The 71,810-nt window shown below is 45.0% G+C and overlaps 3 protein-coding genes and 1 pseudogene across 4 annotated transcripts; 2 read left to right on the top strand and 2 right to left on the bottom strand.

Moving 5' to 3' along the window:
- Positions 1-4,295: 4,295 nt before the first annotated feature.
- LOC123060925 (dephospho-CoA kinase) lies at positions 4,296-7,467 on the bottom strand. Of its 2 annotated transcripts, none has more exons than XM_044483789.1 (4): positions 7,301-7,467; positions 6,931-7,038; positions 5,538-5,683; positions 4,296-5,065 (listed from the first exon to the last, which is right to left on the bottom strand). In XM_044483789.1, exons 2-4 carry the CDS (start codon positions 7,036-7,038, stop codon positions 4,627-4,629), a joined length of 693 nt encoding a protein of 230 aa, XP_044339724.1. In that variant the 5' UTR covers positions 7,301-7,467; the 3' UTR covers positions 4,296-4,626. The 2 variants fall into 2 exon arrangements, with proteins under 2 accessions (XP_044339724.1, XP_044339725.1); XM_044483790.1 differs by having other exon boundaries at positions 5,538-6,480.
- An 871-nt stretch (positions 7,468-8,338) lies between these two features.
- LOC123056874 (uncharacterized) lies at positions 8,339-12,904 on the top strand. The gene is made up of 8 exons (XM_044480114.1): positions 8,339-8,359; positions 8,974-9,176; positions 9,311-9,500; positions 11,353-11,527; positions 11,676-11,689; positions 12,114-12,190; positions 12,502-12,539; positions 12,619-12,904. Exons 1-6 carry the CDS (start codon positions 8,339-8,341, stop codon positions 12,156-12,158), a joined length of 648 nt encoding a protein of 215 aa, XP_044336049.1. The 3' UTR covers positions 12,159-12,190; positions 12,502-12,539; positions 12,619-12,904.
- Positions 12,905-16,610: 3,706 nt separating this feature from the next.
- LOC123060926 (GDSL esterase/lipase At4g10955-like) lies at positions 16,611-19,067 on the top strand (annotated as a pseudogene).
- Positions 19,068-19,758: 691 nt separating this feature from the next.
- On the bottom strand, positions 19,759-22,477 carry LOC123060927 (60S ribosomal protein L18a-like protein). The gene is made up of 4 exons (XM_044483791.1): positions 22,192-22,477; positions 21,233-21,311; positions 20,963-21,077; positions 19,759-19,983 (listed from the first exon to the last, which is right to left on the bottom strand). Exons 1-4 carry the CDS (start codon positions 22,391-22,393, stop codon positions 19,924-19,926), a joined length of 456 nt encoding a protein of 151 aa, XP_044339726.1. The 5' UTR covers positions 22,394-22,477; the 3' UTR covers positions 19,759-19,923.
- Positions 22,478-71,810: the final 49,333 nt, after the last annotated feature.

Genomic DNA, 71,810 nt, shown 5'->3' on the forward strand with positions numbered 1-71,810 from the left:
TGCGAAGACCTTTTGACTATGTTCAGGATAATTAAGTTCATCTTATGAACTCCCACTCAGATAGACATCCCTCTAGTCATCTAAGTGATTACATGATCCGAGTCAACTAGGCCGTGTCCGATCATCACGTGAGACGGACTAGTCAACATCGGTGAACATCTTCATGTTGATCGTATCTACCATACGACTCATGCTCGACCTTTCGGTCTCTTGTGTTCCGAGGCCATGTCTGTACATGCTAGGCTCGTCAAGTTAACCTAAGTGTTTCGCATATGTTCCGAGGCCATGTCTGTACATGCTAGGCTTGTCAACACCCGTTGTATTCGAACGTAAGAATCTATACACCCGATCATCACGTGGTGCTTCGAAACGACGAACTTTCACAATGGTGCACAGTTAGGGGGAACACTTTCTTGAAATTTTAATGAGGGATCATCTTATTTACTACCGTCGTTCTAAGCAAACAAGATGCAAAAACATGATAAACATCACATGCAATCAAATAGTGACATGATATGGCCATCATCACTTTGCTCCTCTTGATCTCCATCTTCGAGGCTCCATGATCATCATCATCACCGGCATGACACCATGATCTCCATCATCATGATCTCTATCATCGTGTCTTCATGAAGTTGTCTCGTCAACTATTACTTCTACTACTACAGCTAACGGTTAGCAATAAAGTAAAGTAATTACATGACGTTTATGTTGACACGCAGGTCATAAATAAATTAAGACGACTCCTATGGCTCCTGCCGGTTGTCATACTCATCGACATGCAAGTCGTGATTCCTATTACAAGAACATGATCATCTCATACATCACATATATCATTCATCACATCCTTTGGCCATATCACATCACATAGCATACCCTACAAAAACAAGTTAGACGTCCTCTAATTGTTGTTTGCATGTTTTACGTGGCTGCTATGGGTTTCTAGCAAGAACGTTTCTTACCTACGCAAAGACCACAACGTGATATGCCAATTGCTATTTACCCTTCATAAGGACCCTTTTCATCGAATCCGATCCGACTAAAGTGGGAGAGACAGACACCCGCCAGCCACCTTATGCAACTAGTGCATGTCAGTCGGTGGAACCGGTCTCACGTAAGCGTACGTGTAAGGTTGGTCCGGGCCGCTTCATCCCACAATGCCGCCGAATCAAGATTGGACTAGTAACGGTAAGCATATTAAACAAAATCAGCACCCACAACTACTTTGTGTTCTACTCGTGCATAGAATCTACGCAATAGACCTAGCTCTGATACCACTGTTGGGGAACGTAGCAATAATTCAAAATTTTCCTACGTGTCACCAAGATCAATCTATGGAGTCATCTAGCAACGAGGGAGGAGTGGATCTACATACCCTTGTAGATCGCGCGCGGAAGCGTTCAAGAGAACGGGGTTGATGGAGTCGTACTCGTCGTGATACAAATCATCGATGATCCTAGCGCCGAACGGACGGCACCTCCGCGTTCAACACACGTACAGAGCAGCGACATCTCCTCCTTCTTGATCCAGCAAGGGGGAAGGAGAGGTTGATGGAGATCCAGCAGCACGACGGCGTGGTGGTGGAAGTAGCGGGATTCCAACAGGGCTTCGCCAAGCGCTGCGGGAGGAGGGAGATGTGTCATGGGAGGGAGAGGGAGGCGCCAGGGCTTAGGTATGGTTGCCCTCCCTTCCCCCCACTATATATAGGGCCAAGGGAGAGGGGGCGCAGCTTTGGCCCTTCCTCCAAGGAAGGGTGCGGCCAGGGAGGAGTCCCACCTTCCCAAGGCACCTAGGAGGTGCCTTCCCCCTTTAGGACTCTTCCTTTCCCTCATCTCTTGGCGCATGGGCCTCTTGGGGCTGGTGCCCTTGGCCCATACAGGCCAAGGCGCACACCCCTACAGCCCATGTGGCCCCCGGGGTAGGTGGCCCCACCCGGTGGACCCCCGGGACCCTTCCGGTGGTCCCGGTACAATACCGGTGACCCCGAAACTTGTCCCGATGGCTGAAATAGCACTTCCTATATATAATTCTTTACCTCTGGACCATTCCGGAACTCCTCGTGACGTCAGGGATCTCATCCAGGACTCCGAACAACTTTCGGGTTACCGCATACTAATATCTCTATAACCCTAGCGTCACCGAACCTTAAGTGTGTGGACCCTACGGGTTCGGGAGACATGCAGACATGACCGAGATGACTCTCCGGTCAATAACCAACAGCGGGATCTGGATACCCATGTTGGCTCCCACATGTTCCACGATGATCTCATCGGATGAACCACGATGTCGAGGATTCAATCAATCCCGTATACAATTCCCTTTGTCTAGCGGTACGATACTTGCCCGAGATTCGATCGTCGGTATCCCGATACCTTGTTCAATCTCGTTACCGGCAAGTCTCTTTACTCGTTCCGTAACACATCATCCCGTGATCAACTCTTTGATCACATTGTGCACATTATGATGATGTCCTACCGAGTGGGCCCAGAGATACCTCTCCGTCATACGGAGTGACAAATCCCAGTCTCGATTCGTGCCAACCCAACAGACACTTTCGGAGATACCCGTAGTGCACCTTTATAGTCACCCAGTTATGTTGTGACGTTTGTCACACCCAAAGTATTCCTACGATATCCGGGAGTTGCACAATCTCATGGTCTAAGGAAATGATACTTGACATTAGAAAAGCTTTAGCATACGAACTACATGATCTTGTGCTAGGCTTAGGATTGGGTCTTGTCCATCACATCATTCTCCTAATGATGTGATCCCGTTATCAACGACATCCAATGTCCATGGTCAGGAAACCGTAACCATCTATTGATCAACGAGCTAGTCAACTAGAGGCTTACTAGGGACATGGTGTTGTCTATGTATCCACACATGTATCTGAGTTTCCTATCAATACAATTCTAGCATGGATAATAAACGATTATCATGAACAAGGAAATATAATAATAACTAATTTATTATTGCCTCTAGGGCATATTTCCAACACCTGGCTCGTGCGGCAAAGGGTCAAGGGTCTCGACCTAGCATTTTGGATGTGAGGGTCGGGACCCTTGACCTTGCGCTCGTAAGCCTTTCGGTCTCGATTCTCAACACCTTGAGGGGGCCTGGCCGCGAGAGGCTTATCTCTGAACCCTTCGAGTCTTTGAGAGAGAGTGCATCAGGTAGACTAATTGCGGTTCGGACACTTTGATTGACAGGTTTGAATCTTCTAGGATGTTACATAACCTTCCTACTCCCGTTTGGTTTCTCTTAGTGATTTTTGCCTAGAACCTCAACGCTAGTGAAGTTTGCATCAAAAGGCCAGTTCATACTCCTAGTCATATCCGCCCGCCAGACATTCTGAGAATGGTAGGTAGCCAAACTCAAATTCCAATATAGTGAACCCTCCCAAGAGAGCGGTTGGAGCCTGCAAGTTAAGACATGTGAACTACCAAAAATCCTATCTTTCATTCAAAAACTTTGAGTGGTGTCATTTGAAGTCTCCAAGCTTTTAGGATAGGTTGACATGAGTTGGCTTAGAGTAGTGGAGCATGGTTCATTCATACCTCTAAAGGTCTATTCTTTCGGCTCCGGACTTGCCATTGGTTTTGGCTATCGACACTTGACCAACTAGGCTACAGTAGGTAAGCACTCTTTGTCGACATGTCTTAAATGAATTTTCTAAAAACGTAACGCTTTTTTTTTCTTTCATTCGGTCACGCAAACTTTGAATATTTAGACAACCATTCATACCACTCTCTCACTCAAACTTAACGCCTTATGTTTCTTTCATTCAGTCACGTAAACTTTAAACAAATGTCATTTGCCTGTCACCATCATTGATCTCCAAATGCATGTCAACTTTGGTCGGTCATCAATTTCCATGTTGTTTTGTTTTGATTGTCAATGCTTCATATTGAAAATACTTATCAAGATCAAATTCATCTTGTATTAGATAAAGATAAACTAAAACACAACCGGATGATGGGGGCAACTAAACCCGTAGATGTATAAACAACACTAAACAAAGGTGAAATTACAACCAAAATTCTCATTGAAGCCACATCCAAGTAGGATGCAGGCGGACGCCGTCTGCGAGGCCAAAAATAAGCTAATCAATGCTACTTTAATAAACATGCTAATGTAAAAATGATAAATGCGGATGCGTCCGCCTGCATCCTTACATTCAAGTGTATCTGAACGCCAACATCACCGGCCTATGCCGAAGACCTTACTCACAAATGCTCAAAAGAAAGGGTTGTCTATTGAGATCTTGTCGTATAAGCAAAATATTAATAGAGTGATTATTTGTCAAGTCTTGACTATAAGCAAAATATATTCTCTCTTGCTGTTCTCTGGTATCAGTCAATGTCTAACCGCCCCTCAAAAGCCATACCATTATTCCATAGTGAATCAAGGTTTACAACAGAGACAACACAAGCAAGCAGTGCTCTGCAACGACAAGCAATTGCGGTTACAAAAAACAAAATTCACTCAAAATTCAGCACTTGTGGCAACTAAAAAACATGACACGACACAAAACCATAATCTTGATGGTCTAGTGCTCTGCAACGACACTCCCAAATTTTCAAAAAATCAACCTAGTTCAGTCCTAACTTCCTAATGATGCAAAGATCATACCAGATTCTTCCGAGCAAGTAAAACCCCCGCTGCCGTGCACATGACGATAGACAGAAAGCCATCCCTGGATCTCATGCGCTCCTTCCATGTCAAGGGAGCAGAGACTTGCTTCAATACTTCTCGGAACTGTTCTTTTGTGTCCTCCAGTAAGCCAGAATTGTTGATCACTATATCGGCTTCGGACTTCTTCCAGTCCAGCGCAAGCTGTGAGCTGATCCTGTTCTGAGCTTGTTCCTCGCTGCACCCATCTCTTAACATGAGCCTCTCAATCTGTGTTTTGGGATCCACCCATACAACAACCACTGGGTTCGTCCATCGGTCCATCTTTGTCTCGAACAACAGCGGGATGTCGACACTGATAACCGTGCATCCCTTCACCCACAGTTTTAGTATCTCCCAAAATATACCAAATGAAATATGTGGGGCCAGAAGACTGAAAGTAGCCACAATGAACAAACCAAAATTTAATCAGGGCCCAGGATCAAGGAATAATGTTGAAAAACAAGAATCCTTAATATCGCAGGGACTACTGATGACAAAGTATAAGCATGCTAGGAAATGTAAGTATCTTGCTGTACCCACTTTTGCGGTGGTATTTTTATTTTATATATGACATAATTAGTATTGTTCAAGGTGAACCTTATCACATTTCATCATCCATGTATGAAACATAACTCGAAATCTATGCACTCAGTTGATGTGAACTGAATATCCAATGGAAGTATGGCATTTTTCTAGAAACCAGAACAAGGCAAGACGTGATACCAGAAATAGGTGGAATTGTTTCTTAAAACAGTAATTTTGTAGTAATTACCATATATATAATCTGGATCACATATCTATTCAGTAACCATAGCGAAAAGAAAGGAAACAGGATGCAATATTTATGTTGGTAGGAGTTGTACCGGTTTAGAAGTTTCCTTTTTGCTGGATCAGAGAAAACAATCTGACCTAAGAGAGCTCTGTCGATTTCTCCATTTTCCAATAATATGTCATTTCCAAAAGTTTTTACAATCTTCTTCCAACCTCCAGTACCTTTCTGCACTACATTCTGTAAATGCATGTCTCCGTAATCAGCATAAAGTTCAAACAAAAACAAGAAAGTCAATTATCAGTGTCTGGTAGAATTTCACTACACATAATAACTTAATAAGTTTACAACAGCAAAAGGCATACTTTGCAGTTTGAAGCTCAAGTACTAAATATGAAAGCAAAGTGCCATGTACTGATGTACACCCAACTGGTCCAAAGCCCCTCGTCAAACATAATTCATATCGCATCATACCAGGGATTGTAATAATGCTGTACCATTGATTTTTGTCATCCCATAGACATTTATAATAGCAATAAGCAATGCATACATACAATTGGCTAAAATCACGTTTGCTCAAGTGGCAGTGGCTTCAAATTAAGATAAATACCTTAAAACGCTATAATAAACCTGTCAGTTCTTATGGTCAAAAATAAAACATAGTTAATCTTGCGTCGTACCAGTCACTGTAATATTTTTGTTCAAGAGATATCCCAGCTATGGTAAGATGTTAATGCTGACAGATTCAGAGTTCCAATTAGACAGAGAATGCAGATTTTTTTTACCTCAACTCACGCCAATCTATTCCCATGGGTTTGAGCATGGCATTAGGAATTTAAGGCTCTAACTTCCTTCTTATAGCCATATAGCAACAAAAAATAAGTATTCTCTCGGCGGCTACTTCTTTAGCCTATAAATGCACATGATTTCCCATCCTATAATCCACACTGAATAACAAAGAAGGGGGTATGGGGTCATTCCACTCACATTTCTTAACCGCCCAACAAAACTCCCAGTTCTGTCCTGTTACTGTGAGTCTGCAAGTAGCAGCAGGGATGAAAAAACACCACTGTGAAAACCAGTATATGTCTTTGGCCTCAACATAAAGCTAAATTGAGCAGTTTGATTCCATGTTATAGAACTTTGTCACATAGTTAAAGTCAATACTGCCAGATTACCAAGTGTTGCCGTCAGTTCTCAGGGAGTAACGACACAATAAAATAGAAACAGTTTTGTACTGATCAGTGATCACATTGATTAGGACGAGGATGGAGTTTTTTTACAGAACTATTAATCCCCAAAAAGCTGATGTGACCAGCCTACTTGCATGCTATACAAAAGTAATTAGCCACATTCTATTCTGTACTACCCTGGTTGTGACTGAATCGAGTAAAACAACAACATTGCTTGCAAAGGCACAGCATTGTACTATCTAGCAGCAGCAAGCGCATATTTCGGCATACCGATGCTGGATGCTGGATGCTTACCCGAGCCACAATGTCGGCGTCGACGACAGGGACGCCGGCGGATTTGAAGAGGCCAGAGACGGTGCTCTTCCCCGAAGCAATTCCACCCGTCAAGCCGACCAGTCTCATCTGAAAATCGGTTCGCACGAGACGATTTAGAGCGCGTGGGGATGACCCCGTCTGTTCCAACTCTCATAGATTGGGGATAACCGATTTTTTAAAACCGAATTTAATCACAGGTGGAGAGTTTAACAAATGGAGGGGATACGAAACCACACCTAATTCAGCAATTTTTAGGTAAATAAAAGAGGGGGCCGAATCGAAAGGGGAAATTCGTCGGGCGCTGTGTTCTTCTCGAGTGCTCTCGGGTGATCAAGTGAGCGAGAGATACCTTGCGATCTCGAGGCCGATGCGTCCCGGTAGGCCACACGCAGCAGGCCTCCTCCGCGCCGCCGCTACGTTGCAACTCTCTTCTTCAAGCGTGCCGTCGCAAATTTGTTTCTCCGCCAGCCAGCCGCCGTCGCGTAGCTGCGTGCGAATAATCATGAGAGTACAATTACTCCATCCGGTCCTTTTTACTCTACATATTAGGTTTGTCCGAAATCAATCTCATCCAACTTTAATCAAGTTTATATAAAAAAATTATAGACATTCACATAACAACATCAATATCATTAGATTCATCTTGAAATATGTTTTCATATTATATTTATTAGATATTATAGATACTAATAATTTTTAATATAAATTCGGTCAAACATAGTAAAGTTTGACTTTCGGCAAAACCAATGTGCAGAGTAAAAAGGACCGGAGGGAGTACCAAGTAGGGGGAAAAGGCGGCGCGGTTGGGCAGCGTTTGCCAAAGCAACCACCCAAAGTGGTTAAGCCTTTAAATTTGTACTGTACGTTGAAAACACATAGAATAAATTCCTTAAAAAATACTCCCTCCGTTTCATAATGTAAGACTTTTTCTGACACTATAGTAGTGTAAAAAAACGCCTTACATTATGAAACGGAGGTATTTGAGAAAAAAATGGATCCTAATAAATGTCACGCGTATACGAGTGCATGCAACTTCAAACGTTTTTGAATGTAAGTTTAATGACATGAATATGACAACTTTAGTTAGCAAGTATAACAACTTTCATGCTTCAATTTATTTTTCGACAGAAACTTGTCGTTTGTCATTGAATTTTGCCATATTTACGTGACTAGTATTGCCAAACATGTCAGGTTGGAGTGCCACCTACCTAATGTGTGGCACTTATCATAACCGAAAAATTACAGGTCCCGTATATTATCACATGCATACCTCATATTTGCAGTTTTCAAGTCATTTTTGAGGGAACTCATAAATCGGTCAACGCCGAACCAGGCAGCCCGGCGCCATCGAGCGCGAGCAGCAAGAGCAGCACTAGAGCAGGCGGTCATGCGTTCTGGTTGTGCATGTGTGAGCGATTGACCGGAGCATGCGTGTGGCCGTCGTTCTGGCCAGAATTTTTTTTACGGTATGAGTTTATGAGATCTATTCGGTTCGATGTCATGTGATGTCGTAAATTCGTGTCAGGGGGGGCCGTATATTGTTTTTACAGGACCTACTAAGTTGCTCTAAGGGAAACTGTCATACATGTAGTTATAAACATCTGACCTATCACCAAAAAACATCTATCTCCTTTTATTTGAGCTCCACAGAAACTCTCTCGTGCCTCAAAAAGTTGTTCCAAAACCTATCACTAAAATAGAACAGGAAGATCCTCTGACTCCAACTGACCGTCCTCCCCATCCCCGTTACCGCTATCTAGCAGCTGCACTGCCAGAAATGGACGATGTCATCTCCAAATCATCTCTCAAAACCTCTCCCTAGCCTTCGAGGATCGAAAAAGAGGTGGCGTTGCCCACTGCCACCATTGGGTTGCGGGCTCTCGGCGCTGCAGCCACTATCGAACATGTGTTGTGCTCGTCACCGTGAGCAACTTGCATCTAATGCCACCCTTTATAGAAAAATGCCAACAATTAATGGGTCCCGTGTATCGAGAAGCATTAACGTACGCATCAAGAGCGTAGCCTCGCAATGTCCACGTTGACACAGGTACGACAAGAAAATCGGATGGAGCTAGCGAATGGGTTGGGCAGGAGCGCGAATGGTTCGACTTTTTAATCCCACACGCATCCTCTCTCCTTCTTTCCACCCACCTGCTAGGGTTTCCGTCGTTCCGGCCACCGCTGCCGCCGCCGGCGCCCGACGCCGCCACCATCCCGGCTCAAAGGTCAGTAGCGCCGCTATCTATCTTGCTCACGCTTGTAGCTTCACCATCTCCCTCCCTTTGAATCAGACTCTGCCTCCTCTTTCCCCCTTCCCCACAGCCTAATGTTCCCTCTGCCTCCATCCCCACGCTTGCAGCGGCGACCCAAGGAGGAGCTCCGGACTCGGCTGGAGTAGCTCGAGCAGCGGTGGTGGTCCACAACGCCATCAACGTCTTCCTCGGCAGAGCAACGTAGGCCGTACAGACGTCCGGCTCCGTCCTGCTCTAGCGGCGCCGCCTGTCCACCCGACGAACAAAAGAGGATTAAGGAGGAGATGCACGACGGAGGTGCACACGCTCTTCCCTGTGGGACGACGGTGGTGTTCTTGCTCTAACCAAATTCCACCCCCTCGATCCCAAGTCAGATTCAAGTTCGCTTTTCATCAGTCTGATGACAAATATTCCTGTTTGGTTGACGGTGGTGATCAAGGGGTGGAATTAGTTCATGCGTACAATTTATTAGCACAGCGCCACACCAGAGTACTTATGGCGACGATGATGACGAAGCAAGCTGACTTCTACTTCCGGCATACTGTTGGCTGATGCTTTGTACAGCAGCAATGCGTACTCGACCTCCGATTCGAATTTTGATCGTTGCACAGAGCTGGCTCCAATAACTTGGACACTCACGAACACAATAGCCTCTGCCGATCGATTTTGTGGCCGGCCATAAACGCTACGGATACAAACAAAATCAATTGGACACAATAGCCTCTGCCACAAGTGCTGGCTGTTTGCTTTATTACTAAATTCATTCATGGTATGCAGGGTACATGCATATATGAATCCATACTTGGATGGTTGGACTGTTGACAGAATAGGTTCGTATGTGAAAATAACATTAAGCATTAGAGCATTATACTTATTCAGATTTGGTCAGAACATACATATACCAGCTAGGCCAATTGCTTTTTTCATGCTACTGTTAGCATGCACTGATGTAGCAATATTCTAAAGGGATGTAAGAAGTGTCTTGCTTGACATCCTCTTTTTGTTACAAAGAAAAGTGGTTATTGATGTAAACTTGGCATCAAGACTATTTAAGTATATTTAGTTCAGGGGATGTTAAATATGTTGCTATTTGTGATTTAATCATTTAAGTATCTTTTTTGCTAAGGTTCTCTTTGTGGTTTTTCATGTAGCAATGGCATGGTTCATTAAATCTTTGGCACACAATGAAGTGTTTAGGAAACTCGATCCAGTAAAGCGGAGTGTTAATTTATCTAAATACGTCCAGTAAGTTCATGATGTAGCAAAACTTACATGGTAATGCCCAATCTTTTGCATTGCATATGTTAGATAAGGAGACTCACGTAATATGAAGGAAATTACACCATAAAGTTTGTCATGATAGTGTACTTTATCAGCATTATTTTCATATATACATTATTATATGCTAGACATTTTTGTTCAGCTAACTGAGAAAAACATCAACTGAGAAGACTACATAACTCAATAGTTAATCCAGTGTTTATCTAACAGAAAAAATAGGCCACCTGTAGAAGTAGACTCGTTACAAAATCTTTCCAATAATCTGACAAGTACATCATGTATCTAACTCGGCCAAGTAAATTACACACTCATATCTTGGGTTTTAGGTACATTTATGTTTAAAATCGAGGCAACAATAGCTAAACCAGTATTTAATCTCTTTTATCAAATTGTGCAGAAGCATTCTATATAGGTTTATCTGTACCATAGCTGATATATTAAAGTGAGTAGCTTGAACTACATCACTTGTAAAGACTCCCTAAATTATAGACATATCCAAAACAAACTGCAGTACTCCTTCCTTCCCTATAGTATTTTATAAGTATATAGTATCATAAATGCTTCTTACTATTTTGGTTACCGATTTAATCAATTCGTTTGATGTGCTTTAGTAATAGCTGAAAGTTTTGGTGTCACCTCTATTGTAAGGGGAGAAAGAACTATAGGTCAAAGCCTCCTCATATCTGATGCTGATATATTTAGCTTTAGAATTATGGATTTAGATGTCTTCCTGATTCCCCTCCTCTTTCATTGCCCTACTTTTAGAGCTTCTCTTCTTTGTTTGTGCAGATTTTGTTTCTCTATGTCTTCCTGATTCCCCCCTATTTCAGTGCTCTACTTTTAGAGCTTCTCTTCTTTGTTTGTGCAGATTTTGTTTCTCTATGCCTACAAGACGATCGCAGAAAATCCAAGAAGATTGACACGAGTGACCCCGGACCCGGAGGCTGTACCAATCATGTTTATAGCACTACAAACTTGGAATACGTCCAGTATTTATTATCTTGGTAATTCACTGCATATGAAGAAAGGACAACCGTTCATGGGTATGTATGCCCTCATCTATTTCAGGCCACATGATACGACATATGCCTTTAGAAACATTTGTTAAATATCCATTGGGATTACCAATTTGGTCTTTAATCCCAGAATTGGATATTTTTAACAGTTTTGTTATGGTCTTTTCCATTGCAGACCCATCCCAAGAGGTATCGATCTGCAGAAACTTACATCTAGGTGTTTGTCCTGAACATATATGCATAGGAGGTGATGGTTACATTTAAGGTAGAGAGATTCTTAGAGCTATGCACTTGTTCACAAAAGCTGAGAAAAGTCAGGCGATATTCTCTATCTTGTCACAGCTGTGATGATTTTGCTTAGGAATTTTTTGTTAATTGACATACATTTTTGTTAATTCGTAGGCACTTTTGTATGTCGTTCATTATGATAATTTTGCTTAGGAAGTTTGGAATGAAAGTTCTGGCACTTTCAATATTCACTGTATTCGTAATCGGAAAGTATTTAGTCTACACGTACTGTTCATGTTCATGGTGATACTATATTGTAAATATTAGTGCTTAGTTCATGTCCTTGATGAACTTTTTTGAATTTTTGCTCCTGGTGGTGGTCGAGCTCATCTGGTGGTGGTTGTTGCCGCTCCTTCTCTCCACGGCGTAGACCTTGTCGTCAAGCTCATCTTCTATCCTAAGGTGTGTGTTGTCTTCCTCTTTGTTGTAGTTACTTCCACATTATTAAGCTCATCTTCTATCCTAAGGTGTGTGTTGTCTTCCTCTCTGTTGTAGTTACTTCCACATTATTATATGATCTAAGGCACACATGATATATTGAACGTCATGAAGTCGGATTTATTTCCATTTCTTCAGTTTGTGACACAAAGTTCCGTCCAGTAATTGGAAAGATTATTTCTTGACTGTTGTTTTCTGGAGCTCATTATTTTAGTCCTTTTCTCTTAGATTTTGACTAATCTGGCTGCTCTGGTGCTCCACTTTCTTATTTGCAGGTGATGATCTTTCTGCAAGTTGCTGCCTGGGTTTATAGGTTGGTGATTCTTCTATCCCTTGATCTTCTTCTGTGCATGTGTCATATGTGCTTACATCTATGTTGGGTGCGGCTGCAGTCCCGTTCGTTTCTTTACAAGACACAGATGACAGAAATGCCGCAATGGGACCAGGTCGTTACCTTTTTCCGTCTCTGTCCACATGTATCCATACAATTGTTTGTTCGTCGTTTGCCCACTTATGTGTATATATGCTTCTTTCTAACAATGGTCGTTTGGATGCATATGCCCATATTGCCATTTTTTGTGAAGTATGTAGTATAACCACTGGTTATTCCTTGTAATATCCAAATGGTATAAGAGATTTTGTTAGTGCACCATTAGCATATTCTTTGTTACTGGATCACTTTAGAGTTTAGACCAAATATTGTGGACAAAATGTTGCTTTGGTTTTTGTTCTAGAACACTTTGCATAATGTCTGAACTAATAGGAGATTTGTTTTACGAAAGAGTTCAAATTAGGATGAAGAGGTGTTCTTCCATGGTGGCCAAAGGTGAGGCGCTTCTCCGGCCAGATCCATGGCCACCATGTTGCCATCGACGTCCACCGTCCTTGACAGATCGATCGAGTGTGCATCACTGAGCTGCATGGCTTCCGCCATCACTGAGCTGCATGGCTTCCCCATCTCCCAGTTATCAGAGGATGTCATGTAACCTTTAAGAATACATTCTCTAAGCGTGTAGATTTTGCACATCTATATCTTAAAGTTTTACATACTTGCACGTACTAGTACTAAATATGCATGTATTTTGAGTGTGATGGAATAACACACCTTGGTACAAACAAGAAATTGGTAAGGGCACTTCCTAACCTGGCACCGCCCCAACTTCGTCTCAGGCGGCGTCACCGGATGGCGCCCCAACAACTAGTATCGTAGAAAGCGAAAACTAACACGAAATACCAAGCTCGAAAACTAACACGAAATACCAAGCTCGAACAGACGACCCAGCGCCGGTACACTAGGTTGCCTATCCACTCGCACGTGCAAGTTCTAAGGGCATCTCCAGCCGCGTTCCCAGGAAAGCCTCCCTAGGCGATTTTTTCGCGCCGGTGTAAAAAAACGGCCCAGTCGCGCCTTCAGGAGCCCGATTTTCGCCGGCCTGGGCCGAAAATAGCGTCGGCGGACCCAGGCCGAACCCGGCGCGCTGGGGGGCGCCGGGGCGAACTGTTTTGGCGCAAAACAGTCGCGGGCCCGCTGCGTCAGCGACACGGCGCCTCGTCTTCCCCCAACGGCCTCGGTTCCCGCGGGGAATCAATGCCAAGGCTACCGCCGGTCAGCCTTGCCATTGATTCCTCGCGGGAGGCGCGTCACGGGACGGCGCGCCGACGCCTCCCCTCCCTCGCACGCGTACACACGGGTGCGGCGCGGCTATATAGCCGATGGCCTGCACTCGCCTGTGCCCACACCAGCCCCGCCCCTCGCCGCCGCCCAGCTCCTCCCTCTCCCTACCTTTCCCGAGCGCCGCCGTCCAGCCCCTTCCTCTATCTCTCTACCTCTCCCGAGCCCGTCGCCATGGCGGAACACTACCCTGGAGACGAGACGGCGGCCAACGGCTTCAGCCGCCGTTCGCTCCGCGAACAGGAGTCCTGGCTCCTGTTCCAGGCGAACATCCCGGCGCCGCCGGACATGCGCGCCGGGCCGACGGGGTGGAGGCTCAGCGCCGGGGGAGTGCCCATTCCTCCGTTGCCCGACGTCGTGGCGAAGCCGAAGTACTTCGCCGAGGAAGTCGAGGTCGTGCGCGCCTTCCTCACCGACGCCCAACTCTCCCTCCCCCAGTACGCCGCCGACAACCACGCGGCTTGGGCGGCGTATTTCGAGCGCCGCCAGCTTCAGCGCTTGGCGTCCATCAACGGCGCGCCGGTGGTTGGTGGCCGGCATAACAGCGAGGGGCGCCACCTGTGGTGGGGCGTCCCCGGCCGCACACTCGAGGGCGTGCTGACGTACCTCGAGGGCGGCAACGACCCGCCGTTGGCGTACCCGGCGAGGGCGGCCGCCCCGGCGCAGCACCGACGCGCCGGGCCATGGGCGCCAAGGAGGTTCGGGTCCTCCTCCTCTTCTTCCTCCTCCCGATCTTCATCGCACTCCTCCGGCTCTGCTCGGCGTCAAGGCCGAGCCCGTGGCGGAGACGCCGCTCGCCCGGCGCACTCGCAGCGTCGGCATCGTCATCAACGAGGGCGGCCGGCGCGCCTACTCGTCGGCTCCTCCTCCGCGCTTCGTCAAGCCAAAGACGGAGCCGGGGCTCGCGCCGGTGAAGAAGGAGCCGGTGACGACGGAGCTCGACGACGACGACGCGGCCCTGGAATCGGCGCGCAGGGACTCCATAGCGATGGAGAAGAAGCGCCTGGAGAAGGCGAAGGAGCGCCAGCGCGCCGCCCTGCTTTGCTTCGCGGAGCGTCGACGCGGCGGCGACGAAGGCGAAGTCGTCGTCATCTGCGACAGCGATGACGACGACGACGATGCGCCGCCACCAGTCCGCCATGGCGACGCTGGGCAGGGGTCCAGCGGGGGCGTCCGTGTCAAGGAGGAGAAGGCCGCCGCCGACGACGGCGGCGACTTCAGCCAGTTTTTCCTTTAGATTAGTTTATGTATATGTGCTATGTAATGAAAATCCGCGAACTTCGCCGAAATGTGCCGAAATTTATCGTGTTTGGCCGAATTTTATCGTGTTTAAGCCGAACTTCGCCGAACTTCTTTTATTTTAAAATGTGCCTGGGGGCGGCCCTGAGGCCGGCGGCTGGGGACCAACTCGCCCCCAGGCCAAATTTTTACGCCGGCTCACCCCCAAGCGGCGATTTTAGGCGCCCCCTGGGGGGCCAACGGCTAGAGATGCCCTAAGACCCTCAATCTATTTACGCAAAAATGAAGCCATGCCAACGCTCATCCTACTGACTGAAATGGATGATGTATCGCACAGGATTCATCAACATATTAGCAATGTGCCTGTGCGTTGCAACGGATTCAAAGTAGAATAATACTTGTTCATAAACTTGAAAGAAAACACTCTTGTTTTGATATACATATACCACTAAAAATATATTATGTTCACTCAAAATATATTTCTCAAGCTGTTTTGATGAGGTGTGATTGCTTTCAAGATAATAAGGGGTTTTCTGCAAATTGGAGCAGAGAAGTGGGCTATTGTTGTAAAAATGCCACAACTTACCTCACAGTCGTTAGATGCAGATTTAATGGTCATAAATAACGGATGTCAGACACATTATCATCGCCAACTGAATCTTTTATAAGAGTAGAGATTTTTGGCCTCTGATGAGCTACCAAAGTTTGTTGGATTCCAGCGCAGTATCTTGTTACTTTCCTTAACCGTAGGACGGTAGGAGACCGTTTGGCCCAATGCCTTCACTCTTTTTCGAGGATGCCACGCTACCATTTCTGTACGCCAATAAGTAAATAAGGGCATGTACAATGGTTGATAAGATAGTTTTATCTTAAATTTTGCATGTAAATTAGAGATGATAAAAAAACATGTCTACAATGGCTCATCTCTTAGCCTTATCTTCAATAATTAGTTGTTTCTAAAAACATGTTGAGACAAATTGTGCTAAGAGATCATCTCTTGTCTTCTCTTAAATAAGATAAGGCAAGCCTTTTCTTATGATTTCTCTCTCCTCCACCTCATCATTTATCCTATGTGGCACTGTTAAGATAAACCCGTTGTACATGTCCTAAATAAATTGCCGTAACTTTCTTTCTTTCATAAAATAATACTCCCTCCGTTCCAAAATATAGCGCGTCCTCGGTTTTCGTGCTTCAACTTTGACCATTAATTTAATCAACAAGACCGACTGCGGCAGGCGAAAAAATTATACCAATGAATTCGTATTCAAAAAAAGTTTTTAATTATATAATTTTTGATCCCGCCGCAGTCGGTCTCGTGGGTTAAATTTATGGTCAAAGTTGAACCTCGAAAAGCGTGGGCGCGCTATATTTTGGAACGGAGGGAGTACAGTACAAGGGGATCCCCAACGCACGCTTGAGCTCGTAAGCAGACAAAAGAGGTCTGCAGTAAGAAATGACCGGTGGCTGGCGCGTCGCGCGTGAGCAGTAGCAAAAGAACAAAGAAGAAATCGCCGTGTGGAGGAACCCAGCCGTTGACGAAACCGAGTACCCCACGCCTTCCTTCCTCGGCGCCCTTTCCTTCACCGCTAATGCACCGCCACTCCGCCCAAGAGGCACAGGCGATGGGTAGCAACGGAGGCGGCGCCGCCGCCAAGCCGCCGGCGTGGGAGTTCCACGCCACGGGGCCTCGCAACCTCTCCAGCCCCGGCCGCTCTGCCTGGTTCGCTCCCACTCCCATTCCCCTCCCCCCCTAGAACAACGCATGGCACGATAGCGCGTACTGTCCGCCGCCGCCGCGTGCTGTTGGTAACAATCTGTGTGCGGGGTATTCCGAATCTGAACTTTGTCGTCTTGATTTACAAGTCTAGGTTTAGGGATCCTTAGCGTAGTCTGTCTGAGCACGCCGTCAAAGCCACCCCTCGTCGTCTCCGGTTTGCTGAAATGCCACCTGGATTCCGGAAGAATTCTAGGTCTATGACCAACAGTCTGCCTGTTTCTCGCCTCACCCTCTGTCCAAGCTGAGTCTACTGGGTTGCAAAAGATGTTTCAAATGACTCTGGTTGGCATCCATATGGGTAATGGGGCGTAAAGAGTTTTCACAACAAACTAGTTGGGCCGATTGGCCAATGGGGAAGCAATCCTATAGAACTCATGCCCTATGAGTGTGAGATTGGATCCTGTTCAAAGAATTACATGTGGAAGCAGTACCTATTGTTGGTGATAAGGGACAGTGTACTTGATCAAAATAGATGTGACATGTTATACTGCTCAGAATAGGGGCCCAACCACACATTTTCACAGGACCCAAGCCCTATAGGATTTCTTTTGTGCCAGTGTATGTTGTCAGTGTCGATGTTTTACTCTAAATTTTCAACATCTAAGTGTCATGAGTGTAGAAAGCATGTTTTTCTCGCTGGTCCAAGTTGCGAACACGTTGACTGAAGGAGAATCAGTATTGATGCATTATGTAACTTTTAAGTTTTTGCCACGTTGGACTTTATTAGTTGTATGACAGGGAATTGTGTCATGAGCTTTTAAGGCCTTAGTATAATTTGTTAAGAAAAAAGATTAGTAAATAAAAGGATGGCATGGTTCTTGCTCTCTATATAATTTGTAGTAGATGTTATGTAAATAGATGCTGTTGAAATGTAGCTAAATTTAGTGTTTAATCTAAGAAATGTTAGGCTTCCGATATCTTGCTCTGCTTGTATTTTTGGTCACTTCAGCCATTGCTGGAGGCCATGCCTTTCTATAACAAGACTAGTGATGTGTGTGGTACTGATGAACAAATATAATGACTCCGCAGGAAAAATCCCAACTACAGAAGAATTGCAATATCATGTTTAGTGCAGGCCGCGTATGTACTGGAGTTTGACAGGCAAGAGAACAGAACTGGTGAAACTGCCATTGCTCCTAACTGGTGGAAGCCATTTAAGTACAAGCTGGTGCGCCTTCTAATTGATTCCAGAGACGGATCCATATATGGGGCACTTCTAGAATGGGACCAGGTTGCTGCATATCAGACTGGATAATGCGGAGACCTGATGGCGCTCCAAAGGCTGTCCTGGCACTGAGGGGAACTGTCCTGAAGCAGTCGACCGTTGCGAGAGACTTGGAGGATGACCTCAGGTACTTTGCCCAGGAGAGCTTGAGGGGTTCTGTCAGGTTCGCTGGAACACTGGAGGTTTTCAAGTCGGCAATCGATAAGCATGGAAGCAACAATGTGTGCGTTGCAGGGCATTCCCTAGGGGCAGGATATGCTATGCAGGTTGGTAAGACTTTGGCGAAGGACGGAGTCTTCGTAGAATGCCATTTGTTTAACCCACCATCAGTGTCACTCGGCCTGGGCCTGAGGAAGCTTCAGGATAAAGTCGACAAGGTCTTGAAGCGATACATCAGCGGCAGCTCTTCGAATGCCGTTGAAAGTTCTCACCCGGGACAGGAGGAAACTGTTTCTGAAATTGGAGAAGAAAATCTGATCAAGGAGGTGAAGAGATGGGTGCCGAACCTGTACATCAACAACAGCGACTACATTTGCTGCTTCTATGTTGACCGTAGTGGCGTACCAACTGTTACTGCCGAGAAGCGCGGCGATGGTCACCCCGTGGCGCGTGCCAAGGTTTTTGTGATTGCGAAAGGGCCACAGAAGTTTCTAAAAGCTCATGGGCTGCAGCAATGGTGGATGGATGATTCCGAGCTCCATCTGGCTGTGAATGAGAGCAAGCTCATGTATAAGCACCTCAAGTCCCTGTATGTGAAAGAAACGTAGCGAAACCAATGTCATTGTGATCTCTGTCTCCTGTTCTCTCCTGTTCTGTAGTCAAGTATGCTTTTAAAAGCTTTCATGAAGCTATCCAGTTCCTGCAAACCTTTTAGTCAGTCGACGCTTATCAAAAGTAACTGTCAGTATGAAATGTGAGTACTACATTATATACTACTCCCTCTGTCCCACAATATAAGATCGGTTTTCAAGCTAACATAGCTTTAAAAATGATCTTATATTATAGGACGGAGGGAGTACCTTCAACTGAAGGATCAGGCGTTCTACTGTTGTGTTGCTTTGCCTCTGGCAAGACATGCAAGTTCTCTTTATCCTTGAACCAGAAAGACATATGATATATTCAGAACCATAATACAAGGAAGCGTAGAATGTACTTCCTCCGTTCACAAATTATAAGATGTTCTAACTTTTTTTCTGAATCAGATGTATACAGACCCGTTTTAGTGTGTTTGTTCACTCATTTCAGTTCGCATGTAGTTCATATTGAAATATCCTGAGCATCTTATATACGTGAATGGAGGGAGTAGAACCGTAAGAACTGTGATTTGTGGCATCACATTTCAACACTTGAATAATGCCAAATGCAGATGTACACGTGCGTAGAATGGCGTTGAGCAGAGAGCAACCAAAAAAGGAAGTTACTCAGAATATCACAATGGTGGTTCCTTTGGCGAATTGCCCTGCTGGCTGAACCACAGAACCTGGGGCTTATTATTCAGAAGATAAGTGCAGTAAAAGGAAGCCATTGCTAGTACAGTACAAGGAAGCCATTGCTCGCCAAGCGAAGCTTACGTCATTTGTTTTCAAAATCAAGGTTATTTGAGCATTCACAAGGCAAGGTAGTCTCAATCTGATTTATTTGTGACCATAACAAGGACTTAGTTCTCCTTGTCATACATTGAATATTCAAAGTTAATAATCAAATACAGTGCAGAAGACGCGACATGACATCTTTCTTCATCCATGAAATGTACAATATGTACAGTGACACAATGTAGACTGACATCAATAAACGTGAGCTCCAGCAGTTGCCCCGATGATGACGGCAATTGTAGCAAGGACAGCCTGTTACAGCAAATGGTTCTCATTAGAATCATCAGAATTTGAAAAATAAAGGTGGCATGTCACTGCCAGAAAAGTGGTCTACTCTGGACTTCACCAGAAGATTTCTACATGAAGCCTTTACATAACATAAAACTATACTAACTAGTATATGACACTACCATCATGCATGTTGTTATCAAGTGTGCTTACTCTCTGGATCAGTCTTTGTTATTGTAATAACACAGATATACCCTAGCTGCATATATGTCAAAATTTAATGCATTCTTTGATGAGGGTGCCCATGTTCTCTGAATCACTCCATAGATATGCTTCAGCTACTTAAGTGTCCAAAAGTTCATGCACAACTTAAAATGATATGTTGTGCAACTGCTGAAGTATGCCGAAACACCCACCTAATTAGATACCCTATATGTGACTGGATTAGCTATACTTTATCATTTGAATCTGATATTTAAATACTTCTGAATAATCAGATCCAACTTCATTGTACCAAACTAATTATTCTCATTAGCCTTTTCTGTTTGAGCTAACATGAACATCAATATGATTCTTTATTCACTAAGTGCTCCTGATACATGATCCAAACTTACACATGAAGAAGTTCATAAATCATGCAAGAATAATAGTGACATAATAGGCAATATGTTATGCTCAACAATTCTTGGTTTTCTGGTATAATATTGTTTCTGCAAACAGATAAATGAGGTACAAAGAAGACAAACATGCAGAAATTTCATATATAATCCTGAGCTCCATATGTTTGGACCATTGTTAAGAACCACATCAGCATGTCATAAAAACATTTCAAAACGCAGAAACAACAACACGAAAATAGCACCTTCTCATAGCCTTTACATTCCTAGATACTGACAATCATAGCACAAGTTCAGTGACACATGGTATAGAAAGCACAAGCGCCATATCAGCAATTGGAACAAGCAAGGCTTGTTGTTAACTCAACACTAAATTCTTTACTCACCGCTATTGTGCATGCCACATATCCTGGTTTCTCCCTGTAATCCACTCTGGAACACCACAACAGAAATGCTCCGACATACCAGGGGATGGCACCAAGAAAGAAACCGAGTATGAATCTTCAGAACAAGAAATTTGTCGTTAGGATTATTTAGATATAGCTAAAGCAACAGCATAGTTCACAATAATCTATGTCAGAGTAATTATCCAGGTACAATGCGGCTGTACATGAAACTAAGATCAGAAGGCAAAAGTTAAAACAATGATCACTTACAGAAACCAGCCCATACCAATACCGCAGCATGGAAGGCGGTCATGTCTATGTCCACGGGCACCAGCTTCGTAATCTTGAGCTGAAAACAGAAATAGAAAATTGAGTGTGCACGTAAAATTCTTATTATAAACATCAAGTGAAATAACTAGGAAAAATTACGATAGTCATATTCAGCCAACGTACGCATGGGGACTCCCTAAAATCATCAAGGACAAAGACAAGAACATGACTAGTAGACTGCTACATCTGTTACTTCTGTATATTTGCCAAATGGTCAATGGAATCAGAAGGGCAGAACTATCTTGTATCAGATTTTCAGATCTATCAAACATTCAAACCCCATGTTGTGCTAAGAAATGCATCGATGCTAACCGGGGGAAGCTGATGAGACAATTGATCTCCATGCCATGCTAAGAAATGCAAATGTGCTAGCTTTACCACCACTTATTACACAATCTATAGTCAGGGTGGTTCAGTCATAGTTAATCCTTTGTTTTCAGATTTGATATAGAGCAACTGGGTAGAAATCATCTGGTAATGAAACAACTTGCATACGACCGAAGGACATCGCCTACATCAAACAGGACAGCACAATACATGCCAATTTGGATCAAGACATCAAGAAACTGAAAGAAACATTGCAGGGCTGTAACAGGAATTCTGATTCCATCAGAGTTTTGACACCAAGAAACGAAACAGAATTAGATCAAACATCCCAAAATTGTGACCCCGACTGCATCCTGCCAGCGATCTCGCGGGGAGAATTCCGCCTTTGATCCCGCCGGTCCCACGCCCAAGTCCGATCGGCATTCAACGACCCGCGTCGGATCAACTAAATCCCGGGGGAATCGATCCCGATCGCAACACCAAAATTCTACTACCTCGCCCCGACATCTCCCTCCTCCGCGCCTCCCTCCCCGAGAGAACCGCGGATTAGAAGCAAGGATCGGGACATTTACCGTTCCCGGCCTGGTACCCGCCGCGGTGGCGCGAGTTGGGCTCTCGCTGGCCGTGGAGGCCGGGCGGCGGGGCGGGCTGCGGGTACCCGACGGGCGGGCGCGGGGGCGGGTAGCTGGGCGGACCGTGGAACGTCCCGTACTCCCCTACGCCGCCGCCGGCCGCGGCGGCAGCCTTGGCCTTCGCAACCTCGTCCCCGCTCATCTCTCCTCCTGCCTCGCCTCACTCCGCTCGTAACTGCTCACTCCGCTCGTATCAACAATTGTTATGGGTCAAGGAGAAGAAGGAAGATTGGCGCGCTGTGGTCCGTCTGATGGAAACGTGGACGCGTGTGATCGACGGAGAGAAAATATTGGTTTCGGTTTCTCGCGACAAGGAACAGTGCGTCGCTTGATCCACGGTCGATCCGGAGCTTAATCCATGAAACTCGTGCTTAGCTACGTAATCGTGGATATTTGATGCTGGGAGCCTGCGACCACACCATCAAGAAGTTTTCGGTGGGAGGAGACGTTCCTGTCGAAAATGAGGCGTTTATAGTGACATCGTAAATCTCAAGATGATATGCCGGCTCAGTGTATCAAAAGTGTTCATAGAGATAGGGTGTGCGTGTGTGCATTCACAGATGTATACGCGTAAGTATGAGCACTTGCGTCTGTACTGTGTTAAAAAAATTAAGGGTTCGAATAACTGCCACACATGTGGCATGGACGGGAACCCGCCCGCACGCCTCGTGTGGCATGGACGAGAACCGGCCCGCACGACCACGTTCGCGCGCACAAAAACACGGCCCGCACGTCCAGTGTGTGGCAACCCCGACCGCATTGCCCCGTCCAGGCCAGACGACCCGCTGCCCACACGACCCAGCCGTTTTCGGCCTCCGATCCATCCCCTCTCTCGTCTGCCGCCATCGCCCCCACCTCTCGAACCCCGACCTCCGTCGTCGGCCATCTGTGGTTGCCATGGCAACCAGGGCAGATCCGTAGGGCGCTCCCACCGCAAACCACACCCCAACCCTCCCCACCCCCAGCCCCCCACTCCAACCCAGCCCTCCAGAGACGATCATCTAAAAGCAGGTGAAATCTCCCGATCTCATCCTTCTCATTCTTAAGGCTGAAAATCTCCCGATCTTGTACTGGGTCCATGCTATAGGGGTAGAACACTGCATGGTTCAGTGTATATTCGCAATTGCCATGCAGAATACACTAGATCTGCCATGTACTACGTTTGAGATTAACTTAAGTTCATAGTTTAATTGACGCAAGTAGTTGGGTATGAAATGGATGAGTAGGAATCCCTAAAAAGGGCAGGAAGGACAATTTTTGGAATGAAGGGGGTGGGAAAAATTAATTGCCACTTGTGTATAACGACAGTTGCCACCTTTCATTGTCAGTAGCTGCCACCTATTTTGACCTGTTGCTTGACATCCCTATCTTCTATGTGCAAGCAGCAGAAGAATACAATTCTTGTGGATTGTTGATGCCTTCTTGTTCATCCAGTGATTGAGAACACATCGAAAAGAAGCGAGACACGGAAAGAATGAATCACGAAGATGGCGCTGATGCTTGGGGTTCTCAAAGGCCAGAAACGCCCCCTTGGCATGCATCAGAGTACAGCCAACTCATCTCTGCAGGGCCGTTGCTGCCACTACTAAAACAGTATGCAAGCGTAGGTATGATGCGTGATAACAAAAGAGGAGAACAGTTGCCATCTTCGCAATGATGAAGATGACATTCTACTTATGTCATACACTATCATTTTTTCGCAGGTTCTTATGACCAAAACACTCTTAGGGGGGCCCCGTGGCAAGTTCAGTCACAAGGCGCTAACACTGACAAATGTACGGACAACCAACTTCAACTAGCTAGTATGGCTAATCAAGGTAATGCAAAACGAAAAAAGAGCACATACTGCTGTGGACATGAAAAATGAACATGCAAAAAAATTGGCAAAAGGACTCACGAGTTATGACGGGTGAAAATGCAGAGCCTTCATGCAGCACGTGGCATCAGGCAGCACCCATGTACCTGCCATCGACATCATACACAGGCGAGTCCATAAAAAAAGTGAAGTTGCGGATGCTCAATTAGCAGAAGAAGCATAGTTGACAACTACAATTGCCATGACTGGACATCTACAATTGCCATGAATTAAAAACTACACTTGTCATCCCTGGACACCTGCAGTTGCCATGCCAGTGCAACTACATTTGCCATGCCATGGCAAGTTGCCATGAAGGAACAACTGCGGTTGCCATACCGATGCAACTACAGTTGCCATGCCAGTAAAACTGCAGTTGCCACATCAGGGGCAACTGCAGTTGCCGTGCTAGCACAAACTGTATTTGCCATGAATTGACCAACCACTACTATGCTTACAGGTTATTACGCTGGTGGTAACCCGGAAAACGTCTCGTGGCAAGCTTCACAAATTGCAGGTGGAGCACGTCATTATGGTGTCACAGACCACACAAGATGGTCAAATGCAGCACAACAAGATAAGGAAAAAACTGAATCACAAAAAATAGCGCTACATTTGTTATTTGTAGTTATTTGTAGGCAAAACAATAGTTGTCATGTTTGTTGAACACTAGCTGCCATGACTGGACAGCTACAGCTGCCATACATGTCCACGCGCAGACTCACGGCTTGCTGTTTGAAATGATGTCACGCCAAATCACTCGAAGATGGTGTGATCCATTGCGATACACATGTTATCCAAACAAAAATCTTACTCTCGTACCTGTTTTTTCTATTACAGGGCCTACAACTACACTGAACAGCGGCGCGGGGACATCTACTGCGGGGAGCTCTGAGCGCACGGAAGACGCGTTCCACCAGCCAGCAGACAATCATGCCGCAAACAATTTCGAGTCAGAGTCAGGAATGGCAATCATTCCAGCAATGCCGACAAGCACCCCTTTGAACACAAGCACTGGCAACACTCAAGTAGATGGAACTGCCGCCGATATTGAAGTGAATGATGAAACTGACGACGACGCACAAGGGGATGAAGATGGTGGGCAATCAGAGATCGTGGTACCTCAGCCACCGTACATTGGGCAGAGATTTGAATCGTTCGAAGAAGCAAAGGAATACTACCAGACATATGCAAAGTTTCATGGATTTGCGGTCAACACCGAGTACTATAGGAAAATTAAGAAAACTAACGAGTACAACAGAGGTGAGATGAGGTGCCACAAGGCACGAAGGAACAAGAAGGGGAAAGGTGTTGCGCATGTTGTTCCGAAACAAAAGAGAGGTATCATTCCCAAGACTGAGTGCCCTGTCCGGTGTAAGCTAAACGTAGATGGAGCACAATGGGTGGTCAATGAATATTTTGACGAGCACAACCACCAACTCATAAAGAAGTTCGACCTGGTAAAATTTCTGACCGCCTACAGAGGGTTCACCCCCATCGAAAGGCAATTCGTAAAGCTGCTACATGATTGTAACGTCGGTCCATCAAGAATGGTACAGATACTATCTCTCATCCACAGCAAAAGGGGACTCTGAGTAGCATGTTGTACATACCAGCTGACGTCACAAACCTACAGGCCAAGTACCATAGAGAGAGCAAGTTGGCAGACATAGAGGCCACAATGGCCTACTTCGATGAGAAAGCGAAGGAAGATCCAGATTTCTTCTACAGGATAAGGTTGGACGATGAGGACCGTGTCAGGAACATGTATTGGGTGGATGGTGCTGCAAGGAGAGCCTACAAACATTTCCGAGATTGCATTTCATTCGACGCGACGTACCTCACCAATATGTACAAGATGCCATGTGCTCCGTTCATAGGAATAAATAACCACAATCAGTCGTTGCAGTTCGGCTGCGGGCTCGTCCGGAACGAAGACACGGATGGGTACATTTGGCTGTTCAAGACCTTCTTGGAGTGCATGGATGGACTTGCTCCGATGAACATAATAACAGACCAAGATTTCAGCATGCGTGCAGGCATAGAGGAGGTCTTTCCGTTGGCAGTGCACAGGCACTGCAGGTGGCACATTATAAAGAAGGCTGAGGAGACACTAGGACCGTTCTTTGCTGACCGTCCAGAGCTGCACAAGGCATTCGAGTTGTGCGTGGACCACAGCTTGACGGTGGAGGAGTTTGAATGGAGCTGGATGGCCATGACTGAAACACATCAAGTCCAAGACAACGAGACTCTTGTTAGCCTGTGGGAGAAGCGAATGTACTGGGTGCCGGCCTACTTCATGCAATGCTTCTTCCCCTTTCTACAGACTACGCAGCGTAGCGAGGGGTTCAATGCTGTTTTGAAGTGGTACGTCAGCCCTGGCAACTCATTGCTACAGTTTGCCAAGTAGTACACAGCTTTGCAACAAAAAATTCTGGGATCTGAGCTACAGCAAGAAGCGACCACGGCACTAAAGCAGCCAAAATTGCTAACGTATTTACCGATAGAGAGGCAAATGAGCAAGATATACACCAACAAGATCTTTAACAAGTAAGTCAGTTGCGTTACAGTCTTATTTGCAGAAAAAGCACCAAGTCAGTAGGTGCCTTATAGAGTGCAATGCAGTTGCCATGTTTAATGAAATACTGTTTGCCATGCTTACTCAGCTGCATGTTGCCATGTTCAATGAAAATTCTGTTTTGCCATGCTTGCTCGGGTGCATTTTCCTTGTTGAATGAAGTGCAGTTGCCATGTTTAATGCACTGTGCTTCCATTAGGGCATGTTGGCATGCAAATGCCAATGTCAACTGGAAAAAATGTTATATTGGCGACACATATGCTGAAATACAGTTGCCATGTTTAATAAAATGCATCTGCCATGTTTGTTGAAATGCAATTGCCATGTTTACTCAACTGTAGATGCCATGTTTAAATAAAAGGGCAGTTGCCATGTTTTATGCAATGTGCTTCCATTGGGGAATGTTGCTGTGGAAAAATGACGATGTCCAGTTGAAAATGTACTACAGTTGCCATGTCTAGTGTACTGCATTTGCCATGTCTAGTGTACTGCATTTGCCATGTTCAACGTACTATATTTGCCATGTTCAATGAACTATGTTTGCCATGTTCAAACAAAATGTATTTCTATTTCCATGATAGCATAAGGTGGTACAAGAAAAGAGCGCACGATAGTTTAACAGAAAACACACAAAACTTGCAGATTCCAGGAAGAAATAAAGCGTGCCAGCATGTTCACGGCTTTCCAGGTGGACGAACATACGTTCAAGGTGTGTTCTATTTTGGGCATGTCAGATTCAGAACCTGAAGACCCGGACAAAGGAAGGAACTACTTCGTCAAAGCCTCGATAGGCGAAGGCGAGTACTACTGCCAATGCTGCAAGTTCGTACAGGACGGCATTGTGTGCTGTCACATACTAAAAGTAATGGACATGAACGCTGTGACACGGATGCCCCGCCATTTCATAAGGCGGTGATGGACATGGGACGCTGACGACGCGTTGGCGCCGCAGACAACACACGCAGTTCTGGCTGTGCATGACGAGAGACCTGAGTCAACCATGGAAGCCGTGAGGCACGTTGTGCTGACAAAGAACTATGCTGAGCTAATTGATGAAGCGTGCAAGAGTGATGAGACAGCGAGAGTCGCAGAAAAACACAGGAAGACACTGAAAAGAGAGCTTGATGAGATCAAGAAGAGGAAAGCTGAGGAAGCCTTACACCGGTTCCCCCGCACATCAAGTGTGCCTTCATCCACGGGGCCATCATCTGAAAACTCGGAGATAGGATCTGTAACAGCAAGCACACAGACCCAGGTCAGGAACCCACCCCGTTCTATCACAAAGGGTCGTCCAAGAGAGATAAGGTACAAATCGGGATTGGAGATCCAAGCAAAACACAAGAAAACGAAGAAAGGGGCGGGCAATCCATGAGCAAAAATTGGGGCGATGTGACATGGTCCTTGTGGACATTTTGTTTTGTACCCTAGATGATGAGAATTTTTTTTAAAAAATTGGGAGAATGACTCTTGAGGGGCATCAGAAGTGGAAGGAAAATTCATTGAATGGATAAATGCAGTTGCCATGTTATGGGTACTTAATCTGCCATGTTATGTGTAGTTAATCTGCCATGCTATGTGTAGTTAGTCTGCCATACTATTTTATACTAAATATGCCATGCTATTTTATACTAAATATGCCATGCTATTTTATACTAAATATGCCATGCTAGTTGTACTGGATCTGCCATTTTAGTTGTACTGGATCAGCCATGTTAGTTGTACTGTATCTGCCATGTTAATTATGCTGGATCTGCCATGTTGTTTGTACTGTATCTGCCATGTTAGCTGTACTGAAAATATGCCATGGTATTTGTAATGACTCTGCATGGCATATATTTCCATGACAATACGACGCGGTTTAGAGACATATAGTGTGTTGTGTGCAATGTATGGGAAACAAGTTGGAAAAAGCATAACATGCATAAACCGCAGCAAAGGTTGTGGCTACATGATCAACCTACCCATGCTAGCCGGTGCAATTAGCGATGAAAAAGAAGAAGCAAAACAGCCAAAATGAAAAACGACGATGACTTTCACTACCCATGTCTGATGAACTACATTTGCCATCTTTTTTAAAACATCGTAGACGCATTCGAAACAGCAAACCGGTGCTAGAAACGATGAAACCATTGTAATAATGATAAACATAAAAACATATGTGCTGTAACGCCTAAAATAGGTTCATGTTCACACATATATTACAGAAACTATTCAAATGTCGCTCACACACCACCACTACATAGTAGGCTACGCGGGGTTGCAGTCATAACATAGCACACAAACATAGTTTTCGACGAGAACAAAGAGATAGTACCTTACATTCCTCGGCAATAGAATGTAAGGTATGCGTCCGGTGTGTAACGCCACGTGATCGCTTGTACTTCTTGATGACTTTCTTGACAGCTTCCTCCACGAACTCGCGTGCTCCGGACTGCTTGTTGAAATCTTCATTCATCAACCAGTTCCATGTGTAGATTTTCCGGAGCTCAACGACCATTGCAGCTGTGATAGGGGGGACAATTCTGCCTTCCCACTTTGCAAAGTATTCCAGCGCATGAAATCCACAGTCCGTCCTGCACGAGGAAAAGAGTCAAGTGAACACGCAAAAAGGACAGACGTAACAAAGATAGACTTCAATTCAGATGTGACAACAAAAGAGGGGTTGGATTGATGTAAATGGCACATGAAGGAAGGAAGAAATTACGTGTTCCCTTGCTTCGCAGTCGCCACATACTCAGTCGGGAAATGCCTGATCTGGACCTTTGAATGTTCGTAGTGACGGTTCCATGTCTCTTTGAGGTTGTTAATGAAGAATTCGGCATGCGTAGTAAGGTATGCATCAGCTTCCGAACGGATTGAATCAAGCACCTCAAAATGTTGGTTCTTCAGGTCAAGACAGATCGCATAGTGGTGACCACACTTGTCATGTGGGTCATGTGGTGCAAGCTCCTGGAACATGGGGAACATGACCTGCATTTAAGAGTGAAGAAATGAGAAGCAGAGTTCACATAAAGAACAACAGAGGGACAAAAAAATTAGAATCACGTAGAATGTTTGGTTATGGGTGGGGGTAGTTGAAAGAAAGTTGCCGTCCATGTATGAACAAAATGTGCCGTGTATTTTACTATCAAGTTGCCACATAGTTTGCACGGGATGCAAAAATCAAGAAGTCAGTGTGCACGGCAGCTGTTGCCACATGAAAACATCTGCCACATAAACACAAGTGCAGATGATGGCAAAAAACCACACCATGTGAAAAAACATTGCAGACAGGGAAGGAGTACTCACATATTTCTTCAGTGTGAGCTTGAATTCACCGTGTTGAGCAAAATTCTCCCTCAGGATTTTGTGGTGGAAGTCACCATCCCATATTTTGCAGGTCACACTGTAATGCATGATTATCTTGTCGGCACACACATCGGTGTGATTGTTGATGTAGTCGATCCCGCATGCAACTACATTCGTCGACATTTTACCGTTTGGCCTCACGGACTCGGCAAGATCACCCAGCTCGACGTACGTCGCTCCGCATTGAATGACTTTAGTTCTGTCCAAACATAAGTTGTATGAAAACGATATGACATGGAAGAATCATGCCTACTAAGTAAAAAAATATATGAAAGAACTAAAACGTAAGCGGATCATGTATAGAAAGTACGAAGAAGATGAATGGTAAAAAAGGAGCAAAGCAAAATGAGAGATTATGGGGTGTGGTCATTTACGCTTTCAGCTCCTTCATGTGCCTGCTGCTGGCCCTCGCATTTCCAAACCGCTTGACGATATCGTACAGCTGGGTCTGTTCCTTAGTGGCCCTGGATTCGGGCTCGTAGTCTTCCGCGGGAGGTGGGTGAACTACCCTCTGCTCCTCACAGAACCAGGAGTGGCACTCCTAATGGTATCCTCAGATACCGTATCTGCAGGCACGTTGGAACTTGATTGCCCTTGCCCTCATGAGGACCTCCTCTGCAATGCTGCCTCCTCAATCATGCGGTAAGCTTCGTTAAGTGACGGCGAAATCTCCTCAGGGGTGGCTGCAATGATAAAAAAAGTGGGTTAGGATACCTAGAAAATCAAAAACAGATGGATTGTGAGAAGATAGGGTGCATGATGTGAGATGTAGGTAGAAAAAGTGGGGCAGTTGCCATGTGTGGTCCAACTACAGTGGCCATGTCATAGCAACTACAATTGCCATGTAGTTGCACTGTAGTTGCCATCTAGTTGTACTGTAGTTGCCATGTCACAGGAACTACAGTTGCCATGTTGTGTCAACTCGACTTGCCATGTGATTGCCGTATGAAAAAATGCAGCATGGAAACAAAAAATGCAGGTGACATGGTGTGGCAAATCCAGTTGCCATGTGTAATGCACTGTATTTGCCATGTGACAGCAACTACAGTTGACATGTTGAATCAACTTCAGTTTCCACGTTGTTGCCCAAATGTCAAATGCAGCATGGCAGCAAAAAAAATGTAGGTGACATGGTGCATCAAATCCAGTTGCCATGTCATCACATGTCAGTTGCCATCACAAGTGAGAACCCCCAAAAAATATGATTGGGACAAAAGTCAAACTACAAAGATGTATACAAGAAAAATTATAAGGACATGACAAGTGTACCTTGCACAATCGGCTCTGCGAACTTGACAGCCTTCCTGCCCTCGACCATTGGCTGCGCCATCATTGCGGGCGTGCCTCCTGGGAAAGCAAAGGCAACTGGCATAGGATCTTGCACCACCGGTTGATCTTGACTGATGCCAAGGCTGAAGCTCGATGGGGTAAAGGCCATTGGGTGCCTCTCATTCCTACTGGCCGGACCACGAACGACTTGCGGGGCAGAATCCAAGGGTGAAAGATCGACAAACATATCTGAATCGGCCGCTACAGAATGATCGGCCTTATTTGCAGGGCGGGGCGTGTTGTCAGCGGTATTAGCCGCAGCTTTCATGACAATCTTCTTGTTTGGGCTGTAGGGGACACCGACATTGACTGGGAGCCTCAAAGTGCGCAGATTTATGCTGGGGATTTCCACTGCGGGTAAAGGCGTAGTCTGCTCCGGTTTTTCACCTGCGTCACTCGTGCCCGGCTTGACACCTACATCAGTTGTGCTCCGGTCTTCCGGTTTCTTCATCACATTGTTTTTGGCAGGTGGCGGGAACAATGTGGACGCAGGAACATAACCAGACTCGTCTCTCCTGCTCCTAGCTACAACCGGTGCGTTGGGTATGTCTGTTGGTTGCTTGCGGGGGCTACGACGCCTAGGCGGAAGACCAGCACGTGAAACAGTCGCCTTAGCAGTATCTGCACCGACAAGAGCTGGAGCTGTTGTGCCAGGACTCTCACCTGTAGATGGCATATCCTTGTGAACTGCCGCCTCAGCCGCTTCTGTCGTGGACACAGGAGTGCCACCACGCACGCGCTTGGAATCAGTGTCAGATGAGCGGGAATCTTCCTTGCTTAGGTTCGTCTCGGGAGCGTCCACTTCAACGCTTGCTGATGGGGTGGCATGGCTCACAACAGCATCCTTCATTGCCAGAAGAGTTGGCAATATTTCAGCTGTCCTGGCAGATACCGACTTGTCACTCCCCGATGTACGGATGCCTGTTGTTCTAGCCTGCACATCTACAGCCGGCGGAGATGGTCAGCCACTTGCATCAGAGTTGGTGGGAGCGGTCAACGGTGCAGCAGCAGTATTGTCACCTGATGCCTCATGTACATCTGAGTTGCACCCTGTTGACAACTTTGAATGCAGGCATTCGAGCGGGTCCTTACTGATATGCTTGGCCCCGCGCGTAGTAGTCTTCTTCACCCTGCAAAAAAAATAAAATAAAGCACATGAAAAAGGTATTAAAGAATGAACAAAAATATGTTTGCCTTGGTAGAAATCTTAAAAAAATGAAAAACAAGTGGAAAAGCTGGTAGTTGCCATGTAAGGGGAATGTGAGTTGCCATGTGTCATAATTAGCAGTTGCCATCCAGCAGCAGTTGCCATGTTAGCCAACTTGAAGAATGATAAAAATGTCTGATCTGCCATGAATGCGATTTCAAACCTAGGTGTGGGATGAGCTCACAAGCCAACGGTAAAGATGGCAGTTGCCATTAGGTACATTAAAGTTACCATTTGGCCTAGATTCCAGTTGCCATGTAAAAAATGATAGGAGTTGCCATACACTTAAAAAGGAAGGAAAAAATCATTTGGAGAACAGCTGTTGCCACGTGGGGGGCGATGACAGAAGACAATGTGACAAGCTAAACGGATGCATTGGAAAATCAAGAAAATATAGCGCTATGTCAATGAAAGCTGATGAAAAAACCTACTTCTTGACTGCCTTCCTCAGGTCTGGCAACACGACAGGATCCCCGGTGTTGGTCGTCGTCGTGCGAGGAGATGACCTGGTGGAAGGTGTGTCACCGGCAATGGGGGCGCCTTTGTTCAACCGAGCAGAAACACGGGTTGGCGTTGGCGCCTGTTTCTTCATAACTGCTCGTCCACCAGCTATCGGCTCGCTGCACGTATGAGATGGAGGGAAAAAAAGGTGGCAATTGTCAGACAGCAAACTCGTTGCCGCGCTTGACAAAAACAAGTGCAAAAAAAGGATGAGTCTGTTCGAAGAAAATAGACAAAGCAAAAAACTAAAATAAAAGTCAAACCTCTTCCTGGCAGCTACGGGGTCGGTCCTAGACCTCTTGCTAGCAGAACCCTGCCCAACACCCTCTGGAGCCCTCCCCCTCTTTGATGGCAAAACCCCCTCGCCTCTCGCAGCCGTATGTTGTTTGACTTTCTCCGGTTGGGGGATATCTGTTGCATCCTTGCCCTTGTTACCACCTGCGCGAACTTCAGCATGATCATCATCATCAGTGTCCTCTTGCACATTCTCCATGACATCGTCGTCATCCTTGCTGAGACCAGCATCTCCACCTAGTTCATCTTGTGTGTCAGCAGGCTCTTGGGAACTATTGTAGTCATACCGGCCACGGCAACCGGTTGGCCGGTGTGTACGTTCTGGGACAAATGAAGTGAACTGCCTCGCAACCGCGTCGCTGTCAGAGCCACTGAGGGACGTCCACCCCTCAACCAACTTCCTGAGCAAGCCGGTCATTCCAGATGCAAACTGCCCTATTAGATGCTCAACAGGTGCCCTCGCATGTGCACGAAACAAAGAAGCATCAATGACCACCCGTTTTGCAATCACTTGCACGACATCAAAAAATACTCCACGGCAAACCATAGATGTAGATCTTTTGATTACCTCGGCAGGGCAAGACGGAGCTGAGTGCACGTCCATCCACTTTCCAAAGTTTTGAGGCCCCCCAAACACGCTGTAGTCTATAGCATGCTTGGCCATCAGCTGGAAAGAACAAAAAAAGAAAAAAAACTAGGACATAAGAGAGAGAATGTAAGTTTAAGCATGAATGAAAAGAGTTGCCATGTGGAATGAGACATGGATACAGTACTCAGACAGCCATGGATAACAAAGGTAGTCATCTCTTATGACCCACAGACGGTTGCCTCATGCCAATTTGTAGGCATGCCGTGTGGGCAAAGAAACCAGAACTAACCTGCAGTTTTCCATATATGGTGTCAGTAGCCTTATATGCGGCAAGCACAACCTTGACAGCGTTGATAGTCCACGCAGAAACAACAAACTTGTGCGCAGGCGGCGGGCCTCCTGTCCCAGTGAAATCCACAGTGGACAGATCAAGACAGTCGACGTACATGGGCTGATGCAAAACAATTTTAAAAAGAAAGAAATATCAGTTGCCATCATGGGTACTGTGTGGAGGAAAACAGGATAATATATATTCCCATGATAATCAAGTTGAGGTGCATGAAAGAAGAGAAGAAAAAGAAGAAGATGCCATCTACATGTGCTAATTGCCATCATAGTGTGATAGCAGTTGCCATGTTGTTATGATGGCAGTTGCCATCATAGTATGATGACAGTTGCCATACTAATATGATGGGAGTTGCCATATTGTCATTATGCCAGTTGCCATATTGTCATTATGGCAGTTGCCATCTTGATATGATCAGGTTGCCATCTTGTTATGATCAGGTTGCCATGCATGAATAAAAGTGTGTTAAAAAACAGTGTTCACAAAAAGAACTGGTAAAAAAATACCATTAAATGCAGTCGACAACCCTTTTGGTACATCTTGCTTGAGAATGCATTATGCAGGAAATCGGAAATAAACTTACACCAATTCATGTTCTTCACATTTTCCAGATCCGCCTGCACCACACAAAATTTCAGGACAAAAAAGGTTGCCGCATCAGAAATCAAATGAAAAAAAACATCGGAAAACGCTGGCAGTCACTAGCTTTACACATGACATCGGAGCCAAAAAGATCAAAGAAAAATAAAGTAGTAAAGATGGATCATTCACCAGGATGGGGAAGCATTTGTTGCTTGGGCGAAGAGAGGTGGTCGGCGTGAAAACAGCTGAGATGAGGTACATGAGTAGCTTCATCTTGAAAACATCTCCATGCATCGTCATGGCCTGCAGCGAATCTGCCACTGCAGACGTGTTCGGCATGGATTCCGACCCAGGAAACAAACGGGGGAACAGCGCTTCCTTGATTTCATTGTTGACCTCGTACGGGACTTTGATATGTCCACGAGGCACACCCAAAGTGCAGAACACGGATTCCTCGTTCAACGGTAGTCTTCCACGTCCCGGAATCACGAATTCCCTAGAGGCGGGGTCGTAGATCTCACCAAGCCAGTCGCATACAGGGTTGACAAGGTTCGTGCACCGGACATCCATCATAGACTGCATACCCATCTCAGCAGCAGCCCCCTTCTGATCGTTGGTGAATTTGTCAGTCAACGCAGTCAGTCGTTCTTGGGAGGCTCTGTTGCGAATACGTTTCTTCTTCTACAAAAAACAAACAAAAAGTGATCAGTTGTTGCCATGTTTTTGCAAAAAGTGATCAGTTGTTGCCATGTTTTGCAATGTCATGAAATTTTAGTTCGTGTCAGATGACTGCAAGCTCGAGGTGTCAACCAGTAACATAAAGCAGGAGGAAGGGGGGATGTGTGAACAATTACCTCATCACCCTCTTTTCTCCGTCCAGTTGCCCGATTACGCTGTGGTGGATCCATGAAATCATCATCACCGTTTTGATGATCGCCACGAGCCATTCTGCTGAGATAGGAACAGACCAAATTGTCATGGTGGAAATGTAAATGCAAGAGGTAAGCAGTTGCCACCTAACAGAAAATGCCAACTAGTGAATGCAGAAAAAATAACATGAACACACACGCACCCCTCCTATGATTGTCGGAAACATAAACGTGGCAAGTAAGCACGTTGGTTGCATTATCAAGTAAAAAAAAGTGTACATATGGTAAATGCACTTGAAAACAAAAAATGTTGAAGTTGCCATGTTAGCCCAAGATAGTACGATAGAAAGTCACCGAATCCTCCACATCAAAAAAACTAAGATGTGGCAGCTCACACACTGTCCTAAAAATAAACCAATCAAATGCCACTTGTTCAGCGGCAGAAATGTGCTAGGGTGAAATTATCATGCTGAAATGCAACACATACTACAACAAATCGATGAAACCACATCTAATCAAGAACCTGAAAATTGCCACAGTGTGATCAGATATCACAAAGTCATTGTGGCAAAACAAAACAAAATTGCGCCTACAGTACAATGAATTTGCCATATTGTACTGACTGCGGCATGGCAACAGACATGATGTGGTCAGCCAAAAACTTGCCACGTGCAAAGCATATGTATGGCATCTGACACAATTGATATGCAAATTTGGTTGCCACATTATGCAGCCAATTTGCCACACTGTCTTATCTGTAGAATGGCAACAGACAGTGTGTTCACATTCTATTTGCCACATGAATATACTATCCAAGTGGCAACAGGCACACTTGATGTGCACATTAGTTGCCGTCCAGTGCAGTTGGCTCCTCAAACTGCATTGACTACCGATTGTGGCAACTATCACAGTGTGGTAACTATCACAAATCATTCAGAAAAATTAGATGCCACAATGAAAAAGCATGTTTGTGGCTACTATCACAGTAATTCAGCAAATTTAGTTGCCACATGGAAGAGCGTGTGTGTGGCAACTATCACAGTCATTCAATAAAAATAGTTGCCCCATGCGAAAGCTTATATGTGGCAACTAACACAGTCATTTCAGTAATTTGTTGCCGCAAGGGGAAACACGTTTGTGGAAACTATCACATTTATTCAGGGAGTTAGTTGCCACACAATCATGATAGTTAATGAAACTATCAAGTTTGCTTCATACTACAGTTTCAAAAACCAACTAACTAGATCTAGGGTTCAATGGCAACTACCGCGACTTCAAATTCACCCTCAAAATTCTCCCATGAACTGACTGCAAACACAAATTCGAACCAATGCACATCAAACAAACCAGGAGACACCTGCCCAATCCATAGGCAAGACTAGTGCGTGCCTCCGAACAGGCATAACCACACCGATGATGCCGCGGCCGCGACGAAACTGCCCAGTGCCACCAAAAACGGCTAGCAGACGACTTCGGCGCCGGCGGGAACGCCGACGCATCGCCGAATCGCCTGAATCTCTACGAATCTCGATCGAGGAATCGAACAGGGAGGGAAGGGGGAAAATGCAAGAAGGGATTGCGAGAGTTGTAGCGAGCATTACCTTCAACCCGCAGGCACTCCGGCGAAGCCGCTCCGTTCCGGCGAGCACCACCGACGGCCACGAACACCGTCGATTCTTCCGCCTCCGCCGTCACCTTCTCCCCTCGCCTTCTCCTCCAATGGTTTGAAATGCGAGTGGGTTGTGCCAGTAACTGCGGTGCGGGTGAGTAAATGGAACCGTGAGGGAGAGGGGGCAGAGGTGTGCGACGTGTTTGACGTCAACCGCGGTTGGAGCGTGGCGTGCGGGCGCATAGCAGTTCCACCGCACACCTCCGAGTGGCAACCGCTGACCGCGGGATGGCAACCAACATGCGGGCGAACTGACTCGCACACCGCACACGCGCCTCGTCCTACGTGGCGCAGAAAACCGGCCGGTTTGTTCCAAGATTCATGCACAAATTTGCCAACGGAGATGCTTGCGTGTGGTCGGGATGGTGAACGCCCACACGTGTGGGCATTAACATTTCCAAAAATTAATGATGCATGCATTGATAAAAAACTTGTGAGCTTAGATTCATGTAATCCTAATGAAAGTATCCTAATATGCATTAAAATTTGGCCTACGTGGAAGACAGTCTTTTTTACGTTTGTTAACACATTACAAACGTGGATGCTTATATACACATGTATGCGCACCATACCTCCATGAGCATTTTCAAGATACTAATTCAAAAAATAATGAGCACTTGGGCAAGGTCTGGAACTTAAATCTTGAAGGAGTGGTTCGAGCACAAAAAAAAATCATCTGAGCTACGCTTATCTCTGTAACGGCGAGTATATGGCAAACTTATGTTTTTTTAATTAAAAGTGATCACTCCCCTGATTTCATATGAAAAATTAAGTAGTCATTACAACCAAAATGTAGCCACCACCCAGAGGAAACAATTTAACCGAGGCCTTAGCTACGTAATCGTGGATATTTGATGCTGCGAGCCTGCGACCACACCACTAAGAAGTTTTCGGTGGGAGGAGACGCTTCCGTCGAAAATGAGGTGTTTATAGTGACATTGTAAATCTCAAGATGATATGCCGGCTCAGTGTATCGAAGGTGCTCATAGAGATAGGGTATGCGTGTGTGCATTCATAGGTGTATACGCGTAAGTACGAGCACTTGCGTTTGTACTGTGTTAAAAAAACTAATAATGCATGTATTGATGAAAAAACTTGCGAGCTTAGATTCATGTAATCCTAATGAAAGTATCCTAATGTGCATTAAAACTTGGCCTATGTGGAAGACGGTCTTTTTTACGTTTGTTAACACATTACAAACATGGATGCTCATATACACATATATGCGCACCATACCTTCATGAGCATTTTTAGGATACTAATTCAAAAAATAATGAGCACTTGGGCAAGGTCTGGAACTTAAATCTTGAAGGAGCGGTTCGAGCACAAAAAAATCATCTGAACTACGCTTATGTTTGTAACGGCGAGTATATGGCAAACTTATGTTTTTTTAACTAAAAGTGATCACTCCCCCAATTTCATATCAAAAATTAAGTAGTCATTACAACCAAAACGTAGACACCACCCAGAGGAAACAATTTAACCGAGCCCCTCCCCCCTCCCCCACACACACGAAACCTAGCTAGTCAACAGACTAGGGGAGACCTTAAACAACCAATCGCCACTTAAACTGAAAAACACAACACATAATTGAGCTTGCATAACACCACTCCACACTCTCCTGACTCGAGGCACATCTTCCAGCCGAGAAATCAATAACGCATAGCTTCTCCTCGCTTGAAACACTTCAGTTGCAACTCATTCCAAGAATTTTTTGTGATTGTCGTAGCGTCAGGTTTGCGTCCTCCTTCACCTAAAATGAACTTCAGTTAGTATTCCAATGGGCTACCATGGACATCACAACAGATGGATCAAAAGGCCACTTATGTTCGAAACATGCGAGATTCCTGGCTTTCCAAATCCCCCAAAGAACAGCAGCCACACCCACTGAGTATAGCTTTCTTCTCTGGGGAAGTAAGCACTTAAGCCAAACATTAAAGCATAAAATTGTGTCCAAGTAGGTACAGTCAACAACAAGACTACATTTCATCACACACCAAATGTATCTCGCTAGAGGACATTCAAAGAAAAGATGATCAATCGTTTATTTTTGCCCACAAAACAAGCATTCAGACACACACTTTCCCCCCTATGTAACAGGACATCCCTAGTTAATATGTAATTTTTAACGCTAACCAGATAAATGTTCTGATTCTAAGAGGAATCTTAACTTTCCACAAGAACCTGTAAGGAACTTTACATCCAACCTGCATAGCAGAGTAAAAAGATTTGACACTATGGACTCCAAATTTATCTAGAATCCAAGATAGTTTGTCTTCGGATTCACTTAGAGTAACACGAGCACATGTATCTAGGAAATTAGACCAAAGTACCTATTTCTCCCCAACCAAGGCCCCTGAGGGAGTCCTGGATTAGGGGGTGTCCGGATAGCCGGACTATACCTTCGGCCGGACTCTTGTACTATAAAGATACAAGATTGAAGACTTCGTCCCGTGTCCGGAAGGGACTTTCCTTGGCGTGGAAGGCAAGCTTAGCGATATGGATATGTAGATCTCCTACCATTGTAACCGACTCTGTGTAACCCTAGCCCTCTCCGGTGTCTATATAAACCGGAGGGTTTTAGTCCGTAGAGAGAACAACAATCATACCATAGGCTAGCTTCTAGGGTTTAGCCTCCTTGATCTCGTGGTAGATCTACTCTTGTACTACCCATATCATCAATATTAATCAAGCAGGAGTAGGATTTTACCTCCATCGAGAGGGCCCAAACCTGGGTAAAAACATTGTGTCCCTTGTCTCCTGTTACCATCCGCCTAGACGCACAGTTCGGGACCCCCTACCCGAGATCCGCTGGGTTTGACACCGACATTGGTGCTTTCATTGAGAGTTCCTCTGTGCCGTCGCCATCAGGAAGGATGCCTCATCCCGTCTTTAAAGATGGCACCGTTGCTAAGGGAGCTTTAGTTGTCGGCCAAACTCTCAGGCTAGGTGGTTTCCTTATGACCGCCTGTTCGGCTGCTGCGCCAACGATGACCTCTCGGGTCATCGAAAGCAATCTTCACGTCAGCTCGGAATTTGCTGAGCAGCTAGATCCAATGGAGCTCTCTTCCCTAAACGAGCTCTTGGATCGCATCGCCGCCCTGGGAGTCGCTACGGATTACGACCAAATTGGGCCTAAACCCGATCTGAGAGAGATTAACTCTCCCCAGGTCACCCATCACGTTGCCGTGGTAGAGGGACAGTGCGGCGACCCTTCATCTATCTTAAGGACTAGCTATGTCCGGATTCCCGATCCCTCCAAGCCGGATACCCGCGGAGGGGAGGACATCACTCAAGACCTGAACTTAAAGTCAGGCGACGAGCTAGATTCATTTGACAGCATCCAAGAATCCAAACTTCCGAGTTCAGAAACTCCTTGGCCCCTGGGTCTCAGATTGGGTGAGGTTTCGGATTTGATTCCATCCACCCACCCGTACATAAGCGATCTATCCCAAATTAGGCAAGAGCCCGAAGAAACAGTACATCATTACTGGGCCAGATTCCTCCTGGTTATGAACAGGATAAAGGACTGCCACGAGGAAGACGCAATTTCATTCTTCTGCAATAATTGCACGGACAAGGGAATCCTCAACGCCATAAGTCGCTATGACATTACACGCTTCGCTGACTTGGCGTCCATAGTACGAAAGTACTGTGTGATGGAAAGCGCCTGGAAAACCGAAATAAAATTTTGGGACAATCCGGTCCTAAATACAAACCTAGTCCGAAATAAAAGGGTGCATCATCGCCAGACACCTGGGTTCAATACCAAAAAGCAAAAGCCCTCTACAGGGCACGAAACCGTACTGGAAGGATGGCTCAATGGACCCTGTAAAATTCACAGTGCAGAGGGCGCCACACCAACTCACAGCCTTAGAGCATGTTGGATACTCCGGCAGGTGGCAAAAATTGGCGAAGATCTTCTAATTCCAGAAGCCATAGAAAGCCAGCCCAGAGACACCAGTACGGTTAACAGTCTTCGAGACTTTCGCATCAAATAATATGCGAAAAAGAACACTCCGCAGCCTTGCCGAAGTCTACCAATTAGCAACAATAAACCCATGGAGTGACACGGCTATTACTTTTAACGCCAGTGATGAACCTAAATTCCGAACAGCCCGAGCACCAGCCGCATTGGTCCTCAGTCCAATAGTGGACGACTTTCGTCCTACCAAGGTACTCATGGATGGCGGCAGCGGATTGAACCTCATTTATTAGGAAACCCTTCAAAAAATGGAAATAGACTGGAACCGCATTGAGCGAAGCAGCACAACCTTTAGAGGAATAATCCCCAGTCAGGAAGTACGATGTACAGGAAAAATCACGCTAGATGAAGTGTTCGGCACGCCGGATAATTACAGGTCCGAAGAGGTCACGTTCCAAGTGGCCCCGTTTAGTAGCGGATATCACGCTCTGCTAGGGCGGGAAGCATTTACAATCTTCCAAGAAATACCCCATTACGGGTACATGAAGCTCAAGATGCCCGGGCCTAACGGAATCATCACTCTCGCTAGTGATCCAGACATAGCACTCCACGCAGAAAACAAGACAGCCGCACTGGCCCTCGAGGCGCTATCCGAAGCCCTAACGGCCGAGGAACTGACTGCGCTGCGCTCCACGGTGAATAGGGACGATGTGATACTCGACAAAAGATCCAAGTCCATCTCCTTTAAACCGGCAGACGAAATAGTCAAATTTCAGGTCCATCCAACGGACCCCAATAAAACAGCTTCCATCGAGGCACAGTTAAACCCTGATGTAGACACCGCACTGCGAGAGTTCCTACGAGAGAACTGGGACATTTTCGCCTGGCACCCTTCAGACATGCCAGGAATCCCACGCAGGCTGGCCGAACATAGCTTAAATATCCTAAAAGGATTCAAGCCAGTCAAACAGGCTCTTCGACGTTTTTTCGAACCTAAGAGACAGGCCATGGGAGAGGAACTAGCCAAGCTATTGGAGGCCGGATTCATCAAAGATATAAAACACCCGTAGTGGCTAGCAAACCTGGTGATGGTACCAAAGAAGGACAAATCCTGGCGCCTGTGCATTGATTTTAAAGACCTTAACAAGGCTTACCCAAAGGATCCCTTCCCTCTCCCCCGCATCGATCAAATTATCGATGCTACCGCAGGACATGATTCGTTGTGTTTCCTCGACGCATACTCCGGCTACCATCAAATAAAGATGGCAGAGTCAGACCAAGCCGCAACGGCATTCATCACACCATACGGCCCATTCTGCTTCAACACAATGCCCTTCGGGCTCAAAAATGCCGGCGCAACATACCAGCGCATGATTCAGACATGTCTGGCAAACCAGATCGGCAAAACAGTGGAGGCATACGTAGATGATGTGGTCGTTAAAACAAGACATGTCGAATCTCTAGTAGACGACTGGAGGCTAACATTCGATAACCTCCGAACATACGACATCAAGCTCAACCCGGAAAAATGCGTTTTCGGCGTTCCAGCCGGAAAGCTCTTGGGCTTCATTGTATCCGGTAGAGGAATTGAAGCAAATCCAGCCAAGATCCAAGCTCTGTCACAATTGGATATCCCGAAGGACCTCAAACAAATACAAAAATTAACCGCATGCGTGGTGGCTCTAAGCCGCTTTATCTCCCGCTTGGGAGAAAAGGCCCTACCCCTTTACCGCCTCCTTCGATGCACCGAACACTTCGAGTGGACAGATGCAGCCACGGCCGGACTCGACGAAATAAAAGCCATCTTGGCAACAAACCCAGTCCTGGCCATGCCAAACATTGGCGAACCAATGCTATTATACATTGCAGCAACCCATCAGGTCATAAGCGCAGTGCTCGTCGTCAAACGAGAAACGGACGGACACAAATTCCCCCTTCAAAAGCCGGTCTACTATGTGTCCACTGTCCTTACTCCGTGCAAGTCACAGTACCCGCATTATCAAAAGATTGCGTACGCGGTATTTATGGCATCCCAGAAGCTGCAACACTACTTTCAAGAGTGTTCAATAACAGTAGCCTCGGAAGTGCCACTTAACGATATTATAAACAACCGCGACGCGATGGGCCGGATTGCAAAATGGGCCATTGAGCTCCTCCCGTTCGACATAACTTACAAGCCACGACGAGCTATCAAGTCGCAAGTTTTGGCCGACTTCGTCGCAGAATGGACGGAGGCCGAACTCCCTAAAGAGTACGACACATATTCGAACTGGGTCATGCACTTTGACGGCTCCAAAATGTTGGCCAGTCTAGGGACTGGCGTCGTTTTGACGTCCCCCACAGGAGACACAGTTCAATACGTACTCCAGATAATGTACACAGACTCCAACAATGCAGCCGAATATGAGGCCCTTCTACATGGTCTCTGGATGGCAGTATCCATGGGCATTCAACGCCTAGAGGTTCGCGGGGACTCGAACCCCGCAATATCCCAAATAAATGGAGACTTTGATGCCAAGGATCCAAAAATGGCAGCTTATCGCAACACCGTCCTAAAAATGTCAGCTCGGTTTGAAGGGCTCGAATTTCACCATATAGCCCGGGAAAATAATCAGGCGGCAGATGTCCTGGCACGCATCGGCGCAAAACATGATGTAGTCCCCCCCAACATATTCTTGGAAAGGCTATTCAAGCCATCCGTAGTATGGGAAGGGGAACCCGGCAATAACAGCCCGGACCCAACCGCACTGCCCGACACCGAACACTCTGACATAATTGGAGGCTCTGCCAATGAAATAACACCTTCAGCCCACGTAATAATGGCCGTCATCACAGAACCATTCCTCGCCTACCTTACTAGGCAGGAACTCCCCGAGGACCAAAATGAGGCACGCTGCATAGTGCGGCGATCTAAAGCCTATAAAGTCCATGAGGGAGAGTTTTATAAGAAAAGCACTACCAGAGTCCTTCAAAGGTGCATCTCCGAAGAGGAAGGGCGGAACCTCCTGGCTGAAATTCATGCCGGACTCGGTGGTCATCACGCTGCAGCTCGGTCCCTTGTAAGCAAGGCCTTCCGTACAGGCTTTTATTGGCCGACGGCCCGGGCAGACGCCCGGGACTTAATCCAACGATGCATCGGTTGCCAGCTTTTTGCAAACCAAAGCCATATGCCACCCACTGCCCTCCAAACTATCCCCATCACTTGGCCCTTCGCGGTCTGGGGGCTTGACATGGTTGGACCCCTTAAAGGCGGAACCCACAAGAAAAAATACTTACTTGTCATGGTGGATAAGTTCACCAAATGGATAGAAGCCAAGCCTGTTAAGATGGCCGAATCCGTACCGGTGATAGACTTTATATCCGGGGCTGTACACCGTTACGGCGTCCCCCACAGCATCATCACTGATAACAGCACGAACTTTACGGCCAACGATGTAAAACTCTGGTGCAAAAACATGGGCATCAAGCTCGATTATGCTTCCGTCTATCACCCACAAACTAACAGCCAGGTCGAACATGCAAATGGTCTTATCATGAGCGGCATCAAACCCAGATTAGTGCGGTCCCTTAAGGAATCTAATACGCACTAGGTAGAGGAGCTCGACTCCGTACTCTAGGGGCTGCGGACCACACCGAATCGCACCACCGGATACACACCATTCTTCATGGTGTACGGCGCAGAGGCAGTTTGGCCCTGCGACATAATTCATGACTCACCTCGAGTGCGCATGTATGAAGAAAGAGAAGCCGAGCTCGATCGGCAGGACAGTTTGGACGCCTTGGAGGAAGAGCGTGACATGGCAAAAGCCCGTTCCGCATTCTATCAACAGCAGACTCGAAGATACCAAAGCAGAGAAGTACGGGCCAAAAATTACAACATTGGCGAATTAGTTCTACGCCTGTCGGACAAGAAAAAGGACAAGCTCAAGCCCAAGTGGTAAGGTCCCTTCATAATTGACCAAGTCTTGACTGGTGGAGCGTACCGCCTGCAAGATGCATCGGATAACCGACTCGAGTCGAACCCATGGAACACAGCCCATCCCCGAAGATTCTATGCCTAGCGCCGGACTCTGTGTTCGTCCTTCCTCTGTCCATTTTTTATATACTTTCTGTCTTACATTTCTCTCCTTCTCCTCTCTCTCTCTCTCTCTCTCTCTCTCTCTCTCTCTTATAGCCTTTAAAGGCTCATAAAGTGACGCACTATCCGCGCTCATTAAACCTGGGGGCTTCTTTAAACAGAAGCTTATTTATACGGGCTTCATACCCAACACATGTGTCACACTTCCGCATGTACCTTTTATTCACTATTATATGCATCGATGTGACTTTAGTTTTGGCCAAGCTGGGTTGCCTGGCTCCTGTGCTTACCCCTACATTCCCGATTGTTCGGCTAGGTGGTAAAGGGAGCACCTCTGCGATTGTTACTGCCGTGTCAGCCGGATGTGTACCTCAGACTGGTGAAGCTGAAAGCTAGCGTTCTTAAGGGAATATTCGGTCGATGAACTAAAGATGATCTTTTTTCACTTATTTATCTATACGCCCCCAGATGTTTTTCCTGCGTCTCTTTTCGAAAAATGGACATGCACTTTAGGGCATGCCTCCCAGGGAAAGGAACCCCTAACGAAACTATTCTCCCTGGAAGATGTTTCCTACTAACCATGTAATATAACATAACTAGTTGGGCACTTGTCTGTTCAAGGACTAATGACCCCTACGCCTGGTCTCCATGCATACCCCGGTTCTTATATAACCGCGAGGGTATTCGGACACACTCCGGACCGTTAGGTCCCAAGGTTGAAGCGAAAAGGTCGGCCATGACAAACGATCTACAATCCGGCTAGAAGGCATTACACATGTCAATTAAAATTACATAGTCAATCTGACTGGTTGTATTCCTCTTCAATACCATCTAACAGGCTGTCTAGCTTACAGTCCTGTTGGGAATACTTTGCGGCCAATTCTACTTGGCCGTATACTAAGCTCACAGGGATCTCCTTCCCATCGGGCCCCATGGGTCCGACCTCGGCCATGTGGTTTGGGTCAGCCTTCATGTACAGCGTCTTCACCATGGCCCAGGCCTCCCTGGCGCCTTGACGGCAGGCCGACAGCTTCCACAATCGGAAGCGCCGCCGCGCTCCCTTCAGCTTCTCTACAAGCTCTCCAAGGCCTTCGAGCATGGAGATGGATGGCCACAAGGCCTGGGCGACGCCTTGCATCACCTGCCGAACTCTCTCGTGCAGTTGTGAGAGCTCGGGAAGAAGGTCACTCGTAGAACCGTGCATTTCCTCTGCAGGACGACCTGTTAGCATACCTACAGACATTACTCTGTTAGTCGACTTCCTTGCCAAACTCTTTTTTCAAAGTTCGTTTAAGCACTTACTAAATATGCCGCATCGAAGCCGCTGATTCTCCTTAACGGAGTCCAACAGCTGGGCACGAACATCCTTCAGTTCAACGCCCAGCTTGGTGTTGGCATCTTGGAGATTGTTCTTCTACCGCCTCACCTTTGTGAGCACACTCTCACCAGCCTTCAGCTGGCGTAGGAGTTGTTGCTTTTCCGGATTTAATCCGGCGCCATCTGCAATTTCATTTGTCAGATTTGCACCCACGCCGCACTTTGCAAAATACTTATCTTTCGAAGTGTATATTACCAGAGGGGGTCTCCTTGGGCTCCCCTGCCGCGGCTAGTGCGGCCTCAAGTTGGGCTTTGCACTCTTCCAGCTCCTGGGATAGTAGGGTATTCTTTTCTATAAGAACCTGCATAACAAATGATCCTTAAATCAGTTATTCTAACTGTTTCAAGTCTCGGGGGCTACTGGTATATATATAATTACCAAAATTTTCTTACCCGTATGTCTTTTACATATTGCTCCGTGGCTCTGGAGAGACCATTTTGAGCGGCACGGAGGTAGGCATCTCCTGAATTAAAGGCATCCAATGCCTCTTGGGAGAAACAAGCGTCGCGAAGAACTGTCCGGCGACGCCTGTGGTTCATGGCACTCTCCACCTCGGTATTGGTGGCAGACAGCCTGTCCGCATCCTCTATCGGAGGAGTGTCCGGTGCGTGCCTTGTGTTCGCCTCCGCTTCCGGACCAGGCTTTGGAGCCTGGCTAGTGGAGGCGCGATTGGCAACCTCTCCGGATATAGTCCGGCAAGGTCTCCTCGTCCTGAAGAGAGCACGAGCGTTAATATGCCTTGAAGGAATAACACCTGGGAATAAGATGGCGCGCTATACCTTTGTGCCGGTGTCTCATTCCGGACCGCACTTCTTTTCAACCCGCGGGGCCTTGCCGCCCCTCGTTGGCTAGTCGACGCAGGCTCAGCCTCCATCTCAAGGACCTCCCCTGCAAAACACGGTTGTCATACGGCAATCGAAAACACGCGAGGATAGATCGCTTTTCAAAGTGCTGGGACTTCGGTCTCGGTTACCTATGAGGCTGGGAGTAGCCCTGGGTAATCGGCCGTAATGGCCACCAAGGCGTTGTCCTTGCTCAATTGATGAAACACCCCATCAATCAGCTCCACAGATAAGTCCGGATCCTCTTGAGAGGCCGGGTCGAGGGACCGTCCCGAATCCTCGGGTTGTGGAGGAGGGTTGTTTATTTCTTTAACAGCCTGGCGCAGTTCCTGCGTTGAAGTCGTTAGACTGAATATTTAACGATGGGAATATAAAATGGATGGGCAAGTAAAAGTGTCCGCTTACCCAACTTGGGGGATTGTACATAGAAAATCCACCCTGTGGGTTGACGCGGAGAAATTCGTCCTCTTCTCCCTTGTACAAAGCGGACAAGATCTTTATTAGAGCGGCAGCCGAATCCGGCCCCTTACGGCCGTGGCGGGTGGCGTCGTCCTCCCCGTTGAAGTCCCACATGGGGTGGCCTCTATAGTGGAGCGGCTGCACCCCTCGCATGATGCATGCGGCCATGACCCCGATCATGGTCAGTCCGGAATGAGCTAACAATCTTATCAGGCCCATCAGGTAAAGAACGTCCTTGTCGCTTTCCCTCTGAGGGCTCCATGGACGCCAGCTTAGGCGCTTCTTTAGGGGAGCACTATCGAACTCAGGGAGGCCGATCCGGACAGGATCCGGCAGCGGGACGTCCTCTATATAAAACCATTCCGAAGGCCAGTCCTCGGACACCTTCTTTGGGGTTCCGGATAGATATCCGGTCCCGATGATGCGCCACACTTCAGCTCCGCCCACTTGATATATTGACCCCTTCTGAGAACGGGGCACAAGGCAGAATAGCCTTTTCCACAGCGCGAAATGAGCCTCGCAGCCCAAAAACAGCTCGCAAAGGGCTACGAAGCCCGCGATATGCAATATGGAGGCAGGCGTGATGTTGTGCGGCTGGAGGCCATAGAACTCCAGGAGTCCCCGGAGAAACGGATGAATTTGAAATCCGAGCCCTCTTATTAAGTAAGGGACAAGGCATACCCGCTCTCCTTTGGAGGGATTGGGGGCGCTCTCCGCTTGCTCTCCACCATTATAGGTGGCAAGTCCGGCTCGAACCGGGACCATATAGGCCGGGAGGAGAAATCCCTTGGTCTGGAGCGTCACTAGCTTGCTGTGCGGGATGGAGCATCTCTCCCAATCTCCAGGCTGAGGGCTAGAAGGGCGAGAGGAGGAGCTGCGACGGCCGGCCATGATAGAATGGACCTCTGTCGGATACGCTCTGATGAATACTCACGGAGGGGAGAAGGTGTGGTTTGGATCTAAATCCTCATCCCCTTAAATAGGCGGCTCATTCACGCGGCCAGGGGTGTAAATATAAAAACACCCTGACTTTTCATATTCGTTTGACACGTGGAAGACGGCCATTATTGGGCGTAAAATCCAAGGAGCGCTACATTTACAAGAAACCGGACATTATTCAACAGGTACACGGAATTTGGAGGAGAACCCGCCTTGCAATGCCGAAGACAATCTGCGCACCGGACTCGTCGTCATTGAAGCCTGGTTCAGGGGCTACTGAGGGAGTCCTGGATTAGGGGGTGTCCGGATAGCCGGACTATACCTTCGGCCGGACTCCTGGACTATAAAGATACAAGATTGAAGACTTCGTCCCGTGTCCGGAAGGGACTTTCCTTGGCGTGGAAGGCAAGCTTGGCGATACTGATATGTAGATCTCCTACCATTGTAACCGACTCTGTGTAACCCTAGCCCTCTCCGGTGTCTATATAAACCGGAGGGTTTTAGTCCGTAGAGAGAACAACAATCGTACCATAGGCTAGCTTATAGGGTTTAGCCTCCTTGATCTCGTGGTAGTCTACTCTTGTACTACCCATATCATCAATATTAATCAAGCAGGAGTAGGGTTTTACCTCCAACGAGAGGGTCCGAACCTGGGTAAAAACATCGTGTCCCTTGTCTCCTGTTACCATCCGCCTAGACGCATAGTTCGGGACCCCCTACCCGAGATCCGCCGGTTTTGACACCGATAGCCCCCCTAAAAGAAAGTTTAGAGAGACCCCCAGCAAAAGGCAGAATGCACAGTAATGTTATGATTGAGAGAAATACTATGAAGTCTTGGAAAGGTTGAGATAGAATTTCATTTCCCAGTCATCTACCCTTCAAGAACCTGATTTTTTCTCCATTTACAACACAAAATTTACACCAAGACAGGAAGAGTTCTTTAAATTTTTAGAAAACTTGCCAAAATTGTGAATCCCTTTGTTTCTACAGAACCTGACCAAGAGTAATACCAGTAACATATTTTGCCCATAAAAATCTTGCCACGAGCCATGTTCATTAAAAAGTTCTCAAAGACATTTAGCTAACAAAGCGACATTCACCAATTCCAAATCCAAAATCCCAAGGCCACCCAAATCTTTAGGTAGACAGACAGAGGGCTAAGCAACTAGATGGTATTTCCTCATCTCCTTCTCCCCACTCCACAAAACCAAGATCTAGGTCTGTCATACTTCTTTTTCATCCCTTTTGGAAGACCATAAAATGATAGCATATAAAGTGGCGGATTAGATAGTGAAGAATTCACCAAAGTGCTTCTACCAACTATGTTCAAAAATCTGCCCAACCAACAACCCATCCTTTTTTTATCTTACCAACAGAAAGATCCCAATCACTGTTCTTCAATCTTTCTTCATCTACATGAATTCCTAAATATTTTAGAGGCAACACCCCCCTTTTGCAAGTGAATATCTCCTCAAACAAACTGACTCTATCATTTTCTACCTCAATCCCAATCACCTCACTTTCATGGAAGTTTATCTTTAATCCAGACATCATCTCAAAGAGGCATAGCAAATATTTTAGATTTCTTGCCTGCTCTAGATCATCTTGTAAGAGTAATATTGTATCATCTGCATATTGCAATATGGCAATATCCCCTTCTTTGTTATCTTTTGCAAGACCAGAGATTAGACCATGTTCAACAGCCCGCCCAACCAAGATAGATAGAACATCTACTGCCAGATAAAAAAAGAGGATATAGTGGTTCTCCCTGTCTCAAATCCTGATGGATCCTGAAAAAAGGTCCCACCTCTCCATTTACTTCAACACTTACACTCCCGCCAGAAATTGTTTTCATAATCCAATCATTCCATTTGTTAGGAATTTTTTCATTTGTAAGGTCTAAACAAGGAAAGGACATTTGACTTTATCAAAGGCTTTCTCAAAATCAATCTTGAAAAACACCCCTGGTTTATTTTCTTTATGCAAGGAGTTCAAAGTTTCATGTCAATTTAGGCCCCTTTGTTTGGGCTAGAGATTCGTGAGAATCGTTGCAGCTGTGGATTCCTGAAAATCGTTGCAGCTATGGATTCTGAAGAATCAGAATCAGGTCGTTTTGTTTACCTTCTACTGCAGGAAAGAACAAACCAACCATGAACAGTGCAGGTCAGACCATTGAGGATCAGGGACGGGTGTAACCAAGATCAGGGACTGATACATCCATTTTGCATCATGCTTTTATATCAATATTTATTGCATTATGGGCTGTTATTACACATTATGTCACAATACTTATGCCTATTCTCTCTTATTTTACAAGGTCTACATAAAGAGGGAGAATGCCGGAAGGTGGGATTCTAGGTTGGAAAAGGAGCAAATATTAGAGACCTATTCTGCACAGCTCCAAAAGTCCTGAAACTTCACGGAAGATGTTTTCCAAATATATAAAAAATATTGAGCGGAAGAAACTCACCAGGGGGGCTACACCCTCCCTATGAGGGTGGGGGGCGCACCCTACCCCTGTGGGTGCCCCCTACCTCGTGGGCCCCCTGGTGGCCCTCCGGTGGCCATCGTCTGCTATATGGAGTCTTTCGATGGGAAAAAATCATAAGCCATCTTCTCGGACGAAACTCCGCCGCCACGAGGCGGAACCTTGGCAGAACCAATCTAGGGCCCTAGCGGAGCTATTCTGCTGGGGAAACTTCCCTCCCGGAGGGGGAAATCATCGCCATCATCATCACCAACGCTCCTCTCATCGGGAGAGGGCAATCTCCATCAACATCCTCATCAGCAACATCTCCTCTAAAAACCCTAGTTCATCTCTTGTATCCAATTCTTGTCTCTAAGTCCGGGATTGGTGCTAGTAGGTTGTTAGTAGTGTTAATTACTCCTTGTAGTTGATGCTAGTTGGTTTAATTGGTGGAAGATCATATGTTCAGATCCTATATGCATATTAATACCCCTCTGATTATGAACATGTTTATGCTTTGTGAGTAGTTACTTTTGTTCCTGAGGACATGGGAGAAGTCTTGCTATTAGTAGTCATGTGAATTTGGTATTCGTTCGATATTTTGATGAGATGTATGTTGTCTCTCCTCTAGTGGTGTTATGTGAACGTCGACTACATGACACTTCACCATTATTTGGGCCTAGAGGAAGGCATTGGGAAGTAATAAGTAGATGATGGGTTGCTAGGGTGACAACATCTTAAGCCCTAGTTTATGCGTTGCTTCGTAAGGGGCTGATTTGGATCCATATGTTTCATGCTATGGTTAGGTTTACCTTAATACTTTTGTTGTAGTTGCGGATGCTTGCAATAGAGGTTAATCATAAGTGGGATGCTTGTCCAAGTAAGGGCAGCACCCAAGCACCGGTCCACCCACATACCAAATTATCAAAGTACTGAACATGATGAAACCTAGCTTGACGATATTCCCATGTGTCCTCGGGAGCGCTTTACATCTTATAAGAGTTTGTCCAGGCTTGTCCTTTGCTACAAAAGGATTGGGCCACCTTGCTGCACTTTATTTAGTTTTGTTACCTGTTGCTCGTTACAAATTATCCTATCACAAAACTATCTGTTACCACTTATTTCAGTACTTGCAGAGAATACCTTGCTGGAAACCGCTTATCATTTCCTTCTGCTCCTCGTTGGGTTCGACACTCTTACTTATCGAAAGGACTACGATAGATCCCCTATACTTGTGGGTCATCAAGACCCTTTTCTGGCGCCGTTGCCGGGGAGTGAAGCGCCTTTGGTAGGTGGAATTTGGTAAGGAAAAATTTATATAGTGTGCTGAAATTTACTATCACTTGTTACTATGGAAAGTAATCCTCTGAGGGGCTTGTTCGGGGTATCTTCACCCCGACCAGTAGAGCAAAGAGTTGCTCCTCAACCTACTGAACCTACTGAAAATGAATATGAAAATGAAAATACTTTCTTTGAAGTTCCTGCGGGTATGGTAGAAAAACTGCTAGCTAATCCTTTTTTAGGAGATGGAACAAAACATCCTGATGAACATCTGATATATGTGGATCAAGTTTGTGGATTATTTAAGCTTGCAGGTGTACCCGGGGATGTTGTTAAGAAGAAGGTCTTCCCCTTATCTTTGAGGGGAGATGCATCGGCATGGTATAGGCTATGTGATGATCTGAGGTCTTGGAATTACAAACGATTGAAATTGGAATTTCATCAGAAGTTTTATCCTATGCATCTTGTTCATCGTGATCGCAATTACATATATAATTTTTGGCCTCGCGAAGGAGAAAGCATCGCTCAAGCTAGGGGGAGGCTTAAATCAATGTTATATTCATGCCCCAATCATGAGCTCTCAAGAGAAAAAAATTATGCTCAGCTTTCTGGTAACAATCGCACCATGCTTGATACTTCTTGTGCTGGCTCTTTTATGATGAAGACTATTGAATTCAAATGGGATTTATTGGAAAGAATTAAACGCAACTCTGAAGATTGGGATCTCGATAATGGTAAGGAGTCAGGTATGACACCTAGTTTTGATTGTGTTAAATCTTTTATGGATACCGATATTTTTCGTAAATTTAGCACTAAATATGGACTTGACTCTGAGATAGTAGCTTCTTTCTGTGAATCTTTTGCTACCTATGTTGATCTCCCCAAGGAGAAGTGGTTTAAATATCATCCTCCCATAGAATTAAAAGTAGCTGCACCTATTAAAGTTGAAGAAAAGACTATCAATTATAAGGATCCCGTTGTTCCTACTTCTTATGTTGAGAAACCACCTTTCCCTGTTAGGATAAAGGATCATGCTAAAGCTTCAACTGTAGTTCGTAAAAGCAATATTAAAACATACACACCTCCTGAGCAAGTTAAAGTTGAACCTAATATTGCTATTGTTAAAGATCTCTTGTCTGATAATATAGATGGGCATGTTATTTATTTCTGTAATGAAAGTGCTAGAATTGCTAAACCCTGTGATAAAGATAAACCTAGACCTGTGGTAGGCATGCCTGTTATTTCTGTTAAAATAGGAGATCATTGTTATCATGGCTTATGTGATATGGGTGCTAGTGCTAGTGCAATACCTATTAGCCTTTATAGAGAAATTATGCATGATATTGCACCTGCTGAGTTAGAAGAAATTGATGTTACAATTAAACTTGCCAATAGAGATACTATTTCACCGATGGGAATTATTAGAGATGTTGAAGTCTTGTGTGGGAGAACTAAATATCCTGCTGATTTTCTTGTTCTTGGTTCCCCACAAGTTAGCTTTTGTCCCATTATATTTGGTAGACCCTTCTTAAACACTGTTAATGCTACCATAGATTGCAAAAGAGATGTTGTTACTGTCGGTTTAGATGATATGACTCATGAATTTAATTTTTCTAAATTCAGTAGACAACACCGTGAAGAAGAATTACCTAGTAAGGATGAAATTATTGGTCTTGCTTCTATTGTCGTACCTCCTAGTGATCCTTTAGAACAATATTTGCTAGACCATGAAAATTATATGTTTATGAATGAAAGAAGGGAATTAGATGAAGTATTCTTTAAACAGGAACCTATTCTGAAAAATAATTTACCTGTTGAAATCCTAGGGGATCCTCCTCCACCCAAGGGTGATCCCGTGTTTGAGCTTAAACCATTACCTGATACTCTTAAATATGCTTATCTTGATGAGAAAAAGATATATCCTGTTATTATTAGTGCTAACCTTTCAGAGCATGAGTAAGAGAGATTATTGAAAACTCTGAAGAAGCACCGCGCAGCTATTGGGTATACTCTTGATGATCTTAAAGGCATTAGTCCCACTCTATGTCAACATAAAATTAATTTGGAAGAAGATGCTAAACCAGTTCATGATCATCAACGCCGGCTGAATCCTAAAATGAAAGAAGTGGTAAGAAAGGAGATACTAAAGCTCCTTGAGGCAGGTATAATTTATACTGTTGCTGATAGTCAGTGGGTAAGCGTTGTCCATTGTGTCCCTAAGAAGGGAGGTATTACGGTAGTTCCTAATGATAAAGATGAATTGATTCCTCAAAGAATTATTACATGTTATAGGATGGTAATTGATTTTCGCAAATTAAATAAGGCTACTAAAAAAGATCATTACCCCTTATCTTGTATCGATCAAATTCTAGAAAGATTGTCCAAACATACACATTTTTGCTTTCTAGATGGTTATTCTGGTTTCTCTCAAATACCTGTGTCAGCCAAAGATCAATCAAAGACTACTTTTACATGCCCTTTTGGTACTTTTGCTTATAGACGTATGCCTTTTGGTTTATGTAATGCACCTGCTACCTTTCAAAGATACATGATGGCTATATTCTCTGACTTTTGTGAAAAGATTTGTGAGGTTTTCATGGACGACTTTTCCGTCTATGGATCTTATTTTGATGATTGCTTGAGCAGCCTTGATCGAGTTTTGCAGAGATGTGAAGAAATTAATCTTGTCTTGAATTGGGATTTATGGTTAATGAAGGTATTGTCTTGGGGCATAAAGTTTCTGAAAGAGGTATTGAAGTTAATAAAGCCAAGGTTGATGCTATTGAAAAGATAACATGTCCCAAGGACATCAAAGGTATAAGAAGTTTCCTTGGTCATGCCGGTTTTTATAGGAGCTTCATTAAGGACTTCTCAAAATTTCTTGGCCTCTGACTAATTTATTACAAAAAGATATACCATTTGTCTTTGATGTTGATTGTGTAGAGGCATTTGAAATACTTAAGAAAGCATTGATCTCTGCACCTATTGTTCATCCACCTGATTGGAATTTACCCTTTGAAATTATGTGTGATGCTAGTGATTATGCTCTAGGTGCTGTTCTAGGACAAAGAGTTGATAAGAAACTAAATGTTATTCAATATGCTAGTAAAACTCTAGACAGTGCTCAAAGAAATTATGCTACTACTGAAAAAGAATTCTTAGCAGTTGTATTTGCTTGTGATAAGTTTAGACCTTATATTGTTGATTCTAACGTAACTATTCACACTGATCATGCTGGAAAAGAAAGATGCTAAACCTAGACTTATTAGATGTGTTCTCTTGCTACAAGAATTTGATTTGCATATTGTTGATAGAAAAGGAGTTGAGAACCCCGTTGAAGACAACTTGTCTAGGTTAGAAATGTGCTTGATGACCCACTACCTATTGATGATAGCTTTCCTGATGAGCAATTAAATGTCATAAATGCTTCTCATACCGCTCCATGGTATGTTGATTATGCTAATTACATTGTTGCTAAGTTTATACCACCTAGTTTCACATACCAGCAAAAGAAAAAGTTCTTCTATGATTTGAGGCATTACTTTTGGGATGACCCACATCTTAATAAAGAAGGAGTGGATGGTGTTATTAACGTTGTGTACCTGAGCATGAACATGAACAGATCCTACGCAAGTGTCCCTCCGAATCTTATGGAGGACACCATGCTGGAGCTAGAACTGCACATAAGGTACTGCAATCTGGTTTTTATTGGCCCACTCTCCTCAAGGATGCCCGTAAGTTTGTCTTATCTTGTGATGAATGTCAAAGAATTGGTAATATTAGTAGACGTCAAGAAATACCTATGAATTATTCACTTGTTATTGAACCATTTGATGTTTGGGGCTTTGACTATATGGGACCCTTTCCTTCCTCTAATGGATATACACATATTTTAGTTGCTGTTGATTATGTTACTAAGTGGGTAGAAGCTATTGCAACTAGTAGTGCGGATCATAACATTTCTATTAAAATGCTTAAAGAAGTTATTTTTCCAAGAATTGGAGTCCCTAGATATTTAATGACTGATGGTGGTTCACATTTTATTCATGGTGCTTTCGTAAAATGCTTGCTAAATATGATGTTAACCATAGAATTGCATCTCCTTATTGAAAGGACATGCGGTGCCCCCATGTGTGGTTTTGGTAATTGATGACAATCTCTATGGACTAACGGTTGCCTTGAGTTATATTTGAAGCATTTGTCCATAGGATTGTCTTGAAGTCCATGTGTTGGTTTCAAGGAGTTTATGAGATGGCCAAAGTGCTTTTCAAGGAATTATCCAAAGATTGGTCATGTGTGAGTTGAGATGGCCAAAGTGCTTTTCAAGGAATTATCCAAAGATTGGTCATGTGTGAGTTGAGCTTATTGCAAGCATGTCTTGAAGAAGAAGATTGTGTGATCATTCATGTTTACCTTCAAGACATCATCTGAATGAAGAGAGTTGGAAAGATTCAATGTTGATCAAGACTAAGTCAAGAGTGAATCAAGTTGATCAACTCACAAAGCGTAGAAGAAGTACCGAGAGGGATCAAGTGATCCCATGGTATGGTAAGCATTATCCATTACGCTTTGTGTACTAACCCATGGTCTATGTGAGAGTTCTTTGTGGGGTTAGGTATGTTTCCATGGTCTTGCGTCAAGAGGAAGATCTCATACAACCCATGGAGGATGACATCAAGTGGTGATCGTCATCAAGTTTGTAGTGTGCAAGTTCAAGTGGAGCAACTCGAAGAGTGGCTCACCCATAATGGAGTATGGGGGAGCAATCAAGCTTGAAGCTTGTTGTCCATTGTGGTGTCAATGGAATTGTGAAGATGTGCCAAAGAGTGGCTCACCCATAGTGGAGTATGGGGGAGCAATCAACTAGTCTTCATCGAGCCAACACAATCAAGAAAGGTGGTCCAACTTGAGGAAGTCAAGATCGTCATCATCTAGCTCAAGTGGACTATGTGCAAGGCAAAGGTTTTCCCTTGATAGGTTTTCTGTTTTACCGGTCTCATAGTGGTAGTTGGGAGACCGGGTTGTAGGATCGATTCCCGTACTACCAAGGGGGGCTCTCTAGGGAGTAGCTTGATCGTATCATTAGTCGAGAGCTCAAACCATTGCATCCTTGCATCATCTTTCTTGGTTCTTGTTTGGTTACATTTGTGAGTCTTAGAGATTATGGTCATCTTGATGACAAGCTTGAGTTCATCGAAAACGGAGTTCGCATGCATCTTCTATGATGTTTTCGGTGTTGGAGGTTTTACCGGTCTTTTCCGAGGATGGGTTCTCACCATTTTATTATGGTCCTTTTCTCATTTGCTTCTTATTTTTATTTCTCTCAAGACTGTGTTAGCCCTTGTCGTTAGCTTTTCAACAAACTTGGTTTTGTTGAATTCGGAGCTCGTATGTGAAAGTTGTGGTTGTTTTGATATTGCCTGTTTTACATAGAGAGGTTGTACCGCCCCATGGAGAGGTTGTACCACTTGACCGGTACAACCGGTGTTTGGAGCGGTTGTACCGCTCCAGAATTGGTCCGGAGGTTGTACTGGTCATGTACCGCTCTACCACCAGACTGGTCTCTGTTGTGGTGCGGTTATTGGGCGGTTGTGGGCCGGTTGTACCGCTTATTGCCTGTTACCGGTTGTACCGGTGCTCATAGAGGTTGTGCCGCTCCTATGTTATTCCGTACATAACGGCAGATTCGTGGGGACCTATTTAAGGGGGTCTTATTCCCCAATGGTTCTCTATCTCTTGAGCTCGTTTTTGCCCCCATTGTTGACCTTCTTTGAGCTTGCTAACTCTCAATCCCTCCATGGATTCTTGCTAGTTTTTGAGGGAAAAGAGAGAGGAGATCTAGATCCACATTTCCACCAATCACTTTCTCCTCTATGTGAGGGGAACCCCTTGGATCTAGATCTTGGAGTTCTTGGTGTTCTCCTTCTTGTTCTTCCTCTCATTTTCCTCCCTAGCATTAGTTGCTCTGGTGGGATTTGAGAGAGAAGGACTTGGGCACTCCGTGTGCCCTTGCCAATGCATTTGGTGCATCGGTTTGAGTTCTCCACGGTGATACGTGGAAGTGAAGTTTGAGAAGCTTATTACTCTTGGGTGTTTGGGCACCCTAGAGCTTGTTCCTCTTGGGTGCCTTGGCGCCCTAGATAGTTGGTGTTGTTCGGAGCTCAATCATTGTGGTGTAAAGCTCCGGGCAAGCGTCGGGGTCTCCAATTAGGTTGTGGAGATCGCCCCGAGCAATTTGACGGGTACCGGTGACCGCCCCAAGGGTTGGCAAAGTGTACATGTTCGGTGACCGCCCCCAAGGGTTGCCATTTGTACAGGTTTGGTGACCGCCCTCAAGGGTCCCTTAGTGGAATCACGACATCTTGCATTGTGCGAGGGCGTGAGATGATTACGGTGGCCCTAGTGGCTTCTTGGGGAGCATTGTGCCTCCACACCGCTCCAAATGGAGATTAGCATCCACAAGGGTGTGAACTTCAGGATACATCGTCATCTTCGCGTGCCTCGGTTATCTCTTACCCGAGCTCTTTACTTATGCACTTTACTTTGTGATAGCCATATTGTTTCTTGTCATATATCTTGCTATCACCTAGTAGTTTATCTTGCTTAGCATAAGTTGTTGGTGCACATAGGTGAGCCTAGTTGTTGTAGGTTTTGTGCTTGACAAATTAACCGCTAGGTTTATTCCGCATTTGTTCAAGCCTAAACCGTAATTATTTTAAAACGCCTATTCACCCCCCCTCTAGGCTACATCCACGATCTTTCAATTGGTATCATAGCCTCGTCTCTCTTTATTAGGCTTTACCGCCTAGAGAGTAAATATGTCTACTAGGGGATTAGGATTCTCTGACACTCTTAGTTTCGATGGCACAAATTTTGATGTTTGGGTAATTCGCATGCTTAATCTCTTTAGGGTCATGGACCCAAATTTAGAGCGAATTGTAGATATGGGTTTTTCTCCTCCAAAGGATCCCCAAAGATTATCTTTAGAGGATGAGAAAAACTCTTATCTCAATGCTCAAGCTTCTAATGTGCTTTTCGATGCTTTGAGCAATGTAGTTATATTTCAACTCATGCCGTTCCGGGATGCTCATGAGTTGTGGACAAAGCTTCAAGATAAATATGGCGTGTCCAAGTTTTGTGGGGATGATTGTTCTCTCTCCACATCCAGCCGTATAGTCTTCTCAACTTCTTCTACTTCACCTACATGTGATTTGCCACAAGGTAATGATATGGTGAGTAGTGTTGGTCATTGCAATGATGATAGTATGTTTATTGTGGATGATCCTTCATCACTATCTTATTGCAATGCTCCTTCTTTGGGATTTAACACTTCAAGCACTCCAAATGTTTCACATGCTTGTGTTGATAGTCCTTGCATATCATGTAGAAATTGCTTGACTAAATCTCATGATGATATGTTTACTATGTCTTGTTGCCATGATAAAAATGCATATATGTCCTCAAATTGTTGTGCTAACAATGTAGAGGAAACCCAACACCCCATGGAACAAGATGTGGTCTTGAATGGTGCTTCAACGGATCCTACATCATCATCTATTGCATTTTGCCTTATGGCCAAGGCTTCAAAGGTATCTCCCACTTTGAATCCCAATATATCTTGTGATGATGGCAAGAGTGATGATGATGCTGATTATGATGAAGAGAATGATAATGTTGCCTCCTTAAAAACTAAGGGGGAAATGATTTTTAAAGCTCTTCACAAAAATAAACTTGCTCATTGCAACTTCATGGAAATCATGTCTATTGCCATTGAAGGCAAGAAATACATTGAGGAGTTGGAATCTCATCTAGAGGAGCATGAGGTCACCATTGAGAAAATGGAAGCTCATGGGCGTGATTACGCAAATGAGATCGCGGAGCTATCTCAAGCTCTTGAATATGAACAAACCTCATCTGAATCTCTTGAGGAGACCTTTGCTATAGAATTATCTAGAATAAAGGAATCTCATGATAGAGCCCTCGAGGTGGCCAATGATTTCAAAACTAAAAATGCTAAGCTTGAAGTTGCTCATGCTAGACTCCTTGAGGATTTTGAGCACCTCAAAAATGGCTCAAGGGTCATCAAGGGTGAGCTCATCAAACTCACCGAGTCTCATGCTCAACTTGAAGCTTGTTACTTAAAAGAGCTTGCCAAGGTGTCCTCTCCTATTGTTGTTAATGATGATGCTTGGGATACTAACTCTATTACTTGTGAAGCATCCATTTTGAAGGAGAATGTTGAGCTTCGGGCTCAAGCTAAGTTGCTATCTAGCAATTATGGGAAATTGAAAGAAAACCATGAAAAGCTCTCAAGCTCTCATGATGATCTTCTAGTATCCCATAATGAGCTAAAGATATCTCATGAGACCATGATTTCTAAGGTAACATCTAGTGAGCCTCATGTGGATACTAGCACTAATTCTAGTCAAAATGCTATATTGCCATGTGCTAGTCCTTGTAATTCATCTACTCACAATGTTGGTACATCTTGTGATGAATTGCTTTCCTTGCCTTGTTGCTCTAACGATGAAGCTTATACTTTCTCTAGTACTTGTGTTGAGACTAACCATGTAGAGGAAATCAAAGAGCTCAAGGCCCAAGTCACTTCTTTGAAGAAAGACTTGGAAAAAAGTCATGAAGGGAAATCCACACTCAACAATATCTTGAGTGTGCAAAAATCTCCCAATGACAAAGGTGGACCTGGATTCAACTCCAACAAGAAGAAGAAGTCCAAGGTGAACAAAAGGAAGGGCCAAGAACAAGTCAAGAATTCGGCCAAGATTGTTTGCTTCAAGTGCAAAGTAGAAGGGCATCATGTTAGATCTTGCCCATTGAAGAAGAAGCCCATTAGTGACAAGCAACAAGGGAAGCGGCCACAAGTACACTCTCATTCTCAACCTCAAGTTGAAGAAAAGCCTCTTCCCAAGAAGACTTAAGCTTATGCTTCTCAAGTTGAGAAATCAAGTGAGAAGGAAGTGAAGAGTAGGCGTTGCTACCTATGTTGCAAGAAAGGTCACCTCGCCTCTTCATGCACTAGTGGTAACTTATCCAACCCAATTATTATTGATGATGTCTATTCTCTTGGGAAGGATAAGGTTGGCAATGTGGTTGCCAAGTTTGTTGGTACTCAAACTGGTTTGAAGCAAAGAACCATTTGGGTAGCCAAGCCTATTGTGACTAACCTCTTAGGACCCAACTTGGTTGGGGACCAACAAGCTCAAACTTGATCAATAGGTGATCTTGGAGGTCATTGGAGACTTGGCTACATTATGAAGAATTAAGGGTACTTCATCATTCTTATTGTCTCAAGCCAACTCAATTGAATCATCAAGATTATATCTTATATCCAATGTGCCTCCTTGCGGTAACTTGTACCTCAATTTCATACATTGAAAGTTACTTGCCCACTTGCATGTTTTGGTTTTGTTCCTTGCATGTGTTTGTATATGTTGTGCTTCCAACTTGATTATCTTGAGCAATCAAGTATGTGTGTGTTGGTTTGCACATCATGTACATGTGTGTCATGCGTTGAGCCTTTTGCATCTTGTTTATTTCTTAGTTGGCTCTTGTGAGAGATTAATGGAATATCCCATTATGGGGGAGTGATGTGCTTTGTGCACTTCACAATCCTATAAAGGTGGGTACATGGGGAATACCACTTAGTATTGATATTGCAAGCTTATCTAGTCACTATGTGGTATGTCTTCTCATGAGAAATTCAAATTCTAAATAGTCCATTAATTATCTCTTGTAGGATCCTTTAATTGCCTCTTGTCTATCTTTAATTGGTATCACATTATGGGGGAGTAATATGCTATGTGTATATTACTAGCCTAGAAAATGTGTACATTTGAGATATTGTCATCTAGAGTTGATATTGTAAATTATCTTGTTCCTAGGTGGCATGTTAGCTCTACAAGTTGCAATTTGCTTTTTGTATGGTGTGAAGATGATGTCGGATATCCTTGCTATCTACCACCGGGAATTATTTCCATTTGCTTCTTGTCTTTTGACAATTGGTACTCACTTTTGTGGTAGAATTTATTGATCATCTTTACATTGGCTTTTGTTTTTTATTTGCCTTTTCTCTTGCCAAGGATTGTATCATCTCCCTTTGTCTTCCATACCACTTGTGGATCTTGTTTAGTGTTTTCTAGATATAGTGAAAGTGGTGATCCCACCTTGTGCATTTTGTATTCAAATGCAACTTCTCTCAATGCACTAGTCTTGGGGGAGCTATCCTATTTTCTATAAAACACTCGTCTTGCGATCCTTATCAAGTGTGTGTTGCTGGAAGGCAAGCCGTTTCCATTTTGGTACTTTGTGCCATCATGAAACTTTGTAGAGAGCTTGGTTTGTTTGGAACCATCCTCTCTTTTGGGAGTTTGATACCTTTTTTTTGAGTGTATCAATGGATATCTCATTCCTTGATGTATCTTTTATGGATATCCTCCAAGTGATGTTTTATTCATTTGGTATCTTTTCTTCACTTGGTGTTTCTTTGTCATTTGGTATCGGTTCTTGAAAGTCTTGAGCATGCATATTAACTTCATGTAGTATCTTTGGCATGCTTTCTTTCTTCGACCCAATATATAGGGGAAACTCCACCAAGTCTCCAATTGGATGAGATGTGCATGAATTTCATTTCCTTTTCTATATGCACATATTTATGTGGAGTTTGTCCTATGTATTGTTGGTGTTTCTAGCTCTTTGGTCCCAATGAGTTTGGGTACCATTTTGTTTGTGTTGTTGTTCTAGGAACAATTGGAGATACATTGGATGCTCGGCTCACTCACAAGGAATGTGTTGTCATCATGTGCTTATTGGAGTCGAGCTAGGATGATCAATGAACTACTATCTACCTTCAATTGGTATCTACTACATCCTTCCAATGTTAACTCGGTAACAAGTATCTTCATATTCTTCATGCACACATTTCTTGCATCAACCTTGTGTAGGTTGTATCATGGCATGTTATTCATTCTTTCTTGTGATACTTGTTTCCTTTCTCAAAGCATCCCAGAAATGATCTCTTGTTGCTAGTTGTGATGTCTTTGTTGTTCGTGTGTGGACTTCATTTATATACAATAAGACCATATCTAGCCATGTGATATGCTCCCAAGAAAATATCTTATTGGTATATGTATGACCTCCCTTTGGATATCTTGTTCCTCATGTTGTAACTATTTCGGGTGTACATCCTTCTTTGTAGATATATATCATCATGATTTCGTCTACCTAGAATCTTATACACTTGAGATAAGTTGCATATCTAGTTGATATCCTTTCTTTCACGTCCACCTTGTCTTTCTTATGTTATTTCTTTGGTGGCTCCGTGAAAGCTTTTGCCTTGAGTGCGTGTCTTCTATCGTTGCATCTTGATGCACTCTTGTGTGGTGAAGATTATTTCCTCATGCTTATCTTTACGAGGCTTTTGCCATCTTAATTGGTATCCCTCGTCTTGATGAGGCTTTCATCTTCTATCTTCACGGTGGGTTGTCACAAGCATAGGTTCTTTATATGCTTATTAGGAAGCTTGTGAACCCATTTGCTAGTTGTGTGTGGGAATGATAGGCCTTGCACCGTGTGCCTCATTCTTTCAAGACTTCATTGATGCTTAATGCTCATCCGTACTTTAGTCTTCTCAAGTGTTTTGCCTTGACTCACACACATCATTTTGGTTGAGCCCTTTCTTAAGTTGCCTCTTTTACTTGTTTCTCAACCATGTGTTTGTTGCAAGTACTAGGTTTTGTTTCCTATATGCTCACTTACACTTGTTGTAAGTTTCTATTGATTTTGGGGGAGCTATGATCCTATTTTGTGCACTTTGTATCCAAATACAAAAATTATTGATGTGCACAAATCATGGGGAGCTTCTCTAGTTTCTTTAGCACAATCCTCTGCTCATATCATATTATCTTTATTCTTGTGGCACGTAGGATGTTTGGTCTAGTTGGTTCAATTGATATCCGTTGATTACTTGCTTCAATTGGTATCTTCAGATTGCTTGTGTCTCTCTTTGTTATGTCTTTGTGGCATATCTTCCTTTAGCAATCTTGGTGCCTTAATATAGTTGGTCTTCCTCCAAGTATTACCTTTGGATATGTGTATGGCATTCCACTCTCTTGTTGAGAAATACACAACTTATGGAGGAACACAATTTATATTGGCCTTCTAAGCTTTTCGCCCATTTTGGCAATCGATGCCAATGGGGGAGAAGTTTCAGAGAGTTTTGTGGATAAGTTTAGAGAGTTTTTTCTTCTTGCTTTGGTTTTGTACCTAAGCATTTGCATCTCATACACATGCATTATTGGTTGTTGCATTGCATGGTGATAAATAATTCCTTATATAAACTCTCTTGAAAGTTATTGTCATCAATTACCAAAATGGGGGAGATTCAAAGGACATGCGGTGCCCCCATGTGTGGTTTTGGTAATTGATGACAATCTCTATGGACTAACGGTTGCCTTGAGTTATATTTGAAGCATTTGTCCATAGGATTGTCTTGAAGTCCATGTGTTGGTTTCAAGGAGTTTATGAGATGGCCAAAGTGCTTTTCAAGGAATTATCCAAAGATTGGTCATGTGTGAGTTGAGATGGCCAAAGTGCTTTTCAAGGAATTATCCAAAGATTGGTCATGTGTGAGTTGAGCTTATTGCAAGCATGTCTTGAAGAAGAAGATTGTGTGATCATTCATGTTTAACTTCAAGACATCATCCAAATGAAGAGAGTTGGAAAGATTCAATGTTGATCAAGACTAAGTCAAGAGTGAATCAAGTTGATCAACTCACAAAGCGTAGAAGAAGTACCGAGAGGGATCAAGTGATCCCATGGTATGGTAAGCATTGTCCATTACGCTTTGTGTACTAACCCATGGTCTACGTGAGAGTTCTTTGTGGGGTTAGGTATGTTTCCATGGTCTTGCGTCAAGAGGAAGATCTCATACAACCCATGGAGGATGACATCAAGTGGTGATCGTCATCAAGTTTGTAGTGTGCAAGTTCAAGTGGAGCAACTCGAAGAGTGGCTCACCCATAATGGAGTATGGGGGAGCAATCAAGCTTGAAGCTTGCTGTCCATTGTGGTGTCAATGGAATTGTGAAGATGTGCCAAAGAGTGGCTCACCCATAGTGGAGTATGGGGAGCAATCAACTAGTCTTCATCGAGCCAACACAATCAAGAAAGGTGGTCCAACTTGAGGAAGTCAAGATCGTCATCATCTAGCTCAAGTAGACTATGTGCAAGGCAAAGGTTTGCCCTTGATAGGTTTTCTATTTTACCGGTCTCATAGTGGTAGTTGGGAGACCGGGTTGTAGGATCGATTGTCGTACTATCAAGGGGGGCTCTCTAGGGAGTAGCTTGATCGTATCATTAGTCGAGAGCTCAAACCATTGCATCCTTGCATCATCTTTCTTGGTTCTTGTTTGGTTCCATTTGTGAGTCTTAGAGCTTATGGTCATCTTGATGACAAGCTTGAGTTCATCGAAAACAGAGTTCACATGCATCTTCTATGATGTTTTCGGTGTTTGAGGTTTTATCGGTCTTTTCCGAGGATGGGTTATCACCATTTTATTATGATCCTTTTCTCATTTGTTTCTTATTTTTATTTCTCTCAAGATTGTGTTAGCCCTTGTCGTTAGCTTTCCAACAAACTTGGTTTCGTTGAATTCGGAGCTCGTATGCGAAAGTTGGGGTTGTTTTGATATTGCCTGTTTTACACAAAGAGGTTGTACCGCCCCATGGAGAGGTTGTACCGCTTGACCGATACAACCGGTGTTTGGAGCAGTTGTACCGCTCCAGAATTGGTCCGGAGGTTGTACCGGTCATGTACCGCTCTATCACCGGACTGATCTCTGTTGTGATGCGGTTATTGGGCGGTTGTGGGCCGGTTGTACCGCTTATTGCCTGTTACCGGTTGTATCGGTGCTCATAGAGGTTGTACCGCTCCTATGTTATTCTGTACATAACGGGCAGATTCATGGGGACCTATTTAAGGGGGTCTTCTTCCCCAATGGTTATCTATCTCTTAAGCTCGTTTTTGCCCCCATTGTTGACCTTCTTTGAGCTTGCTAACTCTCAATCCCTCCATGGATTCTTGCTAGTTTTTGAGGGAAAAGAGAGAGGAGATCTAGATCCACATTTCCACCAATCACTTTCTCCTCTATGTGAGGGGAACCCCTTCGATCTAGATCTTGGAGTTCTTGGTGTTCTCCTTCTTGTTCTTCCTCTCATTTTCCTCCCTAGCATTAGTTGCTCCGGTGGGATTTGAGAGAGAAGGACTTGGGCACTCCGTGTGCCCTTGCCATTGCATTTGGTGCATCGGTTTGAGTTCTCCACGGTGATACGTGGAAGTGAAGTTTGAGAAGCTTATTACTCTTGGGTGTTTGGGCACCCTAGAGCTTGTTCCTCTTGGGTGCCTTGGCGCCCTAGACGGTTGGTGTTGTTCGGAGCTCAATCATTGTGGTGTAAAGCTCCGGGCAAGCGTCGGGGTCTCTAATTAGGTTGTGGAGATCGCTCGAGCAATTTGACGGGTACCGGTGACCGCCCCCAAGGGTTGCCAAAGTGTACGGGTTCGGTGACCGCCCCCAAGGGTTGCCATTTGTACGGGTTCGGTGACCGCCCTCAAGGGTCCCTTAGTGGAATCACGACATCTTGCATTGTGCAAGGGCGAGAGGAGATTAAAGTGGCCCTAGTGGCTTCTTGGGGAGCATTGTGCCTCCACACCGCTCCAAATGGAGATTAGCATCCACAAGGGTGTAAACTTCGGGATACATCGTCGTCTTCGCGTGCCTCGGTTATCTCTTACCCGAGCTCTTTACTTATGCACTTTACTTTGTGATAGCCATATTGTTTCTTGTCATATATCTTGCTATCACCTAGTAGTTTATCTTGCTTAGCATAAGTTGTTGGTGCACATAGGTGAGCCTAGTTGTTGTAGGTTTCGTGCTTGACAAATTAACCGCTAGGTTTATTCCGCATTTGTTCAAGCATAAACCGTAATTATTTTAAAACGCCTATTCACCCCCCTCTCTAGGCGACATCCACGATCTTTCACTTATCACCCTCAGTCTAGTGGTCAAGTAGAATTGAGTAATAGAGAACTCAAATTAATTTTGCAAAAGACTGTTAATAGGTCTAGAAAGAATTGGTCCAAGAAACTTGATGATGCATTATGGGCCTATAGAACTGCATATAAAAATCCTATGGGTATGTCTCCGTATAAAATGGTCTATGGAAAAGCTTGTCACTTACCTCTCGAACTAGAACACAAGGCTTATTGGGCTATTAAAGAACTTAATTATGATTTTAAACTTGCCGGTGAGAAGAGGTTATTTGATATTAGCTCACTTGATGAATGGAGAACCCAAGCCTACGAAAATGCCAAGTTGTTTAAAGAAAAAGTTAGAAGATGGCATGACAAAAGGATACAAAAGCGTGAGTTTAATGTAGGTGATTATGTATTGCTATACAACTCTCGTTTAAGATTTTTTGCATGAAAGCTTCTCTCTAAATGGGAAGGTCCTTACGTTATCGAGGAGGTCTACCGTTCCGGTGCCATAAAAATCAACAACTTCGAAGGCACAAATCCGAAGGTGGTGAACGGTCAAAGAATCAAACATTATATCTCAGGTAATCCCATAAATGTTGAAACCAATGTTATTGAAACCGTAACCCCGGAGGAATACATAAGGGACACTTTCTGGAACATTTCAGACTCTGAAAAGGAATAAGTATGTGGTATGGTAAGTAAACCGACTCCAAAACAGTTTTTAAGGCAATATTTCTCCGTTTTGGAATATTTAGAAAAATAGAAAAATAAGCAGCAGTCCGAGAAGGACACGAGGGCTCCACGAGGGTGGAGGGCGTGCCCTACCCTACTGGGCGCGCCCCCCTACCTCGTGGGCACCTCGTGTGCTCTCCGGACTCCATTTTCGTACACGACACATATTTTGGTTGGTAAAAATTCATTATATAATCTGCCGGGGGTTTTGACTCCCGTATCATGCAAATATCTCTTGTCTTTGTTTTGAGCTGTCCTACTGCAGACAGAGCAACATGTCGTCCCGGGATTCGGAAGGAGAAAGCTATGTGGCTGATTACCTCGCAGATCCTAAGGTCTATGGGGATGTGGATCACTGTGGTTGGACTACGGAAGAAGAAGAAGAGGACTATGAACCCAAAGGAAAGGAGGAGACGAGCTCAGACGAAGATGAAGTCCCACTACCTCAACCTGGGGACATGCATGTGGAGTTCAAAAAGTCAAGCCTCCCGGATAGGGTAAACAAACCTAAGATCGAGTTTATCCCTTTTCGCCTCTTGCGGGAGAACAAACAGGAACTATGCAAAAAGATACTTAGTTTGGAGCAGGAGATCGAGGACCTAAGGGACCAAAATTCTGTCCTCAAACGCAAACTAAGGAAGAAGCCTACACCATCAACAAAGTCACCACCGTCTCCACCAACAAACAAGAATTGAGTATCTGGTATGGGCGCTCCACTTGGCAACTGCCAAGCTTGGGGGAGTGCCCCGGTATCGTATCACCATCACTTTTATCTTTACCGTTTTTCTTAGTTCGATCCTTTTGGTAATATCTTGATCTAGTAGAATAAAAAGTCTTAGTATGATCTAGTTGTGAGTTTTGCTTTATTATCCTTCTATGTAATCGAGTCCGTGAGCTATATAATAAAGATTAGTGTTGAGTCAAGGGCTTGATTATTTTGCCATGTTCCTAAAGGAATAAAAGAAAAGAGAAAGAAATAAAAAGAAACAAAGAGATCATATGAGTCCTATGGAGAGTAATGAGCTCACATAGAAAGAGTATGATGAATAAAAGTTGTTGAGGGTTGACAAACACAGTTTTGGTCATCGTTGCAATTAATAGGAAGTAATAAAGAAAGAGAGGTCTTTTTTTCGAGAGTATGCCAAAGGCATACCATATTTTTATAGAAGGTGGAAAATTATGTACAAGAACCCTAACGAGGTGCGAACAGCTCCTAGGGGGAACCCACTCGATGCCAACTTCCTAAAACCTATGACTACTCTCTCGCGAAAGGGTCTAAAGCACCCACTCCGCCTAACTCGGCCTTCCTCCAATCATCAATCTCATCTAGGATCTCTGTTTTGAGTTGTGCAACCGATCTTTGTCTCGAGACATTGTTGAACACACGCGCATTGCGTTGCTTCCAGAGGGCCCATGCAATTAGGATGGTGATGGAATCGAATCCTCTTCTGAGCTTGCCATTGAGTTGTCTCCTTTGGTCGAGCCACCATTGTAAGAAGGTGGCATCGGTGGATGGGATTTGCACGTTGAGTCTCCATTCACTGAAACAGGAGTGCCACACTTCTTTAGCATAACCACAATGAGCGAGGATGTGGTCGGGGTTGTCCTTATCTTGCAAGCAAGAGTAACAGGTGGACACCGTATCTTGGAGGCCATGACGAGCTCGCCGGTCAGAAGTCCATAGGCGGCGTTGGCTGGCGAGCCACATGAAGATTTTGCACTTTAACGGCGCCCAACTTCGCTAGATGCAGCCTGCGGTGGGGGTTTTTTGATTTGCCCCATGCAAAGCCATCTATAAGTGGAACTAGCGTTGTATTTGCCAGACGCATGGCAAGGCCGGAGGAATTGGTCCGGCTCATCCAGATTTCTCTCCACAGTATTGATGGCCTGGCACAGAGAGTAAACTTGCATGTGGCCCAAGAAAGATAGCTCCCCTTGCACATCAACCGTCCAGGCATTGTCGTTGAGCGCATCTCTCACCGTTCTTCTGTTCCTGTTCCTTGTACTGACCATCGCGTGGATTAATGGGGCTATGTCAGCGACCATCGCGCCGTGGATCCAGCGATCTCTCCAAAAGAGAACTTTAGATCCCTCTCCCACCTTAATATTGACAAAGCTGTTGAAGACCTCACGTGCTTGTTCATCCACGATCAGGTTTAGTCCTTGCCATGGTCTACTCAGATCAGATCTTCTTAACCATTCCCAACGGACGCGCAGTGCCAGAGCTTGCAGCGCTAGATTCTTTACTCCTAGGCCTCCGAGCGAAGTTGGTTTGCAAACCGTGTCCCAAGTGACAAGGCATTGTCCGCCATGACTCTTCTCTTTTCCAGACCAGAAGAAAGAGCGCATCCATTTGTTGATCTCCTCAAGAACCCAGAGGGGTGGGTCGAGCACAAGGAGTTGGTGAAACGGCCTTGCAGCGATGACAGTTTTGACCAGGATCAATCTTCCAGGTCGCTGGATGAGGCCTCGTTGCCAAGCAGGAATGAACTTCCTGACTTGATCGAGGAGCGGCTGCCAGTCCGTCCTAGTAAGCTGGTTGATCACGAGCTGAAGGCCAAGATAGCGGCATGGGAAGCTGCCCATCTTGCAATGTAGTATCGATTCCACTCTCTGACGATCAATCTCGTTGTGTTTGATGAGGATTGCATTTGATTTGCTATAGTTGATTCGAAGGCCAGAAGCTTCGCCAAAGATATTGAACGTGGCCTTGACAAAGGTAAGATCTTGCACGGAGGGCCTCAAGAACAGCGCAAGATCATCGGCATAAAGGGAAAGCCTCTGCGTAGCCGTGACACCTCTCAAAGAACTGAGGATTCCATCCTCAGTTGCCTTGCTAATGATGGAGGTGAGGGAGTCCATGGCGATGACGAAGAGGAGAGGTGAGACCGGGTCCCCTTGCCTTAGGCCCTTGGCATGATGGAATCTTCTAGCTGGAACACCATTGACCACCACCCGGGTGTTTGCTGTTTTAAGGAGGATCGAGATCCAGGTAATCCACTTCTGACCAAAGCCCCTCGCCCTTAAGTTCTCCATGAGGAATGGCCACGACAGAGAGTCGAATGCTTTAGATATATCCAGTTTGAGAAACAGCCCCTTCTCCTTTCTAGCACGAAGTTTCCTGGCAAGTTGTCTAACAAGGAGGTAGTTGTCGTGGATGTTTCTTCCCTTGATGAAAGTTGATTGGTTGATGGCCATGATTTCAAACATGCGAGGCGAACCCTGGTCGCGAGAAGCTTGGC

This window comes from Triticum aestivum, chromosome 3A (genome assembly GCF_018294505.1).
Source record: "Triticum aestivum cultivar Chinese Spring chromosome 3A, IWGSC CS RefSeq v2.1, whole genome shotgun sequence".
In the NCBI taxonomy this organism is placed as follows: Eukaryota; Viridiplantae; Streptophyta; class Magnoliopsida; order Poales; family Poaceae; genus Triticum; species Triticum aestivum.

Bases quoted from the DNA above. Each gene is read 5' to 3' on its own strand.
- LOC123060925 (XM_044483789.1), bottom strand. From the start codon at position 7,038: ATGAGACTGGTCGGCTTGACGGGTGGAATTGCTTCGGGGAAGAGCACC. The intron at 5,684-6,930 runs GTAAGCATCCAG...ATGCATTTACAG, and splicing joins ACGCCGACATTGTGGCTCGG to AATGTAGTGCAGAAAGGTAC. The intron at 5,066-5,537 runs GTACAACTCCTA...GGCTACTTTCAG, and splicing joins AAAAGGAAACTTCTAAACCG to TCTTCTGGCCCCACATATTT.
- LOC123056874 (XM_044480114.1), top strand. From the start codon at position 8,339: ATGCGTTCTGGTTGTGCATGT. The intron at 8,360-8,973 runs GTGAGCGATTGA...TCAAGAGCGTAG, and splicing joins TGCGTTCTGGTTGTGCATGT to CCTCGCAATGTCCACGTTGA. The intron at 9,501-11,352 runs GTGCACACGCTC...TTGTTTGTGCAG, and splicing joins GGAGGAGATGCACGACGGAG to ATTTTGTTTCTCTATGCCTA.
- LOC123060927 (XM_044483791.1), bottom strand. From the start codon at position 22,393: ATGAGCGGGGACGAGGTTGCGAAGGCCAAGGCTGCCGCCGCGGCCGGC. The intron at 21,312-22,191 runs GTAAATGTCCCG...TTCTGTTTTCAG, and splicing joins CGGGTACCAGGCCGGGAACG to CTCAAGATTACGAAGCTGGT. The intron at 21,078-21,232 runs GTAAGTGATCAT...CTTGTTCTGAAG, and splicing joins ATTGGTATGGGCTGGTTTCT to ATTCATACTCGGTTTCTTTC.